The 60948-nt window shown below is 40.5% G+C and overlaps 1 protein-coding gene across 1 annotated transcript; it reads left to right on the top strand.

Moving 5' to 3' along the window:
* The first annotated feature begins 8426 nt into the window (after positions 1-8426).
* apln (apelin) lies at positions 8427-30611 on the top strand. Its single transcript, XM_079250578.1, has 3 exons — positions 8427-8898; positions 22196-22368; positions 26274-30611. Exons 1-2 carry the CDS (start codon positions 8832-8834, stop codon positions 22360-22362), a joined length of 234 nt encoding a protein of 77 aa, XP_079106704.1. The 5' UTR covers positions 8427-8831; the 3' UTR covers positions 22363-22368; positions 26274-30611.
* Positions 30612-60948: the final 30337 nt, after the last annotated feature.

Genomic DNA, 60948 nt, shown 5'->3' with positions numbered 1-60948 from the left:
GTGCATTCACACCAGAATAGTTGGCTAGATTCGGTCCAACTTGGGACTTGGTTTAGTAGGTCAGTACAATATTCTTCCAAAGCAAGGTTCCATTCACGCTGCACTTCTCACACAAATTTGACCTTTTAAAGGAGAGGAAGAGACACACGGCAAAGAAGAAAATTCATTCATCTGTTGCAGGAATGGCCAACTCTGGTTATCAAGAGTAGTCTCCGCAGTCCTCCAAGTGTTGGGAGTTTCTCTTTGTCTTCTCCCACAGAAAACATCTCTTTATCTCTCATCTATCAAGTCGCATTTCTCTGTCTTGAAATATGTTGGCGTGACCAAGCCATGGCACGCTCGGTCCCCTGCTCTTAAATTTACCCTCCAAAACCCACAGAATCCACAGGGAACAAATTGCCCATTTCCAAACCACATGCCTGTATTCAAACAGATGACATTTTTGATAACTGCTACATTATCAGAGGGAAGGAAGGAGGCTTCCACCTTTGGATACATCAAACCCCCTTCCATTCATTTAGCTTGTTTTGACTCTGATTCTCCATTACAATAAAGCAGGGGTGGATGATCGCTACATCTTCTATAACTAAAAACAAGGACACTGAAGAACTGGAAACTCTGGGAGCTGATGATTGGTATTTCTATGTGCATGGGAGCGTAGAAGTCTGGCATGCCATTACAGATTCCTCTCTCTGCAGAGAAAACCAGTTCACATCACCAACAAAGCTCTACAGTTGAGTAAAAGGTGAGGAGTCAAACTAAAGAAAACGTCTGTATGTTGAAGACGCATTCAGCACTGGCAGTGAAACATAAAGCTCTGAAGGTGATGTCAGTAGGGCTGATATCACCTGCCACCTGGAGAAAAACCCTTAGTAGATTTTTGTTACTGATTAGACTGTAGAGAGCACAAACATTCAAAAGGCTTCTCTTATTTATTGTTTTACAATATCTATGGAAAATCTGCTCTTGACAAGTAGATGAGGGTACCAAGCATGTTTTGTACATGCTCTGAGTTTGATCCTGCTGCTGCTTGGAGATAGAATGAAAAATATATCATGAGTCCTTTTTATGATTTAGGGAACTGCTCTGTGATGTTAAATGTTTTGCAGGTGGAAAATCACAGGATGAAATATGCTGCCCTTGACCCTGCAAATCCACAGAGAAAGAAGTTATCTGACTTAGACCAATAAAACTGCTGTTAAAAAGAGCCCTCTTCATGACAAGAAGTGCTTTTAGTCAAGTTAATGACATCTCAGGTCATCATTTACAGTTCCTTAATATGCAACCCTTTGTAAAATCAGAATTCTGAGTGTCAGTGGATTAGCTAAGGCAGGGTATTATAACAAATTTTCTAAATGTATTAAATTTTATTTAATTCACAACAGCTGTGTTCTGTTTGATTTAGATTAAATCGGATTTGATTCAAAATCAGCATTGATTCATTTACCATTTTTCTTATATTTTCAAGACATAATATTCCAATGGAACCTGCAGGACTGTCAAGGGTGTACCCTGACTTTCAAACAAAGACTGCTGAGATAGGCTCCAGCTTCCCCGCAACCCTTCATCGGATTAAGTGGTTAGGATAATGAATGAATGAATGAATGAATATTCTAATGTTTGTTTTTTTTGTTTGTTTGTTTGGTTTTTTTTTATGTGGTTTGTTTATTCTTCCCCTGTATGTGTGGGTTCTCTCTGGGTACTCCAGCTTCCTCCCATTGTCCAAAGACTTGCATTTTAGGTTAATTGGTTACTGTAAATTGTCCCTAGGAGTGAGTGTGAACATGAGGTGTTGTTTGTCTCTTTGTGTTGGCCCTATAGACTGGCACCACTGGAAATCACCCAGATCAGGACAGGCAGAAGTCCTACATCACAGCCATAGGGCTGCGCTGCAGGACTTTTGCCACCATGACAAGTGCGATCCCTATGGCAACGACCCTGCAGACTGAGCAGTCATAACCCCTAGAATGAAGGATCTCCATGAAAAATATAAATATAATATACAGAATATAAATAAAGTAATTCATAAAAATAGTGTACATGACGAAAAAGATATAATAAAAACAAAGAGCCACATACATTAGAAAATAGAAATGTAAGTAGTTAGATAATAAGTAGCTAAAGCAGAGATTAGATGTGTTTCCCCCTAGTGATTTGCACAAGTATTTGGCATGTCTTGCAAAGTACATGGGTTTTTAAAGTTTTTCCCTTCTCAAACCAAAACAGTTTTGAACAGTCTGTGTCCTGTTATTTTTAGGCATGATCTCTTCTAAAGCCCCATTTTCGTCGCTCCTCTTGCTACCTTCAGCCATCACATCACTGACTCAGTCTGCTCTACTGCCACAGCCATTAGCATCTACATAGAGGAGGCATCTAGGGTAAAAGTGCATTCACATCTGGATAGTCTGCTAGACTTGACATGACTTGGGTCTAGATTCAACTGGGAGCTGCAATATTTAGTGAAAGTAGCTTTCACACTGCACTTACTCAAATGAACCGGATCTTTTGTGTTCCCCACTTGTCATTGGCAACATTGCATCAGGAATCATTGAAAGTGAAGACAACATAAGCAGTAATGAAATAATGTAATCAGGCTAGTGCTTAATGCAGGACAACTTCTGTCTCAACCACATTAGAGCAAAACCACATGGGTCACTATATATGTCTATGAGAACTTTTACTGTATTCATATGATGGTGAGCCATGTCTCCTGGCCAGAGCTATATATCTTTATTGTCTGCACAAACTCAACTGAGTTTATAAAATCCATTGTTTTAAAACTGTGCTACAGCAGTGGTTGTTACCGATTAGAAACTTTTCATTTAATAATGTTTTATCGATGTATCCATGGTGAGCCCTTGCAGGCACTGCTAAAATGGGTGCTTCCATCCCCAAGTATTTGCCATTGAATGCAACATTAGTCATGGTAGCCATGAAAGCAAATGCAAGTGAAGTGTTAAAATGGCCTCCATTTATAGGTGATAAAGTACAAAAATGTATTTAATTTCTAATCATCATGCTCTTTGATTCTAACCAAGTACTTTTCATTTCTAATTTTAAATCAGAGATCATATTGTCTAAATCCAATCTGTAATTGACAAAAGTGTTAAACTGTTGTGTTTCTGAGTTAACAAACTATTGTTGAAACTGAGTGTCGAACTCAGTTGTAAAGCATGGCACGTAATCACTCCATCCAAGCCCCTTCATCCTCCTTAAGAGGGCTTGTTAAAGGGAATACTTCAGGATGATGTTTGCTCCACTGTGGAAACGCTCTTATGAGCGCTGTTTCTCTCCTGTACGGGTGGTCATTTAGACTAGTGGTTTCCAACCTGTTTTCCATGAGAACTCACTTCATGCAACTACCAAAAAGCTGTGTCAGTTATTAAAATGATCCCCTTTTTTTCTACATTTTTCCTTTCATTAAAATAAGCAGGAATTATCTGTACTGTGGCATTTTTCTGACATGTCTCATTAATAAAATGGTGTAAAGTTAGTCTTCTCTCAAACAATGTTTCATCCAAATGATAAAAATGGGAAGGAAATCCACCTTAACTCTGTGAAGACATGGCCTTAATTCAGATTACACAGACCCTGTGCATTCAAAACCTCAGAGACCCCCTGTGTTCTTTGGGGGACTCCCTTGGGGGTCCAGGGACAATCGAGTTGGGAATCCCTACTTATGTCCCTATAGGAAAAGGATCACCACCCCTAGTCTTCGAGGGCCAGTGTCCTGCAGGATTTGATTGCTTCCCTACTGCAACACACATCAAACTGCTTGTTGTCAAGTTCTGCACAAGTCTGTAAATGACTCATTCATTTCAGGTGTGCAGGACACTGGCCTTCAACAGCAAGAGTTGGGGATCCCTGCAATAGCTTAAGAGGAAACTCTTTGTTTGTCTTGACAAAAGAACTTGTAATAAACACAACCAATAGGTCCAAAATGAAAAATATTCTGATAAAAGTTCTATTTTAGGGTCATTGTCTTCAACATAGCTTTATTTTTTAAGTAATTGTGATAGGGGCTGCACTGTGGCCAACAGTGGTCACAGCAAGAACATTGCTGGTTCGACCCTCAGTTGCAGTGGGGTTTGGACAGTAGCCTTTCTGTGTGGAGTTTGCGTGGGTACTCTGGCTTCCTCCCACCATCCAAAGACATGCATGTTAGGTTGATTGGTTACTCTAAATTGCCCATAGAAGTGAGTGTGAGCGTGATTAGTTGTTTGTCTCTGTGTGGTCCTGTGATGGACTGGCAAGCTGTAAAGGGTGTACCTTGCCTTTCGCCCAAAAATTGCTTCCCCGCAACCCTTAATCGGACTAAGCGGTCATGATAATGAATGAATGATTTTGTGATAGTTAAAAGGATGCATTATTTCACCTTTCAGTTATAAAATAATCATTGAAAGGTGATCATATTTCAAACGAGAAGCATTCAGAGATTGCATGTCTCCACCAAGACAATGGATCCAAGTGATGATGGAGATTCCCTCCAAAATCGAATCACTTGTTCCCTCCTTGTTCTATTTCTGAAATTTTCAGAAAATTTCAACAAAACCTTTCCAGAACATTACAAATTATGTTATCACAAATTACGCTAACAGACAGACAGACAAAGACAGAAAACGCAACCCTGCCAAGAACACAATCTCTGGCTTTGCTGAGGTAATTGGTTTTGAGGAATGGTGTGAACTCATTTTGGTTACTTTACTTTTGTTGGATTTTCTGTCTCTCTCCATCACCAGAGCACTTTGTTCCCAAAGACTGACAAACCAAATTCTAGCTTTCTGAGAGTCATTAAACACAAGCAATTTGATCCGAGGGGGAAATTTATCTGTTCAGGTCACATAAACAACAGATGTGAAAATATTAATGATTTTTTTTAAACAGGTTATTTTGGACTTGAAATATCAACAGGAGGATCAAACCTGTCAAAGAAGAAATAATAGGCGAGAGATTAGAAGTTAATTTATACTTAAATTGTTCCTGCTTTTTGGATTGCCTTCCCTTCTGGATCAGCAGCACACTGATGTCAAAGGTTCATGATTATTGCCAGTTCATAATGGAGTTTAGACTCTAAACCACAAAGAAAAAACAGTGCTGGCCTCCAAATTTGGTGTCTGTCAAGCTTTGTTCACTAAAAGATACCAGCTTAATACTTCACTGTGAAATCTACATGGCGTGATTGCTTTTAATTACAGGATTTTGGGTGGAGAGCAATTCTTTGTTGGATGTTAATGATTATGCAGAATTTGATTTATTCAAGTATGAAATTACAGTAAATCTCTTTACATGTGAAGTTTTTTTCAGAAGCAATATGATAGAATGAGAAGCAGAGGTTGGCAGAAAATTACTGGCCTATCTTTCAGGAGGCTTTGGAGATCCCAGAGCATTTCTCAGCTGAATTTGCAAAGCTGCTGATAATGTCATGATTAAAGGCAGATAAGTTAATCCACCAAGCGTCTGATTGCTGACATTTAATGATATGAAGTGCAGGCTGCCTGTGGGGAGGATTGCATTTGTTTAAAGCTTCCAACAAGCAAAAGAGAGCTTAGATTGCCTAATTTTAACTTTGGAACATCCTAATGAAGATGTCACAGTTTTCTCTCTCTCTGGTGATTGCTCCAAAGAAGCTAATTAGCAACCCCAACCAGATCCCACTCTGACATTCTGCATTTGCTCATTTTAATGAATATCACTGTTATTGTGAGATTTCACTCCATTTCCATATTAATAAAGGTGCACCCTAACTGTCTGATGCTACAGATTCGCTACAGACTCGCAGACATACAGAACTGCATGTGGAAGGTTTGGTTTGGTAAAAATAACAAACAAGAACATTAGATTCTTCCCACTTTTCATCCCATCATCAAAACAATTCAAACAAACATCCGCACACTTCATTAGCATCTCAGAAATCTGCAGCTTTTTATAGAGCAGGATGATAAACAGGAAACACATTAATTGTGAATACAGTAAATAATGCACCAAATCTTTTCTGATATCAGGGGACTAATTTAGCCACAGCTGAGAGGCCACCTGTTGATGGTTCCCGCAGTAGACACTGAAAAACCAAAGATACCTTTTCTGTCATTCATGTTACACTTATCTTAAGAATGTCTGCTCGTTAATAAAAACTCAGGAATCAGGAAAAGTCGTCATCAGTGACCACATTCAGACAAAGCATTCCTTTATCAAACGCTTCCTGTAAACAGCCAAGTGTTTCCTGTGTTGAGACACGTGGCCGTATTGCTTCCCTCTGCTACCCTAAATTTCTAAATGTAAAAAGGCAATCCTCTGCCGGCTTACAATCACATCATGCCACACGGTCTACTGATGCACTCTGTGGAAACACCATCTGTTACATTTTCATAACCAGCTTTGCTTCAAGCTAAGACAATTAAAGCTAATAGAGTGCAAATGTTTGAGCCTGTTCTGCCAACTTTACTGTGTCTTTCAAAGCCTTTTCCAATGTCTTTATTACATTTTAATGACTCGTCGGTCTAGTCATAAATTACTATTGGTAGCACCTGGACTCACCACATTCTGGATATCTGCCTCAGTTTCACTCTTGATACCCACAGTAACTGTTCATTTGAAACAACTCTGCAGGCTGTTATCCCACATGGCTGAGAAATTATGCTTGAACATTGTTTCAAATTGAATTTTTTAAATTATGCTTAACTGCTTGTAATGATGAAATGGATTGGTAATGGCACAATAATCCTTGGTATCTTTCATTACATACTATTGGAAAGAATTATGCAAGCTTCCTGTCAGTGATCAGTCTCTGAGAAAATATTATGAACAGACTATTTTAAAGGTGCTTGGGCCAAATTATCTTTCAGCTAAAATAGGGACAGGCTTGGATAAGCATCTTTAGCCCCCAGGGTCTGGCCACCCCTTAGGTGTGAGGATTGTTTTATATAGAGTGAAGGTTTCAAGTGCTGCATGTAAAAAAGGAAGGCGCTCTTGTTGTCAGATCTCAAGTGGGTGGCACGGACATGTTGCCCTCTGAGACCCTGGTCTTCCAGAGACAATGGCCAGGCTGTGTGAAGCAGGAGCAGCAAAGTCGAGGGTCACTGAGCCTCTCTTCTCTGGTCTACACAGCTAAAGTGACTGTTTAGTGACAACACAAAATAGGGGTTGCATGGAGGACCATGGTGGGGAGGGGTTCGGTATGAAGGCTGTGACCAAAGGCAGTCCATTCATCATGTGTCATTCATCAGCCCTTTGGGGACTCAGATCTCTGGGGTCATGGTAAATTGACCCCATGTAAACATTGTTTCACTGAAGCAACTAGATCTAAAATGAATCATTTTTAAGGTGTCTTATTTATTATCTTTATGCACTAAATCTTACCACAGAGGTTTCCTTCTCGTTTAGAAGTCTGACTTCAAATTGTTGGACAAGCTCCTTGTGTTGACTGAACCAGGACAGTGTTAAAAATGTCATATATGGGTGGAGTTCATCGTTTATGTTTCTTATACATATTAAGAATGGATAAGGTAAACAATACAAAATTTATAGCCTTTCCTGAAAGTTTTCATTCCCAAAAGGAGTTGTAAAAACTTTGCCTTGATAGCACTCTATGGCAAAACCCGATAAGAAAAGTTGTTGTACTTCAAGTACTTGCTTATAGTTCTCACAATTCATGGCATGAAATGCAACCTTTCCTGTTTATTGTCCCATAAACAAAATGAAATAAGAAATAAGTTGACTTGTTTTACAGCCATGCAGGGTGGCGGTTCTCCTGAGGCTTTTGTTCATGGAAAGAATACCATCTTTGTAGCAAAATAAAACAAATGACTTCAGTGGCAATGAAACAAACAGTTCAAGCGATGAAATCAGGCAGATTCTGGTAAGTCTTTTTTTTCATGCAGTTACTCCCAGTGTCACGGACACTAACTTCAAACGGTGCAAATGATTTAAGGCATACGTCAAGCAAGACAGAGCTGCCACTGTGGGCAAAGAATGGTTAGAGGAAGAACGCTGGCGTAGATACAAAAACTGGAAAACATGAACCTCATCTCACACCTTCCTTTCTTTCATCTACTTCCTCCTATAAGCTGGTATTTTGATTCCTGGATTCCTGGCAAGCTGCCCTGTTTGCAATTCAAAGACTTTTCCACAAGAGCATCTGTTTGGGTATTATCATAAACCTGCATGCACCCCCCAACACTTCCTTCTAACCCCTACCCACCCCCTCACCCCTTCCCTTCCCTTCCCCTCCCTCCCTTTGCTACCTCTCTCCTTCTCTTTCCTCAGCCGTGTGCACTTGCATGTTTATGGAAAAGGGGTGGAGATGGTGGGCGACGGTGGGGCAGGAGGGCTTTTCCGTGACCCACAGAGTCAATGATACATAAGCCACATGACCAGCTAGTCTTCTTATCCAACGCAAGCAGCATTCACATGCACAGAGACACGCTGACAGACAGACCTGCGAGCTGACTTCCAGCACATTCACAGCTTCACTGAACTTGCTGCCATTTCTCTGAAGGAAGAAAAGAAGACACACACACACACACTCAAAGACCTCTGTGGGAGAGCTCAGATAAAGACGTACCTTCTGTCTTAGAGTGGCGCTGTCACAAACTGATATACAAAAACAAAATTAGTCAAATACACACACAGTCAGCCACCCCACACACAAATTCCCACATACACACATTGGGGAGCAAACAGTCTCTCTCTCTTGCTCGCTCAGCTGCTCTCCCTCTCTCTTTCTCTCTCTCGCTCTCTCTCCCTCTCCCCCTCCCAACCACATACACACTCACACACACACCACTACAGTATATCAGCGAGTGACTAGCAGAGAGCCAGAGGGGAGTGCAGAAATGAATGTGAAGATCCTGACGCTGGTGATTGTGCTCTTGGTGTCTCTGCTGTGTTCTGCCAGTGCTGGTGAGTACAGGAGAGGCCAGTCTTGTCGCCTGTCCTCTCCCTCTGCCTTTTATTTCTCTCTGTTTGCGTTTGGATTGTGCAGGCAGCTATAGTTGATCAGTTACCCAGTATGATTAGCCTTGTGTGGGCTCTAAAAGGCAGGAATATCAGCACCTGGTTGTATACAGTACTGCACTGCAGTGGTTATACTGTCTGCTATTGTACTGTCACGGCTCTTAATGGTAAACTTGAATGTAGGTTTTAGATTGGATGGATCCTTTTCCTCCTGCCTCACCTTGGTGCTTGTTAGACATGGAGATGAGATGTTAAAGGATTTTATTAATGGATAATAATGTCTTGAGCTGTGCCTGAATGGTAGATATGCCGGATGTATGTGTGACTGTGACTGTGTGACAGGCTGTTATGAAATGTAAGATATAGCACATGTTCTCAAAGGTGAAATGAACCTGATCAATTTGTGGTGTGATGTACTCCAGTTGACTCAAGGGCTATTATTTCATGACTGAATGTGTAGCACCTATAGATGCATGCATGCCTCCTGTAGTGATGATAATGAACACCATAATTGTTGTACACATCAATGAAGGAAGCACAGATCCCAGATGCATGGATCGTCTCTGGAGAGACTCAGTCCTGACGCCCAGTAAAGTGCTGCTGTGTCTCTAGAGCTATTGTTGGACTAGTTATCTTTTCCACTGTGCACCTAAATGTCTGTTATTTGTCACAAAAACACTGACTTGGAGCAATCGCACAGGGACAGGGCATTTTCTCTCTGGTGACTGATGGGAGGAAATGAGTTCTGAGAAATGTGGTTGTGGGGCCAGTTTGGAGAGTAATGGGCAATCTGCAGATGTGATGCAGGTAACACTGTGCTGTGAAAAAACAACACTAAGGCCTGTGTAAATGTCTAGACTATTCCTGCGATTATCACCTAACTACAAACTAGAGCGTCTTGGTTGAAACATACTGACAGGTTGTGTTTATATTCAGACCATGTGGAAGGTGCTATGTACACAATAGGCGACTGCATAAATAACTTAAGATATGATTAAGCAAAAGCTATTGTATGAAAATAATACATTTATCTAAATTTTGAAAGGTACAAACTGCTGCATTTATGCAACAATTTTCTTTATATGCAATACTGCTAGGTGTTTTATAGATAGTGGCTGTAAGATGCTGTGTAGACTTTATGTTAGCAAAACGCCGACCACTCTGTGTATCGATCCATGGCCACAGCACTCAAAGCTCCCATGCTCCCCAGCACATTCGTTACAGCGACATGCTATTTTTGTCTAAATGGGAAGCGATTATCTAGCATCATAGTCAGTGTCGCTTTTCACGCCCTGTGTGTGGCTAAGCATGTTCCACGCCTGAGAGCCCACCATGCTACCAATGATGGGGAAAACAAGGCTGCTGTGCCTCAGGCTTTCATGAGAGCTTATCCTTCTCAACCGTCAAGTAATGCCACTTATGCGCCTATCGGTTCCCTGGCTGCTACTGTAGTATCAGAGAGGAAGAGAGAGAAATGGAGTGAAAGAGAGGCAGGGATGCAAGTGTGTTGCAGCGTTGATGGGTGTGGGGAGGGATGCTAGCTGGAGTGTGTCTGCGTAGCACAAGCCTCTGCTACAGTATGCGCTGTCGCGGGAAGGTGTCGGAAGAGACTCTGCATGTAGGCAGTGGGTGTGAAGCCTTTCATCTTGAGACAAACGCTTTTCACATTTGGCTTTCTCTCTTTTAGACATCTGCGTGTGTGCATGTGTCTGAGAAAGACATAACGAGTAAAACAAGGGGAGCATGTGTCTGTGCACATAGAAGTGAATCTGACGGTGGGGAAGTGTGCATGTGCAAGCTTTGATTGTAATTATGTGTTGAGATGCTTATTAACAAGAACTGTAGCACAACGGGCAATTCACTCAACATAAAGCTACTTACAATATTCATTCATACACTAAATGAGCTCCTGAGGCCTTCTCTATGTAATATTAGCATCCTTTAGCAGTGCACTTCAATTACCCATCCTTGAAAAGCACTTTGCCTCAAGAGTGGGCTCCAGCTTTAGACATGTGGTATCCATAATTCATCCTGAGGTCGACCACTCTTCCTCCCTCTGTGAAAGTCTTATGGCACATAAACAGTTTTCAAAACATGTCTGTCACAGTCTCTCACTAGACACCGAGGCTTCACTTTTTACTGCAAGTGAAACACCCTGTCAGTCTTCTCCCGGAGAGCCACAGCGTAAAAACAATGGCAGCTGGTCCAGACATGCATGGACTCAGACACCCATTCACACATATACACAGGTGCAGCTATGCAGCCTGGGTGGAACAGGTGAGGCTGTGGCGAGTGTGAGCGGGGCCCAGATCAGAGAGATTATCTGGCAGAGAAATCATCTGCTTGGGAAGTGGGTGATTTTATGAGAGCTGTCAGCAGTACTATTATTCCATATTAAACTTTGATGTATTGTCGGGGCTGTACCTCCTCTGTGGCACCAGCATGCACGCATACTTCACTAACTCCGATCTTGTTCAGAAGTTCAACCAAGTGTTGCGGGATAAAGTACAGCCAAAGCAAGGGCAACCACTCCGCACGCAGCTGCTCATTAAGGCACATAGAGGTCTTAATAGGTTAGGTCTTAATAGTATGTGAACCAAAATCTATAGATGTAAATCAACCTTAACTAGCAAGCTTTAACTCATAGTCCTCAGTTCTTTCTAATCTATGGAAGGTGTTTGTGCGTTTGGATGTGTTTATGGTCACTGTAGGGGAAAAGAAAAGCTACGAAACTTTTCCAGATGTCCAGAGATAGTGCAATTACTGTGGGCAAACAGATCTGTGGAAGGGGGAAGCAGTGGTAAGGTTATCAAAGGATTACAGTAAAATCACAGAGCCTTTTTTAGGCACAGGAGCTTGTGAGGACCAGCTGGGTTTATATTACACACACTACACAACACACCCACAGGGTCAGATGAAATCCATTTCGTGGAGAACCTGGATTTCCTCTTGATGCAGCATTACAAGAAAATAGAGCTGATAACCTGCAACATCACTGAATTTTGGCCACTGCAGACACACACACACATGAAACACTCAATATAATGAGTTGTTTGAAACTTACCGGTATCTCTATTTTTAATAATAGTCTGTTGAAATTTAAAGAAGCACCAGATTTATATCTTTCTTATCATGCATTATACAACACAATACTATCTGGCTTTATAAGCTCTGTGCGATTTTGGCACAGTTTATACTGATAGCAGGATTTTAATGCTTCTCATTGTAATTAGCTTCATGCGTATGTCATACTGTAAATAAAAACAGTCTAAATTACTACTGGAGTTTAAGAAGCAGCTACAATCCATAATCCCCATTTCCATCCCCATTTTTTTCATTCTATTGATGTCCTGTACATGCATTGTGGTTGGATGTGATTCAGTATATTCATATTTAAAGCATTTAACCAGACAGAGACAATCCAGTGCAGTGATTTTTACCACTCTGAACCATCTCAATGAGATCTCAGTCCTAATTTCTGAAACCCAAGTTACATGATATGAAATTCAGTGTTTCTGAAGACTGTAGTAAGGTAGTTTTTAAAAGGTTATGAGTGATAAACCATTTCACATCTGGATATTATCATTCAATGTGAGCTTGTTGAATGACACTCAATAATAATTGCTGTGGGGTGGGAGTTAATGAAGAGATTTGGTGAGAAATCATAGCTCATTTGGTAGGGATATAAGGCTAACAGTCTCCAGAGAGCTAAGCTGTTGAAGACTTTGGCATATGTGACTGGTGGGCTGCTGTAATTTATTTCAGAAGCATTTGAATGAATAAATCTACTCGCTTAGATCTTCCCTTGAAAGCAAATTCGGTGAAGGAGAAAAAAAAAAGCAAAAGGCGGATAAAACGCAGTCCAAAGGGCAGAAAAGTAAAAGGCCAGACAGGAAGAGCGCTGAGAAGTTGTTTGAGCTCTGCCATGAAGGAATTCACAGTTACATCAAAAAGAACTGGCTGATTTGGTCCATTTTTAAAGATTTAATGTGTGGCATAATGACACTGCAACAAAGCAAAGATACATCTGTCCAACTAATGTTGCTTCTTTTCTTTATGTTTATTGTAGTTCCGACCCCCTTTTGAGTCTTGGGGGCGTAACTCCTTATGTTTGGGTGCAAGGTAATGGGGCTGGGGAGGGGGTCTTGTGTTAGCCAGAGCTCATGTGATCACCAGACCCTACCTCAGGCCCAGGGCACTCCTTACAACTTAATTAGAGCCAGATATTTTCTGAAACAGCTCTGTTTTCCACCACTGTCCAATAATAAAGTGATTTATGACTCCCTTTTCAAACATTAAGTGTTACATTTATTGTGGTTGTACCAGCAGATCGGATTGCTGATCAAGATCTGAGTGGACATTTTTATTAACGGCCTGCCAGACCACAGAATAAATATTATGGTCTTTAAGAATGCAGGTGCTTTAATTACTTTCATGCTCAATTTGTAGAAACCCAGAATAGGAAAATATGACTTCTTTATATTACCTTGGAGATGTCATTTGTGGTAGAAAATCATTTTTTACTAGTTAGAGAGGTTCTGGAGAAGCAGAAGTAAATTAATCTGAAATATCAGATATATATGGTTAACGGTACTGTCGCCATTAACTTCAAATTTCTCTAAGCACTGGCATGGATTAGGGAATTTTCATATATGGCTACAAGTGCTGCACAGCTGGCTGTTGTTTGGCTGTTCTAAGCCAGATAAGGGATTTCAGAGCTATGAAGATAAGAGTGTGGATCGGGGCAATGGAAGTGTAGCGGGATTTAGTAGATGTTGGGTCCATTCAGTGACGCCTCCAAAGAGCTCTGCCTAAACTCAAAGCCTTAGGCAAGAGGATGTATTTGTTTCCATTACTCTTAAACACTCATGTGGTGGCATACAACATGCGGTTCTTAACTATCATGCACCTTATGTTCAAGTATTTCATTTAAAAAATGTTTAATTTTTAAAATGAAATGCTCAACAATGTAAAAATACCCAATCTCCCCTATCGTCCTGGCAACTGGGTCCCTTCTGATACAACACAGAAATCATTCATTTATGTAATCCTGCACTATTCATCAAAATAAGTCTGTCTTTGATCACAACAGAAATTTTCCCAAAAAACTATTTACCACGTACATTTACATGCTGGTCAATCAAACGATACCCCCCTGACTAATAGCACGGATCCCCCCACATTCTGTGTCCTGGATCAGGACAGGGCCCCTCACTGTGTCCCTCTGTCTTGTTCACCAGGCAAAAGAGGCCTCCCTGCACTCAGAGCCTCTGAACATGAACAGATGTTTGTAATAATGGACCAAAACAATATGGAATTCATAAACATGCTTGAGCATCAGGCAAACAGTTTATCCTCATCATGTAGACACAGCAGCCCAATAAACACTGAACTGGAGCTAACCTGCAGCACTCTGCAGCTGAGCCGGTCAGTAAACTCTTTACAACTTATATTTCCTCACTAAATATGTATGACAAAATTGCTTATCAAGTTTTATAGCATTCCCTTAACCCAGAGGGGCTTCTTTTTATGCACCACATGGCAAAGATATCAGTGCTAAAATATTTTAGGGAATATTTTTTATTAAAGCAAGAACAAAACAAATGTATCATGACTGAAGGAATTACTGGGATTTTAAAGAAAATTCACTTCACTGTAATTCAGTTTATCTTCATTGTTTGGTCACAAAAATCAGCTATTGCCACCATTTCTGTGCCATTTAGTTCCTCTGGTATCATTTTTACCAACTGAAAACTTGTAACCAAGCAGTGCTGGGCAGTAAATCAATTATTGTAAGGCTTCCAAAGATATTGCAATCATATGGACATTTTGAGTTGCAGCTGTAAATAACTATCATGTGTGATGCAGAAAAATAATTTCATGCTGTATATCACCTTAAACATTAGTTATTCTACTTTACGTTTGGTCCACATCTTTAGACATAGTTATAGCTCAAATAGTGACAGGAAGATATAACAGCTTATGAAGTGATTATATTTTCATTTAAATGTTAAGTTTCTGAGTTAGTGTTTGGTTGGGTAGTAATACTGTCTGATGCAGTTCTGGAGCTATTTTCCTGTAATAGCACATTGTTTGTGATAGGAAAAAGTGATGGTCTCCTCAGGCATTAAAGGCTGGAGTGAGTCCTGCACTATCTTTGTGTTTTTTCAGTTTTTCCCACATCTCAAATGGAAGAAAGCACACAGGTTCACTGCATGGAGGGGTGATGACACAGAAGCTGTGTTTCACATCTGATTAGTGTGCCCATGGAAACGGATGGTTGGAGGATCCCTTTGCCCTTGATGAACAATCTCTGGAGATTGGGGAAACGTTTGGTATCCTTACCTACAGTACTTGCCATGTGCTGTGAGGTTAACCTTGCTGCTGTTAATGGAAACAGCAGCACCAGCATCTCTTCCACTTCTGCCCTCTGCTGTTTGGCACATTTAGTAAAAAGTTGTGAATAGAAATCTCCCCTTGGAGTTATTTTATGTTAACATCATGGATAACTCACACTCAGTAGGTTACAACCTGCAGTAACCTTGTAGCCACAAATTCACCTCTTCAGCTAGAGTGGGATTGTGAATAAACCAACAGGCAGTCAAGTGGTGATGGGAGTCTGTGGCTTCATTAGCTGGCTCAGTGCGGCTGCTGGCCCTTTGAACTCTCTGTGCTCTGATCATAGCGGAGTATGCAGTCTCACACCTCATCATTTCATACACTCTCTAGTTCAAGAGCATATAGCACCACACTTCACATGCGGCTGCGTTATTCATAGGGACATCTGTAGAAAGTCGGAAGCCACAGGGCAGCACAGTTTGTTTTCAATTAGTTCTGAACTTTCATTGAGTGTGGGGGGTAACTTTCAGAGCAGGGCAGACAAGGAGTTAAGCTTAAAAGCTGCAGTAATGGGAGCAACTTTTCATGCACTTTGGTTTCCTCACTGGATCTTGTGTAGACAAAGCCAGCCTTCAGCTCAACCACAAGCCTAGCATTATCGCAGTACAACAATGCTGCATATCAAACAGTCTCAATAAAAAAAGAAGTCCACATGACCAAAACAAACCCTCCTCTCCCTCTCTGAGATAAACACTCAGATGCAAAGTGTGGTGGCTCACACAGGAGGCTGAAAACATCCCACTGTCAAAGGGCTAACCGTGCATTCAGACTCTGTGCTGTGAAATTTGAAAATTGAGAACCTAGTTGATATCAGCCCACAATGTCATTCCTTTTACCCCAAACTGAGCACCATTCACAGCAGCTGCCATGGTAACATGGTCTGAAAGTAGGCAAGCAATTGGTACCAGTTTCTTCCAAGGCCTAGATTTACTGTTGTGCAGGCAATATGCAGTATTTCTGTATGATGCTGTAGCACTGTGGGGCTTATTATAGGTTTTAACTATGTTTGGCTTGTATCTGGCACATTTAACACATTTCATCCTTGGCTTAATAACCCTGATCCTTTAATGTGCTTAAGTAGGAGCATCACTAGTATGTCTGAGGTAATGGCATACTATACAGGCATTCATTAGCTAAAGCTACTCCTTTCCTTTTAGTGAATGAAGGAGGGAAGCACACAACCTGACAGCGGGCCTGCTCCTCTACTGTCATGGTAATAACCATGGATACACACATCGGGGTATTAATTGTCTCGGCCTCACACTAATACAAACATTGTTTTAGTACCTATATAGAGTAATAAGTGATACATGTCTCCCATGCAGACACAAATAATGTCTATCTTTACATTTTCATTCATATAGGCAAGGCAAATATGTTTGTATAGCACAAACAATGCAATTCAAAGTGCTTTCCAGAACACATTAAAAACATTACATATGGTGCAAAGATAGCATTAAAAAAGTACTAAAAGGCATCAAAAAGAAAAAATACAAAAAAGTCATAATAAGATCATAAATTAGATTGAAATGATTAAAACAGCATAAGTTCAAAGGGATTGTGAAGAATTTTTGAACAGGCGAATGAGAAATGAAATGTTTTTAACATGAATTTGGTCAGAGTTTAATCTCTGCAGGCAGTTTGTTTCAGTTGTTTGCAGCATAACAGCTAAATGCTGCTTTTCCATGTTTAGTCTGGACTAGTTGACCTGAATATTTGGATCTAAGTCCTGGTGGGATGTGTTCTTTTTGCAAATTATTTTATTTCACAACTGAAGAAAAAAATGGGATGTTAAATATTAATGAAATCTATGTCTTTTGAGTAAATCTGTATGGCTTGTAAGTTTGAAAAGGTTTAATTGTCCAATATTTATTTCAATCATTTTGCAGTAGGGGGAGGGAAAATGGACTCAAATTTTTAGAATGATTGTTTATCACACAAAAGTGCTTTGACAAAAATGCCACTAACAGAATTTAAAGTGCTCAAAAGGATTATTTTGACAATAAAGACTATATACTGTATACCATGTTCATTATTTTAAGTTACACTCTCAGCATTATGCCATTCATATGACTTTAATATAGAACATCTGAGACAGATAGAAAAGGCTTTGATCAGAGAGGAAGGTTTTTTTTTGACTGATTAATTCTGGAACATTAATTCATCAAGGATATATAAGCTGGAAATCATAAAGTCCATAGAAAAATGTGCAGACATTTGTAGGCCACAAGTTCAGATGTGTAAGTCACATGATCAGAAATTCCTCCTCTGGGTACCAGAGGAATGCTTCCTGATAAGGCAGCCGATACTTCTTGGGATACTTTGGCCCAGCCTGAACACATTTGAAAACCTCAAATTAGCCTCTGTTGTTATTTTGGTCAAGATTCTTTGTTGTCTAAAGAAAGAGCAGAAACTAATCGAGCTGTTGTCTTTCCTCATTTGTTTACACCCAAAGATAGAATTGTACAAAACGCAGTAAGCAGAGTGGGGAGGTGACGGATAATTGATGTAGCAACTGTGAAAAAACACACAGAGAAGAGATTAAATCTGAAAAGCTCAGTCAACCATGAAAATGGATCTGAGAGACTGCATGCAAAAGTTTCATGATGGGGGTTATGAGTAATGAAAAAAATTCAAGAAGACAGCAAATCATTTTACACTGACAAAGAAAATGAAACACAGCTGGGATCAAAGTTTGGTGTCCATAATTTACTATGCATGTTTACATTTTATGTTTATGATAAACACAACTCATTTGTGTACTTATAGCTGTAGTTTAACTCCCAGTCTGGCATTGTTTAATCTCTTATGTCCTGGTGGCACAAACACCATTATGCTGTGACTGCATTTACAAGTTCACAGATTTGTTATGCGGTTGTTGTGCCAGTCAATACACACAAATCTCCTTTACAACTATTAATAAGCAGCTCCAGCCTATTTGCCATGCTGTGTTCCTGCACTGACACAGTGGTGTGATATATAGTTTGCACTTGCCAGCTATGAGGGCAGCTGATGAACTTGGCATTAAACCAGAGGACGGTCATTTCTCTTCTTTCCTTGGGCTGGATGGACAAGCAGAAGACGTATATCTCTCCTGACTCCACTGATGGACTGCTGCAGAATAAACAAGGATAAACTGTCAATAATCTACTTTCCACTGTGGCATAAGAAGACGGAGTGAGCCAACAAGACAAAATAACAGAAATGACCCCAGGAAGTGTAAAAACTAGGACATGGAAATAGGGAACAGACATGCAGCTATTCATCATGAGTTTGGAGAGTTAGTTTGTGACACTGTCAACTACTTTCTTCTCTTGATGACATCCTCTTCCTCTCCTTTACTGCCCACAACTATTCTTCTCCATTCTTCTTGCAAGCACAAATAACAGCAGTAACAAGACATTCCTGAAATTCCCCCTTTATTACACTTTAATTAGGGAATTACCTTGTGTGAGAAGATGAGTTTTGGTGGAAAAAAGTGCAAAACTAAGGTTTCAAGGTCACTAGAGGAAGGTGTAAGACACTTGTTTTTGTGCAACATATGCTAACCAGCTATTTCACTGTTTTAACAGCCAAACTCAAGCATGAAAGTCTCCCATGGGAAAAGATCAGATGTGATACTACAGAGACTGGATCCAATTTCAGAGCAATAAGATAGGAGCGATATCTTTGTTTATAGAGATTAAATCTGCTTTATCCAGTGATAAACCTGCCGTGGAGACAATCAAAAGATCTTGTTCATGATCAACAGATGCTGCCAAATTCAATCTATAAGTATTTCACCATAGATGGGTTGAGACACAAAGGTAGGAGTTGTTGTGTCTGTCACACTGCGATGCTTTCCATCCAGGCTACAAGAGTTAATCTATACTGCCACCATTATCACTGAGGCCTGGATTATTTTTAGCAGCTTTCATTATACTTTTCTCCCTAGCCAGATAGGATAGGTTGAGGTTTGAGATATTCTTCCTTTAAACCCCAGTGCAGATTTGTGGCTGACAGCTTGCCATGATGGGAAACATCTAAATTGTCTCATTATGTGTTCTGGGTAATGACAGGCTGAGCCACCCGGAGAAGCAAAGCAGATGAGTTGTGTGGGTCGAAGTAAAACTACTTTACCTACTTGCACTCCTATGTGTGTGGGGGGGCCTTGTGACTGAGTCTTAAGTGTTTGCAGCACTACTTAAAGAAGACCATCATTCATTCATCAACAGGCATGAGGCATTGTGTAGATCTGTATTTGCTGCAGGTATCACTGCTGGTCATGTAAAACATGAGTTGAGCTTGCGTGAGGGCTGTAACCCTCTCTGCAAATTTCAGACTTAGAAGTTTACATCCAAAAGTTTATTTTTGTTCAATTCTAACCATATTCTTTATACTGAATGAAGGATTTGCAAGCAAGAAGAAGCAACAAAGGAAGCTGTTTTTTGTTGTTGTGTGTTTTTAACTTTCCTTCCATGCAGGACCGAATCTGCCTTTGTTTTCTCTATATTGTTATGGTGTTGTTCAGTATATGATTGACTCAGGCTGTTCACTTCACCTTTAAATATGATCACTCAATCAACTAAAACAACTTCTGAGATGTTGACTGAACTAGTTTGTTTTCAGACCTATTGAAGTCTTGTTTGCTGTGTGTTCTGAATCTAAATGAAGAGGGTGTTTTAATGGGGCAAAAGGGAGAAACAGAACCTCTCTATAATACTTCAGCTTGCTACAAAATCTACTCAAACATAGTGAGTATTAACATTCAGGTCCCTGGATTTGAAAGAAATGAGCTGAATGCCTTTAGAATGTGTGAACGTCTCTCATTCATTGTGTATCTAGAACAATAACAAGAGGATAATGCTCAGATTAGTGCTCAAGGGGCAAAGATGTGCTTTAGATGCAGAAATATGCAACCAAGATTTTTTCTTGTTGCAAATGAATTAGCCCACTGTTAGCCTATAAATATACTGTGGAAGAGGATTAGCATGGAATTGGAACTTGAGATGTCTGGCATTTCAGGGATATACATCAAAAACATTCAACAAGCTGTCTAGTTCAGCCATGCACTTAACTATTATCGACATTTGAAAGCCGTAAACTCTTATTTTCGAAGGAAGTTGTTCTTTTAAAAGATGTTTTCATACAGTCACAGCTGAAGGTCGCTGGCTAATAAAGTCTGCAGGAAGAACTTGCCTTTTTTTCTGACAATATTTTAAGTCATGTAGTTAAATCTGACCTCTATTCACCAAATTGAAGCTATCTGCTTGACTAACTAAAGGGCTGTAGTCAGGTTTTAGAGAGAGACCATAAAATCTCAGTCAGCCAACATGTTCAGGGCCAGAGCTGTGCTTTGTTCATTTAAAAACATTTAATATCACAACACTGGCACCGCTCACATTGACTGATGAAACAAATCTGAAGAAAAGTGCAAACCTAGCATCATCCCCGCTCTTCTAAGCTGCTCAGCTGCTGTCCTCAGTATACTTTTTTTTTGCTTTTACAAGCTTCTGCAGTCAAACTAGCTGACTTATCTTAAGCTGTGTCCTCACCCAAGCGCTTGTAAATCTAAGGAAGGTCATTCCCTCGGGAATTCTAAAAATGGTGCCACTCTTTCTGAGAGGAGGAGACGGGAATGTCATGACCTCATGTGAGTAATGTCAATCAGCTTTTTGATGGAAGACGTGCCAAGAAAAAAGTGGTTAGTTTGACTGAAGAAATCATTGTCTTTCAAATTCAAAGATAATCACTGGAGAAGTAGCAGAAGTAGTGAGTGAAGTCAAGAGTGCGCTGCTGATTCTTTCTCAGCTGGAGTCTCTCCTAAATCAAAGATAAATCACCTGCTGAGATGACATTATGGTCTAAACCATAAACTGGAGGCGGGGAGTTTAAACAATCCAGTTATTTTGGATGGTCTCATAAAAGGCACCACTAAATTTGCAAACTATGGTTTAAAACTCACAATATTGTCAGTTTCAGTGTCTCATTATTCATAGCTATAAAACTCTACTTCAAAAACCCTCTATTGTATGAGATTAATTGATTCCTACTACACATTCTTCCCTGCATACATGGCTGCTCAATATTTGACCATTTTTAGTCCTTTGTTGCTTACACTCAATTTTCACTGAACTAAAGAATAGGGTTGCGGTGTGAAAGATCACCCATATTAAATATCCAATAACAAATAAAGTTATACGGCAAATCATGATAAATAAAAGGACCCAAGAGGAGGTCTGTCAGTTTTCGATAGGTTGAGAGGTCACACAGACTTGAGGTAGACCGTGCTATATGGAAAAGAAGGGCTTAAAGGGATCAGGCCATACTTACTGAGAAATGACTAAAAACATCTGGGATCACTCTCAAACGCACAAATACTCGTGCACTTAAGACATCCACACGCTCCCAGTGAGACTGAGTGCTATTAAACTCATCCCGGAGCTTTGGACAAATCCTGCAACCAGATTCACCTCCAGAGGGTTTGGTGTTGTGTGGAGTTTGTCATCTCAAGGGAGAGTGATGGAGACATGAGACACAAGGGTATGGGGTTCTAGCAGGGCTGCGTGTTTCTGCGGAGCTTTGCGTTGGACCACACTGATTTGATGACCAAGAATGCTGGGTGGGCTTAAAGGGGCCCACACAGACTGTCACAAGTTTATCCATACATGTCTCTTATTTCCTCATCCATTACCAGTATGATCCCTATTTCAGATCTTGATACTTCGTTTTAAGCACTGAAGAACTTGGATGTGGACCAAACTGTGATACCCTGTTAAAGTTTTGTAACAAAATCTGAATCTACTACAAAGACCATTTGTTAAATTGGATTTTTTTTTTTTGTGTGTGTGTGTGTGTTCTCCAGGTCCCATGGCCTCCACAGAGCATGGCAAAGAGCTGGAAGAAGCAGCAAAAATGAGAAAAATGGTGCCGCAAAATCCTGCAAGAGGCGGTCAGACCCACAGACCAGCCGGCTGGAAGAGAAGACGCCCACGGCCCCGTCTTTCCCACAAGGGACCCATGCCGTTCTAGAGCAAGGTGAGTGTATCTGTCAACAAAGTGGTAATAAAACATTACGCAGCATCATGCAGTAAAAGCACTTTACTCCTTAGTTGTTTGGGTCTTTGCTGGGTTTTGCCCACCAGGACAGTTTTCCGCTGAGTCAGAGTTGAGCAGTTCTAAAGAAAACATACGTAAAAGACATCTGGTAAAAACTGCTGACAAAGTCAGTGAGAAAATCCACTTGAACAGAGAAATTTATGAAACAATTTGAAGTTCATCTGTGAAATACTTGGTTGGCAGAATCAGTTTGGACATTTGAATGACAAATGGTGAGCCGAAAACTCTTACATGGAAACTTAATGACCACAGTCAAACTGAGCTCCATCCAAAGTATGTTATTGTTGGCACTGAAAAAAAAAGCGAATGTCTTAAACAATTATTAGACTCAGCCTACTAGCTTCCTAGAACGATAAAGGTTGTTTTTAAATCTACGTCATTTATGTCCTAATACACAAGGCAATTCTACACAGAAACCTAACCTTTGAGTCAATTCAGCTGGAAAAGATCTTTACTTCCCATCTGGTTAAGTCAATTAAATCTTTTTTTTTCCAAAGATAATAATTTGTAGAGTTAGGTTTCTTGGCAGCTACAATTTTCTTGAGAGCGTATGTTTAGTTTCCTGTCAAGTAAAACAAGATTTTGTGTGAAAAATCCTCACATTCATAATCAGAGATAATATTTTGCTTGTCCCCTTTTCACAGTTTGATTTTCTATACTGAACCCAAACATATTCACTGTATTTCAATAAAAACAGATCAAGCTTCATTGAGAAACTAAAATATACAACAGGCAATTAAATACCACTATCAGATTTACAGGGCGTACAGGTTTAAACCCATTAATGTCACCATGTTGCTGTGAAAAGAAGGCAACAGAAGAAATTTCTACATCTTTCCCAGACAAAGTTAGGGACAGGGAAACTGAACAAGACAGAATATCGCTGCAGGAGGTCGCGACCATACCGCACTGACCTGCAGAGCTCCCCCATAAATTAAATCCATAGTGAGAGGAAGCTGCAGCCAGTGAGTGTTAAGGCATGGTTAATCGTTTTTAAGAAATGGGGATCAAAGGTAAAGAAGTTTGGAACGACTATTCTCTAAAGCATCCAGAGATACTTTACAACCTATAGTGAATTATGGATAATCAATGTTTATTGTAGTTCTGTGTACTAGGTTAGGCCTCTTTGTGCTCCTTATTGATTTGAATACGAGACTCTGGAGACTCATAACAAAAGTGAAAACAATGAGTAAGCACCAAGCCAGGATAGTAGCACTTGAAGGACAAGATGTGTCTTAAAACTTCCCTTCATCTGGCAATAAAATGTGAGAATCTTCTCACTGAGCTGAGTGTTTAGAGCTTATATTAAATGCCAGAATGCTTGCCACACAACAAGAGGAGCATCAGGAAGTTGTGAATGCTGTCTCCACAAACACTACTTAAACCACAACTTGCTGAAGGTCTTTGTTTGTTCACACCTCTAACCTATGCTCTGCATCATTCTTTAAGAGCAAGCCTAAGCTCATTCAGGGAGTTTTCACCACATACCATGTCAATTCACCACAACTGGACAAGTGAAAATTAGCCTGTCTATTTGTATTTTGGTGATTGTGCTGAACAGACCTTTAATGAATAAATGATCCATGGAAAGTCTGTAACAAAAGTCAGATTTTTTTCAGGCCCAGTTTGACCACAGCCTCTCAGAAAGAATTAAGTTGTCAAAATGCCTGACATCCAACATCAGTCTGTTCAATCTTTTAAGACATCAGCTTGAAAGGTTTGGTTCTTCCTCATGCTTTCTTCTTCAGTTTGTGCTGATGGTGGGAAAAATCACTTCTGGAAACAGCTGGAGGTGCAGTTCGTTTGATCAAAGCTAGAGTTCAATAGATACATCCAGCTGAGGACTGGGACTCATACACAGACAGACTCTGTGGATATGTCACTTCTGGCCTAAACATAATTACTACACTGTTTATATAAAGATAAAAGACAATGATTTCCTTGACGTTGACCATCCTCCAGCCCCATGCTATTTAGCAACATCACCCCATTTCAGTGTCAAAAGCAGCTCATCTTTTATTCTCTATGACACCTGAGGCAAAGTTGGATTTTTCATCATTACACGTTCCAGATGTGAGCGGCTCTGAGAAGAAAGATGGCGACCTGGGTCAACTTCTTTGAGCATCTAAGCAGACTCAGATTAAGTCATGCTATTACAACTCTTGGATCTAAAACATGCCAGTGACAGTCTTAAAGACAACAGGATATTACAGATTAAAAACTAGAGGACAACCCTAGTGGCCCTGAGTGTGAGAAAACTCAGCGAACGAGTCTTTTGAACAGTTTCCCAGCAGCATAATGTCTGCTTGTCATTCCCACACACTATGTGATGTTGCATGGCTTCAAGAGGGCTTCTGGGCTGACATCATATTGTGGATCCAAAAGCGCACAGGACAGCAACAAAAAGTAAAGCAACTCACAGGAGATTAGATACATAGTAAAATAGTTCACCGACATTACATTTCCACAGAAAAATGCTTGTCTTGATTCAAGCTCTGGCTCTTATCAGTGAATGAAACATGTTGAATCTTCTGAAATCATCACAGGATAGGAGAAGATAAAAAACGACAGAAGATAAAAGATTTTCATTGTCTACAAGTAATCCGGTCCCCAGAGAGTAGTAAAATGTTGGGATTGTGTTCCACGGCCAGATATACAATTGTTTTTCTTACTCCCTGCTGCACTTTCCAATCAAAGACCATGAAATCTGGTTGGAACATGTCTAGGATAGCCTTTTCCTCAACATGTGCAAGATAACAGAACAAAACACAAGGAAGGTTTTAGCAAAAACTCCCTGAGGGGCAGACTTGCTGGATAGGATATTGAATGTCTACATGGTATGAAGGCATACCAAACTGATGATTTTTACATATCTTCACCCTATTCCCTTCTGTCAAACTCTCTTTGCTTTGCTGTCATGACATATTTTAGCGTACATGAACCACCACAAATCAGTCATAATAAAGACAGCTAGAGGAGCACAGGAACAGTCATGTGGGACTTCATGATTTGGGGGTGTTTTGATTTGATAATACACTTGAAAGATTCACACATTAAGTTTTATAGTTTTATGTTCTGTTTGCGACTGAACACTAAAAAGACCAGCTATTGTCAAGGATCATTTTGCAAATACCTCTGAGTGGTAGAAGTGCAGTGTGTGACTGAATAGTCAGTGTAGCCAGAAAGATTGACAGTCCGAGTACAAAATCTCAAATGCAGCCTATAAGGTAAAATACAAAACAAATAATAGATGATGTGGCGCATTACACTTATATGTGCTAAACTTAACATTTACATTTTTGATGAAAGATTAAATAAAATTTCCACTTTTTTTCCAAGAGAGATGTCTGAAACGCAAATAAGACTTCAGTGTCTTACTTGCAGAACACAGCAGTGGTCACGTAAGCTAAATTGACTCAGCATGAAGACAGCAAAGTTTTTACAGTCTAAAACTACTTAAGCAAGTACAAATTCACAAAACCTGCTATATTGTGGGGATTTTACACCACGTCATTTCTGCATCAGAGAGTTATACGGACTGGGTCCATATAACATTGGTTGAACATAGACCATGCAACATGCAGCATGTACCATGCTGTACAATTAAATGTAACAATTTAAATAAATAAAATAATTAAGTTGCTAGCACTCTTACATAGTGTATTCCCCTGGATATTGAGAGGTTTTTCTGATTAATAAAACGCCAATTAAGTCAAAACCTTCTCTTTCACCTTCTCACTCTGCATGAGAGTATTTTTTCATTTAAAAAAAAGTAACACAACATACTTATTGTGCTTTGTGTGTGTCGTTTTTCTGTTTTGCAGATGATGCTTTGAGCGCCCTCCCCCAGGTTCTGATTTCTATGCTCTTCCTCTGCCTTGGGGGGCCTTGCATTGAAGGGCCTACGCTTGCCCAGCCTGAAGAGTGATGTCCATAACACCTGCTGGTTCTTCAAGCAACCCTGTCCACAAAAGAAAAAAAAAGAAAAAAAAAAAAAAAGCCAGGACAAGCCGCTCACCCTCAGCTCTAGGAGGAATAGGGGATAGGGAAAGGGGGTGGGGGGTATATTGAGCCCGAGCTACCAGACTCTATTTCTCTGTCTCTCCCTTTCTCTTACTCCCTCACTACGTATTTATCTCTGTCTTCTCCCAAGTGTTTTTCTTTTCAATTTTCCTATTATTTGCCTACTAGAGCCCAATCACAGCAATCTCCCTGAGAGTCTCATACACTTTGCATGATATGTGGTGGAGAGGGAGCCCGGTCAAAACAGTCTGAGTCTTAAAGCATCTGTCACTTCTCAAGGATGTGGTTATTCGCATGATTCAGATACAATGTTACAGCAGCCGCTGACATCATTGCTGTGTAGCTACTTAACAGCTTTATTAGTGGGTGAGGGTGCTGATTATGTAGAAGTGCAGAGTCCATTTTACAAAATTGACAAAAGCAAAGTTTAGTCAAGATACTCTGGATGTCTGCTGCAAAAAAGGAACAGAAGGTTTAGCGTTTAAACTGGACAAACAGAAGCATCACATCTGAATGACATCCTACTCATCACGTAATTATCATTATTAATGGTGCTTTGTACCTCTTAATGCTTGTACGTCCACATGCAAAGTAAAGCTGGACTGAAAAGAGAGCATATGTCGTCAAAACAATTTATTTAAGTGACAGAATAATTCCCTCATTTAGGAGATTCTATAATCCAAAGCTATTTTGGTGTTTCTGAACTCATTAACACCTTGGGGAAGGGGGGTTTCCTGACAAGCTCAAGGTTACTGTAACATGTCCCACCTTGAATGAGTCCTTTGACCCCAAATCCCAATGCTGTCCCCAATCCCCAGCCTTCTCACCACATTGCTGCCCTGCGCAGCTGCTCTACACGACTGTTAACTGGCAGTGGCGGTCTGCTCCACCGACAGACCGCCTTGCCTTTTAATGAAGTGCCAAATAATAATGTTCTCCACAATGCTGCCAGGAACGGAGGAATGGAAGGTTAGGGAGAAATGAGAAACACATTACCTCTTGTTTAAAGTCTTGATACACTGATACATTATGCATTTTAAATTTTTGCAAACAGATATCCCATGTCAGACAATGTTAGCAATGAGGACCAGTTGAATAGATGAAAAAAGGAGCCATTTCAAAGCTTCAGCTCAGTTACAATGTGACCACGCTTAGCCTACCAGTAGTGCTCTGGCTGTTTTAATATTCAGCACATGGCTGGTTTAGCCCTTATAACAACACATTTCACTGACAAAAAGCTATGCCTTTCCATCGTACTGGATTATATTACTGTTTATGTTTATTTCTGTGTTATAGTTTTATTCTTTTTCTCTCAGGGTGCTGTGATAGAGGCTTGTACTAGAGCAGTCTATTTTGTGCATTTATTCAAGGAAACACAAACATACAGTACATTTAAAACTTATATGAGCATATTTTCGTATACTGTATCTTTATTATTGCTCTATGTATGCACCAATATAGACATGATTTTTCTAGATACAGTCATTTCAACACATGATCTCTCTACATTAAGTTGGATACAGTTGCCTTTCTAGTGTGCCCTTCCACAGCACAGGTGGTCATGGCTTTGATCATTACGCTCATTAAATCTTAGAGTTAATCTTTATCAGATGGATCTCCCCAAGGTTGGCCAGGGCCACTTAGTCTGAGCTCATTGTTAAATTGGCTTAGACTGAAACCGCACCCTTCCCCCTTTTCAATCTCCAAATCCCTGCTGATTCAGTGTGTAATTATCTGACACATTAGGACTGTGACTGACCACCTTCCATTTGTTTAGGAGTTAGGTATGCTGAACGGCCTCCTGGTTGTTTTGTTTCACATTTCAGATTAAAATTTTGCTTAATTTCATTGTAATAAAAAAAAAAGCAAACTCCCAGAGTTCAAATCAGTTTTGACCAAAAGCATTTGGTGACTGGTTAACCTAGATTTCCAACACTTTTTTCCCTCTCGCCATGTCTCATGCAAATATTATAATAAAATGCAGTCTTCTCAGTCGCAGCATGGGAAGCCTTTATTAGGAGAGCATCTAAAATCACAGTGGTAATCCATCCAGTCAAGCTCACCTTGATTAAAAATGTATTAAATCCTAGGGCACTGTGAAGTGTAATAATTTCAATTCCACCATTATTTTTTCATCCCCTCACAGACAGAGATGTAGATTTCATTAATGCTCCTTGGGAGTGAGACAGCTTTACTCAGGATGTCTCATGTATTATTGGGGAAGATAGTAGAAAGATATGAGCTGGGGATGAAAGTTCAAAGCCGCAGGAGTTGGGATGCTGAAAGTAGACCGAGTCATGACAAGGGGGTTCAAATCAATATTTCCCCATCTCAGAAGTTATTGTTATGGAGCCGAGTAACGTCTGTATCCGCACTGTTCTTCATGAATGTATCCTCACCATCTGCACCAGCCATGCTGCCCTTTCAGAGACCAGAGTAAACCAACATTTATGTAAAAACTCATTTTACTTGGTCTGGTTATCAGTTGAATCCAAAAAAATCAAAAGCCAAATACTCCACATATCCAAAGCCTCTGGTGTCAACTAGTTACAAGAAATAGACGTGGCTTTGCGCCAAGACTTCTCTGTATGGGTTTGCAAGGCTGCACTTTTGCAATTCTGTTATGCTGCTGGAAAAATACACCCTGAAAACAAGAGTCTCTTGGTATGGAATGGTTTTCCAGTGTATTGTGACAATTTTCTGTCTGATTTTTGTCTAGCTGGTTGTCCAAAGCTTACTTTTTTAAAACAGTGTGAAAAGCTGTATCTTTTGTGGATGTAACAAAATAGAAAAGTAGTCTGCAGCACAATATGTCGTGGACATGTGAAAGCTTTCAGGCATTCTTTTTTGTAGATCATAGCTCACAGTGCTTCCCTGCACATCAGGTTAATGGGCCTGGTGGTGTGGAAGGACAAGCACGTCCAGGCTCACACTGAAATGGTAAACCAATACATTATGCTCGGGGAGCAAAACCATTTTCCTTAATGGTCTTTTCCAGCAAGGCTTACACAAGAGAAACGATTCCTATCCTCTCAATGTTTCCTCTCCGATTCCTCTTCTCTGTGACCATCACAAGGCCTGAGTAATGTTCCTATGCACTTGTTAGCATGTTTTCCTGGTAGAAAATGTGTGTTCTGAGAACCTGCCCCCTCTGTGTTTAATTATGTTTGTCCAATTGCATTTGGCAGGGAGCGTGTAAGAAGTGGGGATGACCAGAGAGATAGATATGAGCTACTCATGGAGATGAGAATAAGCTAGAAGCAGGTTTTGAAATATTAGCTTAGCCATTGATCCCTATCGCTATGGACACAACACCCCCATAAAAGAAGATCATAGAAAAACATGAAGTTTATGTTTCTTTTTTAGACCTATTGAAACCCTACACTTAATTCTCTACCAGAAGGAATTCCTTTGATATTTACCAAAACATTTCATTGATTGCAGAAATGGAAGCAGAGTTGGCACCCAACACATTCCATGATTTCATCTTGTGAATCTTGAAACCCATCAAACTGTATCATGTTGGCCTTTAGAGTGGGTGTCTGTAGGATCAAGTGGCTGATATTCAATCCAATGTATACACACTTTTCCACTAGCTGGGCAATCCAAAGGATAACTAGATTCTAACTCCCATGAGATACAACAATGATCTGCCATTATCTTGAAGCCTCAAAATGAGACTTCCTACACCCAGAATAGCACAGGCCCCTCCTTGATTGCGACACATCCTCCACATATATAACCACCGTGTCCAAGAACAGTCACATTCAGAACAATCTTAGGAGAAATACAGTCGCTGGGCTTACATGCCATCACAACAGTGTTACTAGGTCTCAAGCAGATAGCATTTGAAAGACAATGTATTACTCCTGAAACTTATATTCTGTTCATGGTGTGTGCTCATATTACTCACCAGGCCAAATGTACAGTCCCTGTCTCTGTTTTGATGTTGAACTGGGCAAAAATAAATGACATGAATAAATAAATAAAACAAGTGTATCAGAAATGGTTGAAATACTGTGTACATATTTGAACTTTTGGTTTCTAATTTATAAAAGATAAGCTTTAGCTCTTGGAGTACTTATTTTATTTTTTCCTTTCATGCGTAGCTTTGTGTTTTTATTTTCTATTTCTGTAAAGTGTGTAAATATATCTTTATGATAATAAGTAATATTAAAAATCTTATTTTAAGAAAATAGTGTTGTGTCTTTTTTTTTTTTTTTTGCCTAATGAAAAGTTTAAGTAGATAGATTTTTTGGAAATAAGAGATATTCTTTTACACTGTTACCCTTTTAACTCAGTGATAACATTAACAATGATGAAATCCCCGACACATGCAGAGTCCACAAGCACAGACTTGATGTCCACACAGAGTTCAGTAATAATAATGAATGGAGATGTATGACGGTTACCTCTCATACCAATTTCATCTAAAGAAATTAGATTAAACTAAAGAGATCATCAAACTTAGCTTTGTTGTCTCAATATCAGTTGAAATACAGGTATATTAGGGTTTAGACTGAAGTGGAGGATTGGCAGACTTCCCATTAAACTGACATTGTTTTCCTTAATGCCCCATTAGCCCAACAGTCCCTGACAAGATACTATATGGAAGTCACAGCGTACAGTGTACAATTAAAGAGCATTTTTATCTCACTGCTCAGAGAGCAAGTGGAGCTATTGCTCAGTTCAATAGAATGCTTTAATCACAAAATCTCCTGTGTATTTATTTACAATCTGTCAAATCATGTACTTTAAGTCAGACCAGATCTTTTTCATGTTTTAGCTTCATGAAAAAGAACACAATAGCAAGCCCAATATAGGTAAGACATTCATTTTAGTTTCTGTCTTCAGTCTGACCACAACTGAGATCACAACAATGTTTCCCAAAAAATTACAAATACTAGCTCGCAAGTCACACAAAGAGGAGTGTAAATAAAATTACAATAATGTGTAATCTGAAGACAATACACACCAGCAGCAACATATTTAATAACAATGTTATCAGAAAAGCTGTCAAACAAATGTAAATAAGTCAATAAGTTGATTAATAACACCAACCTATCAATCGCCCGTGAAGACTTAAAAGTAAGAGTATAGATCTATTATATTAAAACTATAAAATCTGCTCACAAGAGTTTAAGAAACCTTCAAGATATTATTTATGAGGTTTCATCCTTTTATCCTAAACAATGCGTCCACAGTTTGTTTGGTCATCAAACAATTTTAAACACATTTACCTGTTTATTTGTAAAATACTGTAAGTAGTTTTATCTACTGGGTTTTTTTTTTTAATATAATAGGAAATCCTTACAGAAGAGACTAAGTTTTGTTTCTTGACATTTTTATTCTTGTTTTCCACAAACATTAATTAGGCAGTGTTTTGTCCATCTTAAACATAACCTTTTCTAGACGAGCCGAAGCTTGCAGGTAACGTGGCCATGATGACGTTCCTGTGTAAGTAATGAAACTTCTTTGTGTTATTAAAAACCCAGGGTTAAAGCGTCAGTTGCTGCGCTAAGCCCCAAATCTCTTCATGTCTGAAACTTTGAAAAAAGGCAAGCAAAAACAGTGAGATGTTAACTGGCAGCTAGAAACATTTACCCTTTACTCTCAGTCAAATCTTGTCTGGAAATTTCTCTGATGCAGTGTGCCTTTGGAAATGTAAATCAACTCCTCATCCATTAGGGAACATGTCAACAGTGACAGCTAGCCTTTCCAGAGTTTATAGTGCATACTAAGCATGCTGCACATTAATGCACCACAGCTGCTGAGCATGCATGGAGACTATAGATATATAAAGCAATGAAATTCAGTGCGCATACATGTCATATCTACATACAGAGGGACTTTGGGATCAAGAGTTCAGAAGTTAACTCAGTATGTCCAAATATACAATGATTTATCTTTTATCTTGGATTCCAAAGTACTGATTGTCAAAGTAACATTTGAATAAATATTCTATTGTGACACAAGAAATTATACAATTCAGCTCATGCAAAAACAACCTTTTTCATTATGCTGTGTAAAAAGAGAGCTTTAGACAGGGAATGTGATGAAATGCGTTGGGCTTCGTATGAGAGCCACTCTTCATCCCTCACCCCCCACTGGGACCACTCAAGGAAGTGTCTGGTTAACGCACAGAGCTGACATGTCGTGATAGACAAGAGGTGCACCCCTGAGCCCCAGCAGACCCCAAAATATGCCCAAGGTTATATCATCAAGCCTGGGTCAGCTGTATAATTGGGCTTGGGGTCACCAGGAGGATATGGAGCGTGACAATGAGGCTATAGAGTTACAGTTTGTGGCCAGGCAGCAAGTAAGACCACTAGCGGTGTGTTACTGCGGGGCCAGACGTCCCTTTTAAGGGATCAAGGTCCATCTGTGAAAGTGACTCCAGTGCTGCTTGGTGGCCACCATTAGAATGTGTGTCAATGTGTGGCAAACTATCGGCTCACTGCAGAGAGAAGGAGATTGGGTGACACAAACATATAAAATATTGCTGGTTTTATTATCAGAAAAAAATAAACAAATACATAAAACTTTCTGGATAATGAGTATCAGACACAACTGAAAGCTCAAGTGGGTTTTTTTTTAAGTTTAGAAAACATTCACTCAGAGAGACAAGAAATGTGAGATGTGAAGAGTGGAAGAGCTGTTCTGTGTCATCTATAGCTCAGTGCATGTATGCTGTGTATGTACATCACAGAAGCAAACTGGGAGAGTAACATCTGGATTGCTCTTGGCACAAAGTCCCAGAATCAACTTCTGCCACATCATAAAAGCCTTTATTGCAGTTGGCTCTCCAGCATTACCACCAACAAAGCCCACAAACTGTGGACAAACCCACAGCAAGGGATATTACCCAGCTCACTGCTGTCACTCAACCACATGGAATTCATTGTCTTGAATTGCTGAGAATGTGCAGACTGTGATTACAAATTTAGTGCACATGTAGCAACACTTCTGATCACTTTTCTTTCAGCTTTATAAATGTTATTCTGTCATTATGCAACAATAAGCAGAAGATTCACAACGAGTACATGGAGTGTTTGAACCAAGATTTGCTGGTAGAGTAATACCACTTCCAAGGACTACAGTGAAAACTGCACTTACAAAACATTCAAATTAGTCAATAATAGATTAATCATTCGATTCACAGCATGAAGGCAAAATGCTATCAAATTTCCAATTGTCACCATGGCGAGGAAAAAGCATTTATTTGTCTCATGTTGTCAAAATCCATAAAATAGAAGTGTTCTCACAATGAAGAAAAAGAAAACTTTGGTTAAAAATCAGGTAGCATTTACATTTGAGTTTATGAACTGCAAAACATCCTTGTAATTCACCATATGTTTTATGGTGAATTACCTGAACCTTTGCAGGCTAAAAATCTCCCCTTAGCAGCACTTTGTTAATGACTACTCTTTCAATAAACTAATGAAGTATGTTGGACTCAATGAATATTGCCAAACAATCTGTAAGAATTTCATTCATTCACACATTTCGCCATGACGGCTCTTGTCCTTTTTATCCACAGTGTCAAACCATGTGAGAACATTCAGTTAAGTGAGCTGCTGAGATGAAGTAAACTGGGCTTTTATTTTTTTCTTATTTTGTTTCATTTGTGAAGAAAAAATTGCACATGGGGTGACAGTAAATATCAAACGTGAATTAATTATTATTTAGAAAGAAACCAGAAATGAACTAGAAAAACAAATGTACAACATTAGTGCAATTATTTTTTTTACCACAAAAAAGTAACACGTTGCAATGCTCGCCAGCTGTTTCCACAATTACTTCATGTGACTGACTGGCATCTCACCAGATAGGATATAATTATTTCAGTATTCTCATAAAACATTTCCATCACAGCTGTTTTATTTTTCCTGAAGGTTTGCTTCTGTTCAGGATAACTACCACATGCAACAGTCTAAATTGTCACCTTAACACAACGTCTCTATATTTCTTTACTTCAAACAAGTTAGTGGAAGTTTGTCTTATTAACTGTCTTTAATTTTTGTTTGTTTGTTTTGCAAGTAGAAGAATAATCACTTTAAATGGGTTTTGCTTGTGAACAATTCTACAGGCATGTCTAAATAAAGTACCAGTTAAATGGACACAAAGGATTTAATGGGAGGGTTAGGGAACACTCAACCCAGCCGTGAAACACTTTATTTATTTACTTAAAGATGCCTCATATACTGTAGCATATTTAAATGTATGTCTTCTCTGTGAGGCTAGAATGAAAAGTTATATAACACACTTTCACAAGTTCACAAGAACAAAAATAAGTTCTTAAAAATAAAACATCTGGAATTACGTAATTATATAAATACTTGTTCTGTATTAGTAAATCAACTTGTAACGAAATAATAGCACCTTTGTTAGACACAGAAACATATGCCAGCTTTGCACACAATGCAGTCCTCCTCACATTTATTATGACCAGGATGGTAAAAGGGAAATTTTCTTGTAGTCTTCATTAAAGCTAGACTTGTGCTTTGCCACATTGTAAACAGCAGCACAACCTGTAGCTCCACTGTCTGTTCTGTCTGTGAGTGGACAAGAAATATCCAAAAGCAGGGGTGTGCTGGAACAAAGTCACCCCTCTTATCCGCAATGTGCTTGCACTCACCCAAGTGTTCAGTGTTCATGCACACAGATAGGGACTAAGTAAACCCTAAAGTTCAATATTGTAGACTTTCGTTCACATAAAACTACAAACCAATAGTCTAGTGTGTTTTTCTTCTCTGCCTTCATCTAAAGGTTCAATATATGCCTTACGGTTCATCAGGCCAGTCGGGTACAGTACCAGACAATTTAAGTGCATGCTTATTAGTGAAAAGCTGTGACATTTTTTGTTATTAATCTAAAAAACTCCCCCAGATGCCCCAAACAGCTCATAAGTGGACATATCTGGGGAAAGCAAACCATTTGATCAACCTAAGTGTGCCAAAACATTTGACTGGTTCTGTGGATGATAAGTGTCTTATTAACTAAATACAGTAAATTTTCACAAGTCAACACTATCTATAACACCATCTATTATTTTATGGTTAACAACTGGGTGATAGTAGGATACAGATGTGAATGGCAGTGCAATAGATCACCGCTGATCTGTGATCCATAAAAAAAAAAAACTCTCCATGGTTGATGCATGTATTTGAGAAAAAAAAAAGTAAATCCAGAATTTATTCCTGTTAAAGTTAAATTTAATCATTTGAAGCTACGGCTATTATAAACATTTCTGAAAATTTCATGTAATCATTTTTCTAAAATGGCTCTGTCTTGCATCCATCCATCCATCCATCCATCTTCTGCCGCTTATCCGGGGTCGGGTCGCGGGGGCAGCAGCCTAAGCAGGGAAGCCCAGACTTCCCTCTCCCCAGCCACATTTGCCAACTCTGCGGGGGGGATCCCGAGGCGTTCCCAGGCCAGCCGAGAGATGTAATCCCTCCAGCGTGTCCTGGGTCTTCCCCGGGGTCTCCTCCCAGAGGGACGTGCCTGGAACACCTCACCAGGGAGGCGTCCAGGAGGCATCCTGACCAGATGCCCAAGCCACCTCAACTGGTTCCTCTCGATGCGAAGGAGCAGCGGCTCTACTCTGAGCCCCTCCCGGATGACCGAGCTCCTCACCCTATCTCTAAGGGAGAGCCCGGCCACCCTGCGGAGGAAACTCATTTCAGCCGCCTGTATACGAGATCTCGTTCTTTCGGTCACGACCCACAGCTCATGACCATAGGTGAGGGTAGGAACGTAGATCGACTGGTAAATCGAGAGCTTCACCTTCTGGCTCAGCTCCTTCTTCACCACGACAGACCGGTGCAGAGTCCGCATTACTGCAGACGCCGCACCGATCCGTCTGTCGATCTCGCGGTCCATCCTTCCCTCACTCGTGAACAAGACCCTGAGATATTTAAACTCCTCCACTTGAGGCAGGACCTGACCCCCGACCCGGAGAGGGCAATCCACCCTATTCCGGCTGAGGACCATGGTCTCAGATTTTGAGGTGCTGATTCTCATCCCAGCCGCTTCACACTCGGCCGCGAATCGCTCAAGCGAGAGCTGGAGATCACGACCAGATGAAGCCAACAGGACCACGTCATCCGCAAAAAGCAGGGACCCAATCCTGAGGCCACCAAGTCGGATCCCCTCAACACCTCGGCTGCGCCTAGAAATTCTGTCCATATAAGTTATGAACAGAATCGGTGATAAAGGGCAGCCTTGGGGGAGTCCAACCCTCACCGGAAACGGATCCGACTTACTACCGGCAATGCGGACCAAGCTCTGACACCTGTCGTACAGGGACCGGACAGCTCGTACAAGGTGGTCCGGTACCCCATACTCCCGGAGTACCCCCCACAGGAGCCCCCGGGGGACACGGTCGAATGCCTTCTCCAGGTCCACAAAGCACATGTAGACTGGTTGGGCAAACTCCCATGCCCCCTCCAGGACCCCAGAGAGGGTATAGAGCTGGTCCACTGTTCCGCGACCAGGACAAAAACCACACTGCTCCTCCTCAATCCGGGATTCGACTATCCGGCGGACCCTCCTCTCCAGGACCCCTGAATAGACCTTATCAGGGAGGCTGAGGAGTGTGATTCCCCTGTAATTGGAACACACCCTCCGGTCCCCCTTCTTAAAAAGGGGGACCACCACCCCAGTCTGCCAATCCAGCGGTACTGCCCCCGATGTCCATGCGATGCTGCAGAGGCGTGTCAGCCAGGACAGCCCCACAGCATCCAGAGCCTTAAGGAACTCCGGGCGGATCTCATCCACCCCCGGGGCCTTGCCGCCAAGGAGCTTTTTGACCACCTCAGCGACTTCAGCCCCAGAGATAGGAGAGTCCACCCCTGAGTCCACCAGCTCTGCTCCCTCATGGGAAGATGTGTTGGTAGGATTGAGGAGGTCTTCGAAGTATTCCCTCCACCGACCCACAACGTCCCGAGTTGAGGTCAGCAGCTCCCCACCTCCACTGTACACAGTATTGATGGAGCACTGTTTCCCCCTCCTGAGCCGCCGGATGGTGGACCAGAATCTCCTCGAAGCCGTCCGGAAGTCTTTCTCCATGGCCTCGCCGAACTCCTCCCATGCCTGAATTTTTGCCTCGGCAACAGCCGAAGCCGCATGCCGCTTAGCCCGCCGGTACCCATCAGCTGCCTCCAGAGTCCCACAGGCCAAGAAGGCTCGATAGGACTCCTTCTTCAGCTTGACAGCATCCCTCACTACTGGTGTCCACCAACGAGTCCTGGGATTACCGCCACGACAGGCACCGACTACCTTACAGCCACAGCTCCGGCTGGCCGCCTCAGCAATAGAGGCACGGAACACAGCCCATTCGGACTCAATGTCCCCTGCCTCACTCGGGACATGTTCGAAGCTCTGCTGAAGGTGGGAGTTGAAGCTCGCTCTGACAGTGGACTCAGCCAGACGTTCCCAGCAGACCCTCACAACACGTTTGGGCCTGCCAGCTCTGACCGGCTTCCTCCCCCACCATCTGAGCCAACTCACCACCAGGTGGTGATCAGTTGACAGCTCCGCCCCCCTCTTCACCCGAGTGTCCAAGGCATGTGGCCGCAGGTCCGACGATACGACTACAAAGTCGATCATTGAACTGCGGCCCAGGGAATCCTGATGCCAGGTGTACATATGGACACTCTTATGCTGGAACATGGTGTTCGTTATAGACAATCCATGACGAGCACAGAAGTCCAATAACAAAACACCATTTGGGTTCAGAGGGGGGGGGACCATGCCTCCCAATCACTCCCCTCCAGGTCTCACTGTCATTGCCCACGTGAGCATTGAAGTCCCCCAGCAGAACAATGGAGTCCCCAGAAGGAGCACCCTCCAGCACTCCCTCCAAGGACTCCAGAAAGGGTGGGTACTCTGAACTGCTGTTCGGTGCATAAGCACAGAAAACAGTCAGGACCCGTCCCCCCACCCGGAGGTGGAGGGAAACTACCCTTTCATCCACCGGGGTAAACCCCAACGTGCAGGCACCAAGCTGGGGGCTGATGAGAATGCCCACACCTGCTCGGCGCCTCTCACCATGAGCAACTCCAGAGTGGAAGAAGGTCCAGCCCCTCTCGAGGGTACTGGTTCCAGAGCCCAAGCCATGCGTCGAGGTGAGTCCAACTATATCTAGTCGGAACCGCTCAACCTCGCGCACAAGCTCAGGCTCCTTCCTCACCAGAGAGGTGACGTTCCACGTCCCTAGAGCCAGCTTCTGCAGCTGGGGATCGGACCGCCAGGGTCCCCGCCCCTTGCTGCCGCCCAGCTCACATTGCACCCGACCCCTACGGCTCCTCCCGCAGATGGTGAGCCCATGGGAGGGGGGGCCCATGTAACCCTTTCGGGCTGAGCCCGACCGGGCCCCATGGGCGAAGGCCCGGCCACCAGACGCTCGCTCTCGTACCCCGCCTCCAGGCCTGGCTCCAGAGGGGGGTCCCGGTAACCCGCGTCCGAGCAAGGGAACATTCATGCCCAGGTTAGTCGTCATCATAGGGGTCTATGAGCCGTGCTTGGTCTGGTCCCTCCCCTAGACACCTGTTTGCCATGGGTGACCCTACCAGGGGCATAAAGCCCCCGACGACATAGCTGCGAGGATCTTCGGGACGCACAAACCCCTCCACCACGATAAGGTGACGGCTCAGGGAGAGGCCGTCACCTTATCACCTTGTCACCTGTCTTGCAATGTTTAATAATCCTTCAAATAAATTCTGGGCTCCCCATGGTAATCCAGAACATCACCAAGTTTTTTTCATCATTTCTTTGTTCTGTTAGTCCATAACTTTTCAAGTTTTTGCAAACAGCCAAACATGCAGACAGACAGGCAAGGGAAAGTTCAGGGGAGACATCCCTCACACATGCCCTAGTGGCAACAAGCAGCGGTGGTCATGGCAAGTGGTAGTAGACCAAGCGAAGGAGCAGAGGAGCTTGAGAAACCTCCAGCATGATTTAAAGGGGTTCTATAACAGTATTTCAAGTTTTCTGAGCTTTCTACAGTGTTACAGTGTTGAATCCTCATCAAACATGTGAACGGCACTGTTTTTTTTATCACCTAAACGCATGTTTGAGTTTGAGTTTGAGTTCCAGCACGCTCTCCATTCGGTTTCGATGGCGACGAAAAACGTGTCGTTTTAGAGAGTTTTTTCTACTCCAAAATTCTTGTGACATCCCGGGGGATAAGGTTCGGTGATTGGTTACCTTCTACTGGTTAACAAGGGCATGTACAAATACATCAGGCGGGTGGAAAACGTCGGATAAAGTTAATTTCCAACGATGGCTGGTGAGTTTACCAAAGAGAGACATCCTGCTGCATTCCTTGCTGTGGGTTGCTGTTTTCCACTTCGTTTTCAGGGTCTGATTCAGGTTCCAACATGTAGGGCTGTATGCTATGTGTTGACATTGTATTTTGTTTTTTTATTGAGTTCATATTAGTCTAATCCTTCTGTTTACGAGATGTTACAATGACAGCGAAAGCAGGTGCGGTGCGCGCTCCCGATGTAGTGCTGTGGCGGGAGGCGGGGTTTAATGCGGAAGAGTCTCAATCCATTAGTTTTGCCCACAGGCGGATCTGAGAGCCTACGGAGAGGGTGGATCTGAAGTAAATAAAGCGATTTGTGACAATAACTCGATCAATCCCAGCCCTTCTGGGCTCAGAAATAAAAAAATTTGCCTGAAATGCACATAATAGTTCCACTTTAATGTCTCATTTTGGCTTACCCGCTAAATATATTGATGAGAAAAGGGTCGTGTAAAAAACCATAACAGTTTGTTGACAGTGTGGCATGAGGAAGCTGTATGAGATGGGGAACATGTGGGCTATGAGCATTCATTTATAACAATATCACCCAGGTAGGACACTAGCCAAGACGAAGGTCAACCACTGATCACTGCAGCATTTAAGCAGCTCTTTGCTGTCCATTCAGGATGAACTAAGGTGTTCATAGCTGCACAGGGCATATCCCATTGTGCAAAACAAGGGGTTTAAACATTTGATATATGTGCTTGAGCCACACTATGAAATCACAAATATTCTCGCAAACGTGTACCATCAAGAAAAGTCTAAAGTTTTGTCTGAATGGTCCCAGGCATGTTCAGTAATGCCAACTACAGACAGGTGGACCTCCAGGGCAACGGAAAGCTACGTGATGGTAACCGCTTATTATATCACAGCACAGAGGGAGATACAAGCACTGTACTGCAAACACCGTCCCTCTATGAGAGTCACACAGGCACAAATCTGGCACATATATTACCAGAAGTAGTGGCAGAGTGAAGGTTAGACAGGCCTAATACTAATATCCCAGTCCCAACAGAAAATCCCAAAAATGAACTAAATGCAGTGAAGGAGGCAGGATTGAGATAGGGTGCTTTGCACATTCAATATTCAGCATCAGGAACCACAGTGACCAAGATGGACTGCCTCCTTGGAATGATCAGGAAGGGGGTTTCCGTCTTCCATTAAACCATCAGCTGCTCATTTGCTTCAGACCAAGCAAGAGACACTAAAACTGCCTCCTCATAGGCTCATACGTGATGTTCCAGCAAGGTGGATCCCTACTTGTGATACGTTGTAGCATAGATTGAGCAACAAGCAGCTATATACTCTACACCAGAGGTGTCCAGCTCCGGTCCTCGAGGGCCAGAATCCTGCAGGTTTTCTATGTATCCCTGCTCAGACACACCTGATTCAAATTAATTAGTAGTAGAGCTTAATCAGTTGTGCACGTCATTGGCTGTTTGATCCATTAAGTGGAAGCTAGATGTGTTGGAACAGGAATACATGGGAAACCTGCAGGACAGCGGCCCTCGAGGACCGACTTTGGACACCCCTGCTCTACACTAACACACAAAATCCTGAAGAAAACGATCAGAGACATTGTTATTTTGTCTGATGACGACGTTAAAGTGGCAGAGGGGGTCCTCCAGCTGTTCAAACCATTAACACCAGTTATAACTGATGGGAACTGAAGCTGCACCATCCAGCCTCTGCACACAAGGATCCTACAATTCATGGCTCCAAATGAAGACAATAGTTACATCACAATAGATGTCAAGACTGCCATTACAGAGGACCTGAAGCCCAGATACACTTCATCACCAGCCCTACAGGACTGCCTGCACAGATCTACTGCTCTTGAGCCAAGGCTCAAGTCTGTCTCACCTAGACTTTGCCCTATCTCTGAGGGCATACAGTAATAACATTGATGAAACTGTGAGAAGTCATTTTAAAATCATGTATTTTATTTTGTCATTGCCACTTTTTATCATATCCTTTTTAACATATCATATTTGATACATACAGTTTAAGAGACCTTTTCTATTACTTTATGGTATAAACTTTGTCAAAACTCAAATATACACAGTCGATACTTATTTTCTGCTCCCTAGGAAGCAGGAGGCTAACAACAATAATTATGACTATCACAAAGAAATAAACATTATAAATACAAAAAACTAAAAAAAAAAAAATTTTTCTTTTAAGATTTTGTTTAATGGGCAAATTGAAACTTCAGACTGAAATATTTTGAGTTTTGTCCCCAGTTTTGATGAGGTGATGCTTTAAAGACTCAATAAAATTGATCAATAATGCAACTTTTCCTGCGGGGGTCAGGATCAAGATGCAGCAGTAAAAGCAGTAAACACACCTCCTCCTCAAAAGAAACTGGCAATGGCGGAGACTTTGACACCAAAGGACATGGACACCAAGACTTTTACTAACAGCATCAAGGAGAAGGTGGCATCCAGTAAAACTCACTTTGCACCAGAAGCATGTGAGACAGGTTGTGTCTGCTTCCTGGTCTCTGGAAATAATAGCAGCAGTTTTAGTCAATGGAGTCTTTTCCAGTGAACATGCTGCAGTTAATGTCAGGTGTATCCCAGAAGAACCTCACCAGAAGCGCCTCTCTGCTAAATATACACACTAGGTCTGTTTTTGACAAACCACGCTTTCAGAATACGTCAATTTCAGAAAATCAGATAGAATCAGGCAGGAAAATGCACAAAGCACAGTGTAAAACATCTGGTAAATTTCAAAATAATGTTCCCTGTACAGGTTTGCAATCACTGACCTCTGTACACATTATGTCATTACCAATAACACAGGTTAGAAGGACGTTGGTCAGGGAACACCACACATCCTTTTTACAAGGTGAACAGCAGAAAAGGAGAAGGGTGCACTGAGATATCAACACTGTTGGCTATGGATGGTGAGTTTAACATACTTATTAACATATAACTATGTACTTTTCAATGCATATTACCCATTCAGTCAGGTAAGATGTCTGAAAATCGCCATCAAGCTATATATGTATAAATAAAAAAAAAAAGGTGCAATTTTGTGATGTCAATGATGTCGTTATGCAGACTGCACCCGCGCCCAGTGTAAATTGGCACAGAGGTCAGACGAAAACCACAGTGCAGACAGAACACAGCGGTAACGGACCTGGTGGAAATGGTGGGTAAGGCAGCAGATGGCATTTCAGTTGATGTGGTGGAAAAGCAAAAAATGCAAATACCATCACGTTGCCACAATGGCAAGATGCTATGTTGCTGTGCCTTCAGTGTCTAGAGAGAGGGGGTGTTCTCAACAGCAGGGGACATAGTTGTGGCAGACAGGTCAACACTTTCCCCTGAGAGACATCCTCATCATTTAAAATAAAATGAAATGATAAGCCCAGGTCTGCTTTGCTGCTTGCCTTTTTTTTAATGATGTGAACATAAGTTAGTTTTTAATTCATTCTTTGTGTTGAGTGTCAGAAGTAAGCACACTCTAAAGTGGATTTTGAAGGTTTTGTTTTCCATCTCACTTTAGTTTTTTAAACTAAAGTGAGATATGTAATTAAATCTGTAATTAGGTGGAGTGAGTCTTGAGTTGGATGCTTTTAGTGGGCAAAAATACTTAAATAAATGTAGAGTTAAATTTGTCTTGGCTTTTTTTTTTTTGTTGATCCAAAAATTGATCTTATCTGTGCCACAAAAACCAATTCAAACTGTGATTTCATTGATCCACTACACCACCAGATATGAATGTTATTATTCAACATCCTCTTTAACAACAACCTGTGTATATTTGCATGGATATGAGAAAAGCCCAGTCTCATGACAAAACAAAAAACCAAGACAAAAGTGTGATCTGCTGATATAAAACAGCATCAAGGCTTCTTGTGGCATTGTAATGAAAGAGCTGTTTAAATCATTTTGCCTTGTGCTTCCAGTTGATCTAAAGACTGAATAGTTTTGTTTAAGTGTTTGGCAGTCAGAATAACTGGTTAATTATGGAAAAACATTGAGCCTTGCCTTGAAACAAGATGGAGAGAAAGTGTCTGCAAAAATGAGCTAAACTGGAGAGCAAAACCTTCCTGCATGCAAATAGAGCCTGGAGCCAGGTAAGAGGCAGGAACAAAAGTGAGTAATGCACCTCAGCTGTGTTAACACCAGCAGTTTTTCACTGGCGACGGATCACTGAAGTGGTCATAAAAACAAAGCAAACACAAACACAGTACAGGGGGCACCTGGTAGGGAATGTAAGACTCAGATGAGGGTGACATAAAGAAAAAAGGAGCAGCGGCTGCATGGACTGCCAAGTTCTCCCTTCGATTGTATACATTCAGGATTTGCTCCAGTTTTGAACTTCCCCTGCTCTCTCTAAACCTTCACAGAAAGACATAACAGTCTGTTGAATTTACACCTCTTTTACCTGCAATTCTGTGTCAGTGAGCCAATACTTCCCTCAGGATTACTTTATAAACTGTACAGCTCAGCCACATTAGCTTTATCTCACACACCAGGAACAAAGTGAGTGCACCAGTCCGTGGGCTAATATCATCAGGGTCATAACTTTCCCATCACTGGAAGGTTACACACTGATGACAGCTGCACTTCAGATATGAACTGTTACCTTCTTTCAAACCTTCTTCAAGTGCTTTTTTTCAGGCAAATAAGACATTTACTTTCCTTTTACAGCACAAAGAGAAATATTGGCCCTTGTCTCCTTTTTTTTGCATTTTCTGAATACTTGCTGAATAAACATGAATGCATCCACACAGAGGCATGACAACACTGGGAAACTCTTTACAGCCATATAAGAAGTTGTAAATAAGAAACCCCTCTGAGGAAATTACGTTGCATTGTAAAGCTGTGCAAGGCAGTCACATTAAAAAGAACCTAAACATTTTACAAAGCTATGGATTCAAACAGGAATGCTTTCTTTTCTTTGGATCCTAACAGGAAACAATCCACATGTTGTCATTCTAGCGATGTTTTCAACAACATAGGATGTAAACACCTTCAACCAAAAAATCTGAAACATCCAGCCGTCCTTGACTTTTTCGTCAATACCTATCTTTAAATCAACGACACACGTACGCTCAGCACGCTGAGGAAGTGAGTGAACAGAAGAAATGAGTTTCACAGAAAATGACATATTTATCAGCTTTGTTCACACACACACAGATTATCTAAAAACACATCCTGGACTTCACAGAGATCATTGATGAATCCCCCACCAATTCACGTCAGTAAACCGCTCTCCCTCTTTTACCCAAAGGATCTGCGCAGGGCTATTATCTTGTTAGGACCAGTTAAAAGGCCAGGTCTCTGACGGCTATGCTGACCCTGTCAGGAAGGCGTCAATGTGCTTCTGTGGGCTGCCATGCAGCAGGAGAGGCATTAATGGTCCAAACTTCTTTGCCACATGGACACTCAAAAGACCCAAACACACCCTCAAAGACAGACAACTACACAAGTCACTTCACTACCCTCAAGGTATTTCAGAGAGACAATTTGCCAAGAGACAAATCTACGTGAAGGGGAAACAGCATGTTGGGGGGCTGCTGACAACATTTATAAAGCCTATAGTCACTGAAAAAATTCTATGAAGCAAAAATGACAAAATGAAGCTGTAATGCTTCTTGCACCAGTTATCTGCAAGCATAAACATGGCTTAAACGGAATTTAGTAGAGATGCAGCACTATGCATAACTTCACTAAACTGTTCTGTTACATGCTGTTTACAGCACAAACTTGTTAATGCAACTTGTTAATATTTGCGGAAGCAGAGCAGTCAGAAAGACTGGATTACAGATTACATGTGACTATGCCAGACAAAGCCTATTTACATTCTCAACCTATTATTCAAGTTAAATAAGAATACAAAAGTGTTTCGACATTGTGTTTCCCTGTGACATGGGAGTTTTGATTGGTAGGTGTTTATTAAGACAGACTGTTTTTGTTACTGTTTGACTGACTTATGAGCAGTGGTTAGATGTGGTGGGACCTTGTGGTTTTAGGGTTGCAACAGATGTGGATGAGTGTGACAATCAGCTTCAGCCATTGTGGAAAGGCCAAATAGTTCTCAAGGCCTACATCTGAGAGAAGAAGGCATGGTTTTGATATGAAGGTTACATGCAAACTAAAATTGCATCTGATTTGTTGTGAAAACCTGCTGCTCTAAATGTAGCAATAATCCTTTCTGTAGATACACGGATGTATATCAGAATCAAATTCACAGACAGTGACCTTTTTTAAAAAATAAATTAAAAAAAGACATTTAAATAAATTTGAATAAATGTCATTTATATTGCTACAGTATTTAAATATACACTGAATATCATTGTTACAGATAAGAAAAGTAGCTGAGGCCCAATGCACTGAGCAGTTAGTGAGACGTGAAGTAAACTTATATTATCCTTAAATCATCTTAAATTGCTTGACAGTTTAACTTGAAATTTATATTAAGAGGTATTCAAATTTAACTGTATGTCACCAGTGTTAGGAGCTCCACACTGGCAGAATGAAAGAATTTGACTTGTTTTATAACTTTAAATACTAGTGATGGGTTTGGAATTGGCCAGTAAATGTTTCTACAAGAACAACAAGCAAGTTCAACTCCATTTCAGCCCTTGTGTAAATGACAAGAAGAAAAAACATAACTGATTATTGCAGGAGCTGGCGATGAGCCGTTCAAAGGTAAAACAATGATGTTGTGACACAAACTGACCCTATAATTGCCAACAGCAGAGTGCTGAGGGGCAGTGATTGGCTGGTTCTTCTGGCCCTGTGGCCTCAGAGGATGAGAGCCATCATGCAATTGTAAAAGATCAGCAAATTACTGTCAGATGACCACTGTTTAAACTACTATAAACCAAACCGATTTTACCATCAGTATCACAGGGTTTGCAGACAAAGAATAAAACTAAAGTGTTTTCCATAAAAAAAGAAAGAATCCTTTAGGAATGTTTTCAGTGGAAGTGCTGAGGTCAGAGAAGAAAAGAGTGCTAATGCATGAAAAGTAATGAGGCTAAAGGAATGTTGGTCTGAGTCCCATGCATTTAGTAATGTAGAAAAAGTGTTTTTTCGTGTCTAATAAACACGTTAATGTGGTGATAGAGACATCAGTTAGCTAGGAAGGATGATGTCCAAGCATTTTGAATCTGCCAACATAGATTAGGGTAAGTCTATTTAAATCGTAATAGCACATTTTCTTAAATCACTGCCAAAACTTCACACTTTAACAAGCTTTGAAGATGTTCAGAAAAAACGGTCCCTATTAGTCCGTCAGGCAGTTTTTGATGCTTTAATGCAGGTCAACTCTCAGACCTGCAGCTGCACAGAGAAAGACAAACCAGGAAAAAAGGGCTAGATGTGTGGAATAAACCCAGAATCAGCAGCTCTTCTTCAGCCTTTTTTTCTTATCTGCTCACACAGCCAGTTGAAAAGCTCACAGACACAGCACTTACAGTCATAGCCAAGCTTTCCTGGCATCTCTACCCCTCACTAAAGGGAAATGAATTTGTTCTCCTGTCTGCACCTCAGTGTGAAACCCAACACAAAAAGCAGCAGCAGCAGCCTCTGTGCATACATTTAATGGGCCAACTGTCTTAGTGGTCAGAGCTACTAATTACTTCAGAAATGTCAGACAGCAGTTTCTCAACAGTCTCACAAGCCCTACGAGAGCATATATATTAAACATGGATAAGAATCCAAGCATTAACCATGTGTAAATAGATCACAGAATTGCCTTTGTACCTATAGTCCGTTTCTTAATTTCTCCTTCAGGACATTAATTGTTTAAAAATCCAATATTACACAAAGGATGTAAGTGAGCCTAAAAAGATATGGTCAAGTCTCCTGCATAATGACTGAAAAGGACTTCTTATTAACTAGTTATCAGTGCTGATTTATGAATCAAACACAAACCCTAAAGATTTTTCTCTTCTTTACAGTATTTCTCTTAAATCTGTGTGCCTGTGCACATGTAGCTGTGTTAGGTGGGTTTGCCTGCTCCGTATGCATTTGAGGGAGACATCTCTGGGTAAAACTGCATGTAATGTAAATGTACTGCATGTATTGTAGACATGTAATGTACATGTACTGCATGTAATGTACACATACATCATCAACCTACAAAACACACTGAGCATGCATGCCACAGGACGTCACAGTTAAGATGAGTCCGGAAAGCCAGAAGTTGGAGGAAATGATAAAAGGCTGGTAGGTTGGTGCTGAAACAAGCTAACAATGCTTTTTAAATGAGATGCACTTAGGGTAAAAGAATTAATGGTGCAGCTATTGGAAGTAGTGGCTGCTAAATAAAAGCAATGCCATGTAATTGCAATGCTTTTTTATTCTCCCCAGATTAGTGGAGATCTCCACTTGACAATGGTCAGCTAATGGAAAAAGATTCAGTCTGTTTCTTTAATGACAAAGTTCTTTTACAAATCTCTGAAAATTACACAGATATGGAAAAAGCAAAGAAGCAAAACAAAAACAGCTTTCCTTAAAATAATCACAAAAAAAATTATGAACCTCTATAATTTTATGAACACATTCAATTTTGACTGCTGTAACAGAAGTCTAACACAACCAACATTTTCTTGTCTTTGATAAACAAACGACTAAACCAGTTAGCCGCTAGCACCTAGCTAGAGTAGCTAACATTTCTAGAAAGCAATTGTAACTATTTGAAGTAATTTAGAAAACTCCCAAAAATATAAACGAGAGACATGAAGTGACAAAAGCACAACTGGCTTAAACACATAGTTCTGTTAAGAATATTTGCTGTACTTTCTTGTACTTTAGTCATATGGTAATAATCACGCTGCCTCTCAATGCTGGCAAGATTTGTTCTGCTTGTACTGAATAAGTAAATCTTTTTTTTAAACATACAGTTTTACTTGGCATGGCAGGGGAACCGCAGGTGCAGCAGTCCTACTTAATGATGGTTAGTTGAGTGAGGTCTCCCAGCAGTAATACATGACAATGAGCAAGACTGTACAATACATAAAATCCTTTCCACACGCTTATCTTAATGGAATGCAAACATTTTTAATGGTCGGTGTTACGCCTTCTATTTCCTGTGTAGATATGTGACCTGCTAAAAGTTTGTTATGACACTTGTCTGTCTTTCCTTTCTGGTTTACTCACTTACACTCAGGTATTACATGTTGTTCATGCAAGATTTATCTTGCACAGATGATCAGTGAATATTGGAGGAATGTTCTAAAACAACCACGAGGAATGTATTTCTCCCTTTTTTCTTTTGGTAACATGCCATTTTCCATCTTACCCATCTTTACATCTACCTAACACCTACAATAAACTATTGGTGTTAGGTGAAACACTGAAAGAAATTTGTCAGATAAAATAGATAAATTCATAAATAAACTCTTTACCTTTAAAAGGAGAGTACTACTGAGATGCTTGTAGTAAAGCTGAGTATTGCCACTTTGATTTAACACTACTTATGCCCAACTGTGTTATTTTTTTGATGGCTTAAGATGTAATTTTAGAAGAAGCATAAAACCTACAGTAACTGTACAATTATTGAACTATGGCCAAAGGGAAATTTTTGCCTCTTTTGTTTATTTTAACCTGTGATTTTTTTGTTTAAGTTGGACTTTTCTTATGACTGTGGCTCCTCCATAGAGCATTAGCAGAGAAAAATGTGGATGTTTTATGGAACGTCAAAAAGGAAATTCCAACATCAATCAACAAAACTAAACTAAACTAAACTAAACTAAACTAAACTTGTAGTTTAGTTTGTAACAAGGCTTTAGAAAGTTTAATTTAGGTTTACTCTACATCTGTGTTTGTCTTGGTACTTTAGGTTCTGACATGCAACCAGGACATCAACATACTTTTCAGCAGGACATCTGCATGTAGGAGATAAATATTAGAGGCAAGCTGCATGGATTGACCCACAGCCAACCAATCACATGACAGAAAAACGTCAGCAGGGAAAGCACTAAGGTATCTCGTGCACACATGAACTGAAATGGGTAACGCTGAATTACAAATTATTTGAAAAGACAGAGAGCTCCAAAGGATCAAATTTGTGTGCCACATGTTAGATATCAAGTTTATTTAGATTATCTAAAGATTACAATCTTACCAGAAATATTCTCCTTTTCTCAACTTAGAGATCTAAAATATTTTACAACTTATTTGAATTTAAACTTATATTAAAGATAGTCAGTGTTGAAATAAAAAAAAAAAAGTACATGATTTTAACCATTAAAATGCCAGACACGCTTTGTGGCTTAGTAGTGTGGCCTACACGGGGCCATCACGTCAACAGCCCTTCCACTTATGTAAACATGACCTCTGTAAGACTAACAACAGCCTGAAAAATTTCAAAAGTAATCTCATTCCTGGGGGACTTGCCATAAAACCAGACCAAGCACTAAGTATGTGTGTGCCAAACACATGGCTTAGCAGAGACAGAGAGAAAAAAATTCTGTGACACATTCTCGGCTTTGGTATAAAGATAAATCATGGGTCTGTGCAGCTCAGCAGACTGAAGGTGAGCGCCATGTGTTCCTGTCATCGCAGGGTCAAAACTAGCTCATGACCTCAGCGAGACATCATCTGTTTCCTTCCCAAAGTTCCTGTCATGTTCCGCTGTGGACAATCTAGCAAGGCAGAGGTTTCCTTAACAGATAATGCTCGTGTCTTGGCTCTCTTTGCAATATCCCAACTGTTGTTGGTTTTCTTGAAAAAGAAGACATCAGCTATTATTCATTTCTTTGCAGCATGACTAAACCACCATGACATGCCTCTGATAAAATGTCTAAAAGACTGTAATTCATTGCAGAGAAAAAATATAATAATCTTTGTGAATGCCTTTGTTTTATCCACAGTGAATGGCGAAAGTGTTCTCAGATCAGTATATGCAATACCTTATCCTTCTTTTTCTGTCTCCTGACAGAGAAGTGGAAATCATCTGAAGGAGATCCTTAAAGAATATCATAGGACCAACTTTGTTGTTACATCCATATCTTCTTATTCACAAAATTTACTTCTGTATGACTTGACATTTAAAGCTGGGGTAGGTAATTTTGCTCAGGGACATTTTTTTACTGTGGGTGAAGTGGTTCTTTGTCCTGATAGTAGTCTATGCAGTTTGTATTCATGAACAATAAAAGGTACAGTTAGACTCCTCAGTTTACTGTAAATCTGTAAAAACTCTGACGAATCAAAACTTTCGGGCCAAATTGAAGTTGTTCATTTCTTATAATTCATAAGCTGCTTCTTCTGGCTCTCCTCACGTAGATTTGTCCCTTGGCAGGTATGCATTATGTAAATTTCTGACCTAAAAACTCTGCGTCCTGGACTTGTTCGATGACACAGTGGCATCTGTCATGTGCATTTCTAGAGCAGCTGCTGAGAGACCGCACTATACAACTTTTACATCCAGGAAGTGACAGAGCGAAGATGGAGTGACGTTGTGGCAGAGTTTCGCTTCATGATATAATAAGGAACCGGCTGTTTTGAACACACACCGTTGCTGATTCAGCAAAGAAATGCATAAAGATTATAAGAGAGAAAGGGACAAAACAAGTTAAGTAAGATTGTCATTTGATAGCTGGAGAGAGCTAACATGTCAGGTTGGATGCAAGATGCATGCTAATGTATAGCTGTCAATAGGGGGCGCGTGACGGGGAAGATGGCAAAAGTTCTGTCATGTGTCTTTATTATATCTTGAAACAACTCATTCATTCATTATCTGAACCGCTTAATCAGTTCAAGTGTCACAGAGGAGCTGGATCCTATCCCAGCAGTCTTCGGGCGAGAGGCAAGGTACACCCTGGACAGGTCACCAGTCAATTGCAGGGCCCTTGAAACAACTATGATGAGATAATATTATAACTGCTGATTATAAACAACAGACATTTTGGAAAGTTACAGCTGGGTTTTTTTTCCTTTTTTGCACATGAGTCATGGTGAGAATAACCATCAGCGTGTTGGTGGTCCTTCTAAAAATTAGCCTACTGCATAATTGCATTCATATTTGACTCAAAGGCATTCATGTCTTATCAGCTTTCAAGCGCTACTCTCCAGCTCTACGTTTTTCTCCTAATGTTGGCTCTTCGTCTTGAGAATCAATGCCGACAGGAGCAGGACTTGAGTTTGATGGGCACACCATGTGGTCAATCACATTTGAGGTCAGACTCAGATCCTACCATTATGCAAAATAAGTGAGATGGAGGGGTTACTTTGATACTCTAAAAACAGAGAGTGCAGAGAGCAACAGAGAGAGAGGCTAGAGTTGGATTTAAATGCAAGTCCATTAGGAGAAAGTGAAGATGGCAATAAAAATTAAGGGAGAAAAAGTAATCTGGCCATATTTCAATGGCAATGGTTAAATGAACACAAGTATTAGAAAAAAGCCCTGTTTGGAATAAAAGTAGTTCATGTAAATATCCTAATCAGAAGATTCTGATCCGATTCTGCTCATTCAGATCAAAATTTCATTCCACTCAGGATGGGTGGTTATGGGTGCATGAAAAAACATATTCTGAGTGTGAGGTTGAATTGGTCCTTGATGCATATATTTGTTATGACAGCTGTGTGTCACAGTTATAGCTTGTATTGCACCGTTTTCATTCCTCAATTAAAAGTACTCAATTTGAATTTAATTTAAGAAACTCGGACAGAAAAGAAAAAAAATAAAATAAAACGTGTGGCGCATGTAAACTCATAACATGACTGGAATAACTTTTTTAAGCACATGCAAACTTTACAAGAATGATTGGTTTATACATGTAAACTTGTCTAATTATACTGTTAAACATCAAGATTTGGACTTTAATTTATTTTATCTATTTGCTGTGGTTCTGTGTTCATTTGAAGATGTGATTAAAATGTGAAATTATTTAACTGTGTAATTGTTTGCAATTGAAATAAACATAAAATTAAGGCTTTTATGAAAACGTAGAAACAACTGCTTACCAACACAGCACTTAAAACCATTCCAAGCAATGCTACAAGGTTCTGACTGATGCTAAATGAAGAGGCATCTGGGAACCATCTGGAAGCTGTGGGAGCCAGTTCTTCTAAGAGCCAAGCCAAAACAGCTGAATCTTTTAAAAGAGCCAGACCTCCCATCACTACCCTTGTCTCTTAATTAAAGGCTACGATTTTGTTCCATTTCCCGAAGCTGTTTCAACAGGAAGCCAATCAATGTGTATCACTTAATCCCATTCCTACAGTCATGCATGGTGATGGCAGCATCATGCTGCAGGGATGTTTTTGACAAAAAAGTCTTGGAGATTAATAAAAACAAAGAGAAAACTGAACAAAGGAATAGTGCAACCAAGAGTAAGAACCTTTTCTAAAGTGGTTAGCATCAAACGCTGAGAGGCAGTTTTCAGCCTGGGAACCAAATGAATCTCAAATCTCATGTCTTATTTGCTCAGGCAGATTGCATCTGAACCCCCTCCTGTTAAAACAGATTTCTTCCCTGGGCCATGCCAATCAACGTCATTTATCTAATATTGGCCAGGCTTCATATGAGGCTGCACAAAGGAGTCATGGAGGTGTACTGCCCAATTTTAGCGCATGGGTCTTGTAAAATCAGCCTGATATGTGTAGCCTGACTTGAAGCACACCAACAAGAAAAGAGCCGCAAGACAACTGAAAAAGCATGTGCCTCAAATTCTACAGTCCAACCTGATTTAGTTTTTATATTTCTGCCAGGAGGAAGTATGAAAAAAGGGAAGGGTGGGAGGGGCTGGCTTTATAGTAAAAGACACATCCCACTGGAGTAACTTCACAGGGAAAATTGACTAATTAAATACATTTCAAGATGAGTTTGAAACATAGTAAAATGTGGACAACATTGCAGAGTCTAAAAACATTCAACATGCCTGTATGACTGCAGGAATAATTCCAATCCAAACAAAGAGCTATCCTGGTGACACTGTTTGTCTGCTGTCTGATTCAGAGAAACTACCTTGTGTAACTGTGGTTGCAGTTTACTAGAGCCTCGGACTATAATGATCCCAGTCACTGGCAGCTCTCCACAGACCTTTCACCATGTGCCAACAGTGCAATTCAAAAGGCAACAAAGACGAGCTCTTGAGAAACCCCTGGCTCTTTGACACAATCAGAATTTCCTGAAATACAGCACAGCTTTGTGCTCAACCTGGAGATCTGGCAGGTTATCATCCCATTAGATATACTTCATTTACAGTCCAGACCACAAAGGAAAGCCAACTGTAACTGAAGTTTAAAGCTAGTTTATGCTAGTTTATGAATTTATGCTAGTTGTACTTTCAATCACTAAATGCTCTTTTCAGCCAATCAATGATCACATGAAAGACTTTTTGCATAAAAGGGCAAAAGGACTTTTCTGAGAAAAGTTCTTAATTTCTAGACTTGTGTGTTTTTATAACTGTTATTAGAATAAAAACACAGTTATACAGGACTTCCCAGCTGATATAATTTTCAGTATATTTCAGTTTTAAACAGGTGTGGTCATCCATTTTACTCGCAACACGATGCAGTTGTGTGTCAGATATATTTTAGGGCAAGAAACATTAAATTGCGCTACTTACATAGTTAATGGTATTTGGCAGTAAATCATGGTGTCATAAATTATTTTCAAACCATTTACAAATGAGGTCATTGCAAGCATTTCCTTATCCCTGAGGTCATTTCTTTTTCAGCATGAGAAAAGTGTTCCTCCTACAGAAAAAGTTTAAGCTCTCTGTCAGCTTCAGGCTAATTGCTTCACTGTGTAAAATGTATAAGAGGCATAAGGTGGGAATGTAAAACATGTCAAAGAGCATGGATGGCTCTTGAATGCCACGTATAGCAGGTCACAGAAATGTGTTTTGACACAGCTACAAGATGGGGGAAAGACAGAATTCTGAATGATGCATGAGGGTGGAGATGAGAAATGTCTGCTGAGCCTTAATTCCAGGTCAGTGGATGGAAACATGTCAACATATAGCTGATGAAAGTGATATGAGTAACATACAGTTCATCTGTCTGGTTTTTGTTTGTGATGGGGTTTTTTTTTTTAAGTGATTTTGTGTTAGCTGTTGATATATTCATCTTTATGAGCATATTCTATATCAAGTGCTTATTACGGTTTTCAGACTTTCTCTTTTTAACATGATTCAAAGTATGTAAAACATTTCTGTCAGTCCACAAGAACAAATAAGCTAAATCAGAAAGTTGCTGACTTACTGTTATGTGGATGAATGATATAATGATAAGATAATTTAGTTCAGTAAAACAACTAACTAGAGAACACAACCAGTTAACAGCTGGACCTAGTAGAAACACTGCCCTTATAAACATGTTCTTTAATAGGTTCAGCTCACCACCAGCCTCCAGTCCAACAGACCACATACCCCTCCACAAGCCCACAGCTCAGTCATCCACCTGAACAAAGACTCATCTCTCTCGCCAAATCTACCCGGATGTCTTCTGCCTCCACCTCTAGTCTGTCTGTCTCCAGGAGTCAGGTGAAGAAAGAACTGGATAAACTGAATGGGGAAAAAGGCTGAAGGTCTAGATGGTGTTGGAGTTCTGAATACTTGCTCAGAACAGCTTTGTTGGATTCTTCACCTGCCTGGGTCAGAAAAAAGTTCCTGTGGAGTGGAAAACATCCAGCCTTGTTCCAGTACACAGCAAAAAAAAAAAAAAAAAAAAATCCTAACCATCTGAAACAAAAGATTACATACAAGTTTTCTAACATCTCACATCAAGAAAGTTTTTGAGAGCCTGTTATTGGCTCATCTCAATAAGCAAGTCCACACTTTTCAGGATGGATTACAATTTACTTGTAGTAATTGGTTTGGGGTTGAAGACACCATCACTTATCTGCTTCAGAGAGCTTACTCTCATCTGGACCAATCAGGCAGAACTTTCAGGATTATATTCTTCAATTTTCAATTTTTTTAGATATAATTCAGCTGCTCTAATATGCAAGAAGCTCCATAAATTTGAGTTGGAAACCTCGACAACCAAGTGGAGTTATGATTACCTAACAAACAGACTGAAAGCATATCTGAGATAATGGTCAACAACATTGGAACCCCACAAAGGAGTTTACTGTCATAATTTCTCTCCACACTGTACTATTTGCACTGTAGATTTCCAAAACAACTGAGTCCTGTTATCTGCAGAAATATTCTGATGATTGCAGAACTGGTCACTTAGTGTGTGTAATGGTGTGGAAGTAACATCATCTTGAACACAAACAAAAAAAAGAGATGATTGTTGACTTCAGAAGAATAAAAAATACACAAAAACTGTTTACATCCCTGGATAAGAGGTGGATGTTGTGGAGAAATACAAGCATTTCAGAGTTCAGCTTGACAAAAATCTTGACGGGAAATGAAACACAGTGGCCATCTACATGAAAGGACCAAGCAGAGTCTACTTCTTAGAGAAGCTTAGCTCATCTTCTATAAATCTGATGAGGAAAGTGCAATCAGCTTTGCAGTCATCTGCTGGGGCAGCAGCATCAGAAAAAACTGATAGGAAAATCTGGATCTGTGCCGGGAATACCTCTGGAGCCACCACAGAAAAAAATGCTGCAGAAAGTAGTGAAATATTCCCCACATCTTCTATGCAGCACAGTGAAGAAGCAACAGTGTGTTCAGTGTTAGACTTCATCAAGTCCAATACCAGATAGGAAGGTACAGGAAATCATTTCTGCCAGCAGTCATGACTCTCTGAAATACAGCATGATCTTCTTTCTCTTATAGTTTTTATTTAATTTAATTTCATTATCATATAATTCCAAAAATGTGAGCAAAACTAATGTGAGGATAAAACAGCTTTTTTATTGTAATTATTGTGTGTTTTATGAACCGGTTAGACTATAATTAAACTCTATTGGCAAATAAGACATGCCAGCACACCAGGAAAACATAATCCCAATAACCAGCCCATTCCTGTTTACAGGTCATGATAACATTGTCCAAACATACATTTTTCTTTTTACCTTTTAAAGAAATACAGGTGAACATGAGTTATAGTTATTTATAGCTAGCAACTTGTGGTTCTAAAGTTGCAAATGGCCCAGATCTAGGCTCCTCATGTTGCCTTTTTTCATCTTCATTTAATCGTCCTTCCTATCCAATTATTGACCTAGCTGTATATCAGGGTCAGATAAGTGTTAAGGGCCCAAAATACTACATGGTTGAATATTAATAAACCAAATTATTTGAGTGCTTGATGCACCTTCAGCGAGGATGCAGGTGCAAGTAGTGACAGTTTATCAATGCAAAACAGAAAAGATTGCTGAGATAGCAAAAATGAAGAGATGACAGGTCAAAAAGTCTTACTCAGGGGAGGGCAAGGAGCCCTTTAAGCATGCAAACCAGAGAGCAGTGATGACTGTAATCTGAGGTGCAAAACCACAGAGAGAGAGAGAAGCCTGGGACTTACAAAGGGCTGTGTACAGGTGAGAATGATGCGCTGGTGCACAAGTGTTGGTGATCAAGTTGCAGACCAGTGATTAGTAAGCTGGTGACACAATGGTGGAAGGAATAAGGAAATGGCAGTACACTCAAAGTCTTTAAGAACTAAGCATTAACAAGGCTACCTACGTATACAAAGACAATACATAATAACATAAAAGAAATTAAACAGTACAAAAAACATGCTACAGTTCTTCAGAGCCTTCCAGAAGTGCATAAAATAACACTTAGGAAAACACTTAACCTTTTCCTGAACACATGTACTCATGTGTTTACACTGCACTCTGCAAGATATGATGTCCAATTGGTTCATTATTCAGTTTCATATATTGAGATATATGTAAGCTGAGTCACTTCTTGTACACTGTATACAATATGTTGCTGCCTTCTTTTCTTCTTCCAGATCTTCTCTTGAATGGAGAGACATATGTTTATGCTGTTGCCATGGAAAAGGGTGTCATTAAGTGGAGCTGCAGAGGTGTTGCACGATCACATCACCCTTTTCAGTGTCATCAGACAGCCCCAGTTGTGTCAGCTGCTGAAATATTGTTGCCTCACCACAGTGGGCACAGTCATTTGGGAACGAGGACGCATACTGCATAAAATATCCCTAATTTATTTTCATATAAAATGGCATTTCACCTCAAAACAACCAGGGAATTTTTGACATTTTCTTCACATGATAGAAAAACAAATACTGTATTCTCATTAATGAAAATATCCTGTAGAAAAACAGTTTTCAAACCTTTTTAATCCAGTATGTTTTTGTTTTTGTTTTTAAATCATTTCCTTCTTTGCAGGGTATTGTATTTCCTTAAAATATGAACATATTTTCTCATAGGCATAAGCATATACAGACAAACTTGGAAAAGTAGGTAGAAACTGGTTTGAGTTTCCCTTGTTTCTAAAGTTAGCAATGCCTGGGATACATCCATAAAAAATATCACAAGGACATTGTGTGGCCAAATTTAAGGAGGCCATGGCTCTAATTATCAATTAACTGGGTTATTACTCTATCTTAACTCAGCCACCCAGCGCATATGTGCTGTAATCTGTACAGGATGCATTGATTAAAGCAAATAAAATACTTTAGCTCCACCTTTTCTAAGCAATTTCCTGTAAAGGCAGCTATGCATCCTGCTTTATTGGCCATTTCATGGTACAACATATTTAAGACATACACATGAGAATAATTATAAACATATATTATGTACGGTACAAATTACTTTAGTCATTGTTCAGTATTAAAAAATGCTTGAGGCTACTGGCAAAAGCAGAAGAAAATATGCACCTCTGACACCTTGTACTTAGACTAGCCAATAAAATGAGTGGTTTCAGCACTCTGAAATCCTTAAGGTGCAGATATAGCGCTTGGTCTGGCTCCTTCGCTACAAATTTGTCTTCATCTTCAGGATGGCTGCTGGCTCTGGCCTCACCACCGGCTCCTTATTGCTTGTTTGATGATTAAACACATTTTGATTTGCCGGGCCTTGTTGTAAACTTCCTGTGTGGTTGTACCGTCAGTTGTGTGTTCCACGCCACTGCTCCCCAAAGGACTTGCATGAACACCATTATTATCCCTGCAAATTAGCCCAGTTAACCTGCCCTTGCTCCAGCTCACTCTTTGTTAACCCCTCATTTTTCACTGTCTGGACCAAAGGACTGCAAAGGCCAAACCCCAACCCCCACAGTCCCAACGAACCCCCATCCTGGCAGATCCTAACCCCTGTGAATATTAAACAGCACAGACTGCAGGAATGCCTCAGCTCAATTGGCAGCAGATGTTGTTGAGGGGATTTGGTTGTGAGGTGTTTTGTCTGCAAACTGAGCTGTAAAACATCACAGGTCTGACAGGTCCTCTGGTGAAACGGTACAGGAGCAATATAGACTTTTAGTGACTCACTGGTGGCTGTACACTTAACTATCCATTTAATGGTTGCTCAAGAGAAAATATTTCAGTTGAACAAAGAGACAATTTTGAGTTGCCATACATCATAAATATGGTATTTGAGCTGTCCCTTTAGTGTAAATAATGTAAGCCATATTTTGACTATTAAACTGCTGAAAAACCTATGAATACTCATAATGTTATCTCACTTTGGTCCAGGCTTTTGTCCTTTACATGACATGAAAGCTTTGTCAAATCAGAATCACACACAGAATTTGGACATCTTGTTAACTTAAAATCAGATTATATTTTAAAGTTCAGTAAAATATACTTAAAAGCCCTAAATAAAGTGCAGGAATGGAAAATGTAACTTACCTGCCAGTCATGTCATCTTGAGGCAAAACAGGCCTGGGTATCTGGGAAAAAGATGAATGACTGGTGCACGAAGAAAATGATTTCGTAGTTTGTTCCAAATTCTAAACCAGCCATTGCTCCAGGCCACAGCTGCTGACATAAACTGTGGCACATGTGATTTCTTACTCCCAGCCCAAATTATGATGGTTTGGACTACTGGTGCTCTGGCTCCAGTTCCTCAGAGGCAAAGCAACAGGAACTGGTTGTGAGCCAAAATGAATCAATAGATCGTAACAGGAAAGAATGTCTTGATTAGCCTTGTCTCCATGTAATTGTTCAGTGAATTGAAATGGGAGAACTCTTGAGGGTTTGCTACAAGAAAAATGAAAGTTAAGCATGTTTTCTGCTTGAAGAACAAAACTCTGTATAGTAACAGTAAAGCAACGTTTCAACTGGGTCATAAACACTGAATAAAAAATACTTATTAAACTTGAATGTATAGAAAATTTAAAATCTACACAAACTAGATTTGTAAGAAAATGCTGTAGTTAAAAAGCAACAAACAGCTGTCATATAAATATGCACTTTAGCTTCATGGAGCTTTTAATGTTCTTCTGTTTGTTGGTTTGATAATATTGCCTACAAGGGTATAGATTTGGTTCAGTTTCAGTGCCCCTTCCAGTTATGTTTTAATCATTTAAAAATCAATAAATAAACTGATTTTGCACTTCCTGTTCAGCAAGAAATTGGTAGCAACAAGCAAGATAGCACTAGTTTATAGAATTTTAACATATTTCCAAATTTTTTACTCATTAAGAAACAATCAAGGTGAGGAATTAACTTACATTCAATATATCAGAAGCTGACTCTATAGTCTGTTTAATACATTGGCTTAGCCAGTAAGTGGGGTTTATTGGAACTAAAAAAGCCATTTTCCATGTGTAAAAATTATAGTAGCAAAAACCTAAATGATTTTACCGCTAGGGTTGCTTTTGAGCACTGCCTGTGGACCAAAACAAAGTGCAAGTCCTCCCTCTACCTCTTACACCCATTCTCTTCATGTGCAAATTAGGGTACATTCACATCAGCCTTTTAATTCAAAATCGAGTCCATTTGCTCTAAAACTCTGCTTCGTTTGGGGAGTTGTGAATGCCCAAAACAAATTCTGATTCGGACCAAAGAAACGGACTCAGTCTGCCTTCAAACACAGATCTCATGCAAATGTCTTTTGCATGTGGTTCGTTGGTGCCTTCTGGGGCCGGTGGCAGCTCCTTTGTTGGTGTTGCTGAGGGCCCTGGTTGTTGGGGCAGCTGCCCTTGGCCTGTCCTGGCCTTCGGGGGCCCCGGGAATGGGGGATGTGCCTCGTGCCGCAGGTGGCTCATATTCTTGAGGGAGGCGCGCTTCCCTCGGGACCTAAATCCCCGGACCCCCCTCCTTCCCTTCTTCCACCACACACAGGCAGGGCGTTGGGAGGTGGACACGTTGATCTGGATGGTGAGA

Source organism: Telmatherina bonti (assembly GCF_933228915.1).
Source record: "Telmatherina bonti genome assembly, chromosome: 12".
NCBI classification, from domain to species: domain Eukaryota; kingdom Metazoa; phylum Chordata; class Actinopteri; order Atheriniformes; family Telmatherinidae; genus Telmatherina; species Telmatherina bonti.
Note: the sequence above shows the minus strand (reverse complement) of the source record. Positions and strands in the feature narration are given on the sequence as shown.

What these genes read in the sequence shown, in the direction of transcription:
- apln (XM_079250578.1), top strand. Translation starts at nt 8,832, where the DNA reads ATGAATGTGAAGATCCTGACGCTGGTGATTGTGCTCTTGGTGTCTCTG. An exon ending in GCTGTGTTCTGCCAGTGCTG is followed by an intron (nt 8,899 to 22,195) that starts GTGAGTACAGGA and finishes TGTGTTCTCCAG; the next exon opens with GTCCCATGGCCTCCACAGAG.